The 68,368-nt window shown below is 35.1% G+C and overlaps 12 protein-coding genes and 1 non-coding gene across 16 annotated transcripts in view; 8 read left to right on the top strand and 5 right to left on the bottom strand.

The window, feature by feature from the left end:
* Positions 1-1,743, top strand: part of LOC106347244 — a 2,650-nt gene extending 907 nt beyond the window's left edge. The window contains exon 2 of the mRNA XM_013786764.3: positions 1-1,743. This exon is cut by the window's left edge and continues 225 nt beyond it. Within this exon, the coding sequence (XP_013642218.1) occupies positions 1-1,464 (1,464 nt within the window). The 3' untranslated portion in view covers positions 1,465-1,743.
* Positions 1,744-11,383: 9,640 nt separating this feature from the next.
* Positions 11,384-13,105, top strand: LOC106430101 (transcription factor MYB61). 2 transcript variants are annotated; one of them, XM_013870878.3, is made up of 4 exons: positions 11,384-11,789; positions 11,895-12,024; positions 12,114-12,512; positions 12,616-12,673. In XM_013870878.3, exons 1-4 carry the CDS (start codon positions 11,657-11,659, stop codon positions 12,671-12,673), a joined length of 720 nt encoding a protein of 239 aa, XP_013726332.1. In that variant the 5' UTR covers positions 11,384-11,656. The 2 variants fall into 2 exon arrangements, with proteins under 2 accessions (XP_013726332.1, XP_013726331.1); XM_013870877.3 differs by having other exon boundaries at positions 11,458-11,789; positions 12,114-13,105.
* A 234-nt stretch (positions 13,106-13,339) lies between these two features.
* Positions 13,340-21,532, top strand: LOC106430095. Its single transcript, XM_013870872.3, has 2 exons — positions 13,340-20,968; positions 21,238-21,532. The coding sequence occupies exons 1-2, from the start codon at positions 20,335-20,337 to the stop codon at positions 21,336-21,338; spliced, it is 735 nt and encodes a 244-aa protein (XP_013726326.1). The 5' UTR covers positions 13,340-20,334; the 3' UTR covers positions 21,339-21,532.
* Positions 21,533-21,534: 2 nt separating this feature from the next.
* On the bottom strand, positions 21,535-25,018 carry LOC106430126 (protein ABC transporter 1, mitochondrial). Its single transcript, XM_013870904.3, has 7 exons — positions 24,352-25,018; positions 23,507-23,732; positions 23,280-23,432; positions 23,046-23,204; positions 22,806-22,965; positions 22,499-22,725; positions 21,535-22,117 (listed from the first exon to the last, which is right to left on the bottom strand). The coding sequence occupies exons 1-7, from the start codon at positions 24,837-24,839 to the stop codon at positions 21,722-21,724; spliced, it is 1,809 nt and encodes a 602-aa protein (XP_013726358.2). The 5' UTR covers positions 24,840-25,018; the 3' UTR covers positions 21,535-21,721.
* A 1,191-nt stretch (positions 25,019-26,209) lies between these two features.
* Positions 26,210-29,166, top strand: LOC106430125. 3 transcript variants are annotated; one of them, XM_048739198.1, is made up of 5 exons: positions 26,210-26,318; positions 27,683-27,891; positions 28,630-28,797; positions 28,874-29,051; positions 29,092-29,166. In XM_048739198.1, exons 1-5 carry the CDS (start codon positions 26,282-26,284, stop codon positions 29,109-29,111), a joined length of 612 nt encoding a protein of 203 aa, XP_048595155.1. In that variant the 5' UTR covers positions 26,210-26,281; the 3' UTR covers positions 29,112-29,166. The 3 variants fall into 3 exon arrangements, 2 of the variants coding, with proteins under 2 accessions (XP_048595155.1, XP_048595154.1); XR_007316053.1 differs by lacking the exon at positions 26,210-26,318 and having other exon boundaries at positions 26,344-27,891; positions 28,878-29,051; XM_048739197.1 differs by lacking the exon at positions 26,210-26,318 and having other exon boundaries at positions 26,350-27,891.
* Positions 29,167-29,477: 311 nt separating this feature from the next.
* LOC106430123 (cathepsin B-like protease 3) lies at positions 29,478-31,772 on the bottom strand. The gene is made up of 11 exons (XM_013870902.3): positions 31,517-31,772; positions 31,369-31,422; positions 31,170-31,250; positions 30,936-31,092; positions 30,809-30,813; positions 30,662-30,736; positions 30,450-30,575; positions 30,155-30,373; positions 29,973-30,086; positions 29,854-29,889; positions 29,478-29,773 (listed from the first exon to the last, which is right to left on the bottom strand). The coding sequence occupies exons 1-11, from the start codon at positions 31,589-31,591 to the stop codon at positions 29,639-29,641; spliced, it is 1,077 nt and encodes a 358-aa protein (XP_013726356.2). The 5' UTR covers positions 31,592-31,772; the 3' UTR covers positions 29,478-29,638.
* A 493-nt stretch (positions 31,773-32,265) lies between these two features.
* On the bottom strand, positions 32,266-33,947 carry LOC106430099 (GEM-like protein 2). The gene is made up of 4 exons (XM_048739199.1): positions 33,707-33,947; positions 33,471-33,572; positions 32,777-33,042; positions 32,266-32,680 (listed from the first exon to the last, which is right to left on the bottom strand). Exons 1-4 carry the CDS (start codon positions 33,834-33,836, stop codon positions 32,498-32,500), a joined length of 681 nt encoding a protein of 226 aa, XP_048595156.1. The 5' UTR covers positions 33,837-33,947; the 3' UTR covers positions 32,266-32,497.
* Positions 33,948-35,114: 1,167 nt separating this feature from the next.
* On the bottom strand, positions 35,115-35,254 carry LOC125578873. The gene has a single exon (XR_007316954.1). It is a non-coding gene; the product is annotated as a small nucleolar RNA snoR138 (small nucleolar RNA).
* Positions 35,255-37,017: 1,763 nt separating this feature from the next.
* On the bottom strand, positions 37,018-40,128 carry LOC106430084 (pentatricopeptide repeat-containing protein At4g01570-like). The gene has a single exon (XM_013870863.3). The coding sequence runs from the start codon at positions 39,968-39,970 to the stop codon at positions 37,625-37,627; it is 2,346 nt and encodes a 781-aa protein (XP_013726317.2). The 5' UTR covers positions 39,971-40,128; the 3' UTR covers positions 37,018-37,624.
* Positions 37,171-37,666, top strand: BNAA09G52200D. Its single transcript, XM_013870865.3, has one exon. It carries the CDS (start codon positions 37,171-37,173, stop codon positions 37,549-37,551), a length of 381 nt encoding a protein of 126 aa, XP_013726319.1. The 3' UTR covers positions 37,552-37,666.
* Positions 40,129-40,693: 565 nt separating the features above from the next.
* LOC125577654 (ribosome production factor 1-like) lies at positions 40,694-43,556 on the top strand. Its single transcript, XM_048739195.1, has 11 exons — positions 40,694-41,008; positions 41,089-41,169; positions 41,241-41,336; positions 42,147-42,230; positions 42,328-42,397; positions 42,486-42,568; positions 42,654-42,733; positions 42,824-42,922; positions 43,002-43,089; positions 43,177-43,266; positions 43,380-43,556. Exons 1-11 carry the CDS (start codon positions 40,769-40,771, stop codon positions 43,416-43,418), a joined length of 1,050 nt encoding a protein of 349 aa, XP_048595152.1. The 5' UTR covers positions 40,694-40,768; the 3' UTR covers positions 43,419-43,556.
* Positions 43,557-46,391: 2,835 nt separating this feature from the next.
* Positions 46,392-49,915, top strand: LOC106430097 (NAC domain-containing protein 69-like). Its single transcript, XM_048739196.1, has 4 exons — positions 46,392-46,970; positions 47,049-47,314; positions 48,361-48,498; positions 48,573-49,915. Exons 1-4 carry the CDS (start codon positions 46,817-46,819, stop codon positions 49,026-49,028), a joined length of 1,014 nt encoding a protein of 337 aa, XP_048595153.1. The 5' UTR covers positions 46,392-46,816; the 3' UTR covers positions 49,029-49,915.
* Positions 49,916-54,437: 4,522 nt separating this feature from the next.
* On the top strand, positions 54,438-56,893 carry LOC106430127 (NAC domain-containing protein 69-like). The gene is made up of 6 exons (NM_001316108.1): positions 54,438-54,591; positions 54,681-54,955; positions 55,668-55,802; positions 55,883-56,176; positions 56,336-56,524; positions 56,608-56,893. The coding sequence occupies exons 1-6, from the start codon at positions 54,438-54,440 to the stop codon at positions 56,836-56,838; spliced, it is 1,278 nt and encodes a 425-aa protein (NP_001303037.1). The 3' UTR covers positions 56,839-56,893.
* The last annotated feature ends 11,475 nt before the right edge of the window (positions 56,894-68,368 follow it).

Below are 68,368 nucleotides of genomic sequence, written 5' to 3'. Positions count from 1 at the left end.
ATGGGGAAATTTCAGTTTCACTTTGAGAAGGAGGAAGACATTGAGACGGTGTTGGAGATGCAGCCATATCACTTTGATTTTTGGATGCTCTCCTTAGCAAGATGGCAGCCACGGATGCCAAAGAATTTCCCATCGGAGATTCCGTTTTGGATCAAGGTGGAGGGTGTTCCGCTTGAGTTCTGGTCTACGGCAACGTTTCAGAGTATCGGAGATGCCATCGGGGAGACAACAGACGTGGATTTGGATTATGGCAAGATGAGAGTTGTGATTGATGGCGCTAAGGAGTTGTGTTTTGATACTACGGTAGATTTCAAGGGTGGAGAATTCTATGAAGAGGAGGAGGCTCCGGTTCTGCTAAAGTATGAGAAGTTGTTTGGGTTCTGTAAGCGTTGCTTCAAATTGTGTCATGATGAGGATATTTGTCCCTTGAATCCAAACCCAGTCAAGAAGAAGGAAGCAAAGGCTGACTTGGAAAGCAGGAAGGAGGATCGGGCAAGGAGCTACAAAGGAGTGGTGATTAATGGGGATGGGAGCAATCAAGAGAATCTCAAGGACCAGAGAGGTTACCATGGGAAAGGAAAAGGTAAAATGTATGAAGAACCAGAGAATCAATGGGTCAAGGTTCCGGAGAGAGGAAGCAAGAGGCCTTCTACCTATCGAAACGGTAGCAGAGGTGAGGAGGAAAAATCAAGGTACAGGAACTCTCGCTGGGAGCAGCCGCGGCATCATATGCAAGAGGATAGAAATCGGTATCAACGTGATGCAAGGAGGGCCAGAAACCATATTGATGGTGAGCGTGGAGAGCCAAGAGAGGAAGGAGAGGTTGGAGGAGTAGCGAGAGTTCAGAGGGGTTTAAGGAATGTGGAGAAGCCAACTTTGAGCCTTGTGACTCAGGTGGCTACGCGAGAATCAAATGGGAAAACCAATTCTATTGATGCAAGTGCAATAGCTATGGAGAAGGAAGGTGAACTAGTGGAGAAGATGGAGACTAGCAAGATGGTAACTAGTCTGGACAAGACTGAGGAAGTGATGGGTCATGGAGTTGGCGATGATGTCACAGAAACAATGAAGTTTAATGGATCTGAGATAGATGTGAAGGGCAAGGAAGAGGCTACGGCTGATGAGGATGAATTTCAGGCGCTCACAGATGGGGAGGTGGAAACGGTCCAAGAGGATACGAGGGATCCTATGGACGTGGAGAATGAGCAGGGGGGGATTGGTGATCAGCGTGTTCAAGCAGAGGATGATGAAAAGAAGAAAGGAACACGTAAGGCGTTGTTCAAGAAAACAACAGCGATCGCAGTGGGGACTTCTAAGATGAGGTTCGTCCAGGCAGTGCTTTCACCACGAAAGAATGCTCATGCTAAGCCAGGCAAGAGACAGGGAGGAGGAGATGGAGCAAGACAGACAGAGGATAAGGGTCCTTTAAACCCTAAACCTTCCTCTTCCAAACCGTTTAATTGATTATGTGGATCAAATCTCAAGAAGTATTGTGGTCGGATAAGTGGTGGGGTTGGGGAGTTTTTCTTTCATTTTTATCAATAAGCTCTATGAGCATTTTTTTGTTGTTGGGAGTTGGGGTTTTATGGCATTGTTTTGGCCGATGGGGTTATGTTTTCCTAGTGCTTTTGGTTCTGGTGTTATGTTGGAATAAACTTGGTGCTTTTATTTTTTCTATTATCTCTTCTCGGCCATGGCTGATTGGAACTGTGAGTCTTTTGGTAATGCATTGGTTTATCTGGACGTTGCGTTTTTGGGTTTTGGATGTTACTCAGGTATTGGGAATACCAAAAATAGGTTATGGAAGAAGCGGACAGATGGGGTCTTTGGTCTCATCAAACCGAAGACTACCATATCAAGCATTAGTTGAATTTGGCATGGGAGTTCAGCAGCGGGTATTTGGACATAAAGATTTCTCTGGATTTGGATATGGAGCTCAAAAGTGGGTACTTGGAAACATGATTTTGTTATGGCTGAGAAATTGGGATAACGAAATTATCACGTCTTATGCTTGTGTGTACAAAGGATCATGTTTAATGATTTTTATGTGTTGGTGCAATATTTTATTTATCATGATGTGGACCAGGAGCTTTATAATTTGCTTAAATTATAACTGTCTACTGATACTATTATTACATGATAGAAGTATTACGGAGGTAAATTGGTGCTGGGGATTTCGAGATGGATTACTGCAATGGGTGGAGATTAGGAACTTGGCGTTGCCTAGAGACCATGCTAATATTTTATGTCAACACGAGATGCGCAAGTGTTTTGAAGAATTAATAAATTTGATGGTTTTAACATGGCAACAGGCCTATTTAATATGGGATTTGGAGAATTCAGGGTATCATTACACCCAATTTAGGCAGCTCAAAGGAGCTTTTCTATATATTTTTAAATGAGAGCACTAAGTTGGAATTGCCGAGGAATGGGAAGTAAGTGGACGATAAGTTATTTAACGGAGATATGGCACAAACATAAGCCGGATTTTTTATTTTTATCGGAGACAAAGCAAGAATTTGAGTTTGTCCAGAAATTTCAAGGTCATTTTGGATTTGATAATTTGGTCACTGTGGATCCAGTGGGGCGAAGTGGTGGATTAGCGCTTTATTATAATAATGAGTATCAGGTTAATGTGTTATATTCAAGTAATCGAATGATAGATGTGGAAGCAGTGGCTCTTGGAAAAACGGTATATATGACGTTTGTGTATGGAGACCCAGTGCAAGATTTACGAGAACAAGTGTGGGAACGTTTAACTAGATATGGAATTTCGCGATCAGACCCTTGGTTTATTATTGGTGATTTAAATGAGATCACAGGAAATCATGAAAAAGAAGGTGGAACGTTGAGAAATGCGAACTCATTTGTCCCTTTTAACAATATGATAAGGAATTGTGGTCTCTTGGAGTTCCCTGCTAAAGGAAATAAGTTGTCATGGCAAGGAAGGAGGGGCAAGGGCAAAGGGGCAGTAATGGTTAGATGTCGTTTAGATCGTGCATTAGCGAATGAGGAGTGGCACACACTATTTCCCCGTTCTTATACAGAATATTTAGGGATGGTGGCATCGGATCATCGCCCAGTGGTGGCTTATTTAGAAGATAAAGTTTCTAGGAGAAAAGGACAGTTTAGATTTGATAAGAGATGGATTGGACAAGAAGGTCTTATGGAATCAATTACAATGGGATGGTCCGATAATAATGAAGGAACAAGGACTGGTATAGTGGAACAAATTAGTAATTGCCGCCGTGAGATAGCTAAATGGAGGAAAAATAATCCACCTTATGGGAAGGAAAAAATATCAGACTTGCAGAAAGCACTTGAAGAGGTACAATCAGATGATACTAGATCTCAGGAGGATATTATGGAGGTATCTAGGAAGTTGCAAGAGGCATACAAGGACGAGGAGGAGTATTGGCATCAGAAAAGCAGAAATATGTGGTATTCATCTGGAGATCTCAATACAAAATTCTATCACGCTTTAACTAAGCAACGAAGGGTCCGTAATAGGATAGTAGGGCTACATGATGTTGAAGGAAAATGGATTACAGAGGACAATGGAATAGAGAGAGTGGCGGTTGCATATTTTGAGGAATTATTTACTACAACTTCTCCATCGGAGTTTGACGAGTTCCTCTCAGAGGTAACACCGGGCATAACTCCACTGATGAATCAACAATTACTGCGGATAGCGACAGAGGATGAAGTCAGAGATGCTTTATTCATGATGCATCCAGAGAAGGCACCAGGGCCGGATGGCATGACAGCTCTCTTTTTTCAACATTCATGGCATATTATTAAGGGAGATTTGGTGGAGATGGTGAATGATTTTTTGGTGTCTGGAGAAATGGATGCAAGGTTAAATATTACTAATATTTGTATGATTCCAAAGACAGAGAGACCTACAAGGATGACGGAGCTGCGACCTATCAGCTTATGTAATGTAGGGTATAAAATTATTTCGAAGGTTTTGTGTCAACGTTTGAAGTTATTGCTACCTTCCCTGGTCTCAGAAACGCAATCGGCATTTGTGGCAGGACGCTTGATTTCTGATAATATTCTTATAGCACAGGAAATGTTTCATGGATTAAGGACTAATGCGGCGTGTAAAGGAAAATATATGGCTGTCAAAACGGATATGAGTAAGGCATACGACCGGGTAGAATGGGAATTTATTAAGGCGTTATTACAGAAAATGGGGTTCCATGGTCATTGGATTAAACTAATGGTGGAATGTATATCATCGGTTCAATATAGGGTTCTTTTAAATGGCCAACCTCGAGGACTCATTATACCACAGAGGGGCTTACGTCAAGGAGATCCTTTATCTCCCTACTTATTTATTCTGTGTACCGAGGCTTTGATAGCGAATATTAAGAAGGCGGAGAGGGAGAAACAATTAACAGGAATAAAGGTGGCCAGAGCATGCCCTTCAATATCGCATTTGCTTTTTGCGGACGACAGTCTCTTCTTTTGTAAAGCTCAAAAGGAAGAGTGTCACACTATTCTAAGGATCTTAAAGGAATATGAGAAAGCTTCAGGTCAACTAATAAACTTTGATAAGTCTTCAATTCAATTTGGACACAAAATCGAAGAATCTGTCCGACAAGAGCTAAGAGATATTTTGGGCATACAGAATCTGGGAGGAATGGGAACTTATCTAGGATTGCCGGAAAGTCTTGGAGGTTCTAAGATACAAGTTTTTGTCTTCGTACAGGATAGGCTAAATAATAGGGTCAATGGCTGGACTTTTAAGTTCTTTACGAAAGGAGGAAAAGAGGTGATCATCAAATCAGTGATTACGGCTTTGCCAAATCATGTGATGTCTTGCTATCGTTTACCCAAGGCTACTGCAAAAAAGCTGACGAGTGCAGTAGCTCAATTTTGGTGGAGCCCTGGCGGTAATACAAGAGGAATGCATTGGAAATCATGGGACAAAGTATGTGTCAGTAAGGAGGATGGTGGTTTAGGATTTAAAGATATCACTGATTTCAACACAGCGATGCTTGGTAAACAATTATGGAGGCTGATAGAGAAGCCAAATACCTTATTTTCTCGCGTTTTTAAAGGTCGGTATTACAGGAATGCATCACCCCTGGAGCCGATTCGTTCATATTCTCCGTCATATGGTTGGCGGAGTATTATTTCAGCTAGATCTCTGGTAAGCAAAGGACTAATCAAAAGGGTGGGAACAGGATCTTCTATATCCGTATGGAGCGATCCTTGGATCCCAACCACTCGCCCGAGACCAGCAAATAAAAATCAACACAATCTTTACCCAGACCTTACAGTGGATTCTCTTATTGATCCTCATTTGCGAAGATGGAATTCGCCGGCGCTTCGGGCTTTGGTGGACCCACAGGATGTGAAATTAATAGAAAGTATACCATTGAGTAGAACTCGAATGGCAGACAAAGATGGATGGTATTTCACAAATAATGGAAAATACACGGTTAAATCTGGATATCAAATTGAAAGGATATACCCAGATAAGGAAAGATCACCATTAGTGTTTGGACCCACAGTGGATATTTTGAAGGCATATTGTTGGAAAATACGGTGCCAACCAAAGATTAAGCATTTTCTATGGCAATTGGTGACAGGGTGTATAGCAGTCAAGAAGAATCTGCATAAGCGAGGGATACCCGGAGATATCGTTTGTGCAAGATGTGGAGCTGAGGAGGAATCGATCAACCATGTATTCTTCGAATGTCCTCCTGCACTTCAGACATGGGCTCTTTCAAAGATTCCAACAAGTCCAGCTATGTTTCCAACAAGTTCTCTCTTTGTGAACATGGATCATCTCTTTTGGAGAATTGTTCCACAGATGGAAGATCATCAGTTTGCATGGATACTATGGTATATATGGAAAGGAAGAAATAATAAAGTCTTTAGTAATCTGGATGTGGATCCGTTGGATACCCTTAAACTGGCAGAAACAGAATCAAAACTCTGGGCTGAGGCACAAATACTGACTGACCACAAGAGGATTCCACAGGTAGAGGCTATGATTCTTCCGGCAATTCCAGGAAGATGGTGTTTTACGGATGGTTCCTGGAAAGAGAATGAGATTTTTTCAGGTCAAGGATGGTACAGTACTCTAGAAGGATTTGCGGGTTTGATGGGTGCAAGGAATGTTCGGGCTTCTCTTACTCCTCTTCATGCGGAGATGGAAGCTTTATTATGGGCAATGGAATGTATGAAAAACTTACGACAATTTCATGTTACGTTTGCAACGGATTGTTCTCAATTGGTGAAGATGGTTTCAGAACCAGAAGAATGGCCAGCATTTGCAAGTTATTTGGAAGATATAAACAGCCTGAAAGAGAGTTTTTTCCGAGTAGAGATTATCTATGTACCAAGAACGCAGAACAAGAAGGCGGATAGCTTAGCCCGCAGTGCTAGGAAGGAAACGTCTTTTGTAGTTCACATGGATCAAGATCTCCCAGTTTGGTTCACAGAGTCAATATGAGTCTGTAAAATTGATGACAAAAAAAAAAAAAAAAAGGATGAAGTCGAGATACGTTATCCACCACAGTCTAGCACATGCGATTGCCTTAGTTTACACTGGGCTCTACAATTTTGATATTCAGTGCTTCACGTCTATTTGAACTACTGTACTCAAATGCTGTTTTCACCGTTCGATCTCTTGTGTAAATTATGAACCGTTAGATGTAACTATTTCATATCAAAGTGGGTTCGAAACGGACCCATCAAATCATAGATGTCCTGATTCCTAAATAGTTGTAGATAAATCACATCCAAGTAAATACCACAAAACATATATAACGGTTTTAAGAAATATAAATACCACATGTTTATTTTCATTTGTTTCCAGAATACCACAAAATATAAATGTTGGAGGTTTCAACTCTCAATGAAAGCAAATCTAATCATATGTGGAAGCTATCTTAGTCTAATAGTTAAGGTTTATAGTTTTTTTACACCCAAATATGAAATTCAAATCTCAGACTATTTAATTTTTTACCGATTATAGGATGCAAGCTTTCGGGAGTTCCGGAGTATTATAAAAAAGTCATTTGTTGTAGTTATCTGTTGTGGAAACAGTTTGTCGATCAAAAATGTCGTACATGAAATGTTTAGAGGAAATCTTCATCGTGGAATCATGCATTATTAGTGGAGCTGTTCATTAATATATCATATGTTGACCATCATATATTATATGATGATATAATATGTGTTATTTAGTGTTAAAGAAATAGTGAAGGTCGGGCCTCAACCCTCACGTGATTTGGGCAGAAAATGGGAAAGCCCATAAAATTTATTTAGGTTTGGATTGTTCTTTTCTGATATCGTTTTTTTTTAAACTATATTATGCTTGAATATTATAAATTTATGTGTGAGTTTTGAGTTGGGTCTTTCTGAGTCTTGAAAAGTTCGGTTATGATGTATATGAACCAAAAATATCTAAATAATAAATGTATCTGAAACGGGTTTGGATATTTGTACCAAAAATAACCATATTACCTGATTCGGTCCAGATATTTTGAATACAATTAGTTATATTACGACTCATCTAAAATATATAACACTAATTATGAAAGACAAATATCAATGTATAAAAATGTAAAAACCAATATTGGCGAGGGTGCACAGATCAGTCTCTAGTCTTTTTTTTTGTAACACTCAATCTCTAATCTATATATTATTAAAATTAATAATTTTTGGTATTGTTTGGAAACATATATAACGGTATAAAAGATAATTATTTAGAAATATGAATAACAGTATAAAAAAAGAACTATACTATTCTTTTAGTAATTTCATTAATATAATTACATCAGTTATCTTTTTATATTTCACTCAGTTTAACAATTTTATTAATTATATTATCTTAACAATACACAATAATGTACATACATTATGTTATTTTAACATTCAATTTCTAAACTAGTTGAGGTGAGTTCGTAAAAATTAGATTTAAAAGGGTTCTGAAAAAGAGAGTTTTTTTATATTTTGAGAACATAATTTTTAACTTGATACTTTGAGATATTATTAAAATGTACGTCAATTATTGATGCTACATTATATTTATCGACCGCCGACGAAATGTTGCCTTGTTTTCCTTCAAGATTCCTTTTATTAGTTATTTATTAATTTGTGGAAAGCCATGGATGAGGTAACAAATATAATTTTATTTTATTTCTTATAATGATGGACATAATACTTTAATAAGATTTGTAAATTATTAATAAGTTGACATAAATTCTCCAGATTAGTTTAATTTCTAACAATGTATGTCTTTTGGTTTTCCGAAAACTGATGAGTCTTTTTATTCTGAATAATCGATAATATTTTCAAACCATTCCAGTTAAAACATATTTTCATATTTTAATTGGTACATGAAATGATTTAAGAAAAAAAATGAATCTTTTTAAACAATAATTTCGGTTTCTAAATAACTTATGCATTCCATCCAACTATTTAAATTAATAGTTTGAATTAAAATCTATTAACTTTTGTTAATTAATTTTAGAACGACAGTTATTCGTTTGATAAACCAATTATATTTACTCATTTAGATATTCTAGTCTTCTAGACATATATAGTTACTATTGTAAGTCAAGTAATATTATAAGGTAAAGGGAGAAAAGGTACAACTTGTAGTATTTTAGTGCACATGAGTAAATTAAATATGCTTATAACCAATAATGACGGAGAATCATTGAGTGTTTTATGTCTGGCACAAATATTAAACTGGTTCAAACTTAGTTAAACACACTTCAGAAGTGATTAAATATTCTGTTGAATGAATATAAAATTGAGTTGTTATGTTTTCTTACCTTTAGTCATTGAGACGATTTTTAAAAAACTTTGTCTCCTGATTAAAAAACAATTATATGTTTACATATGTAAATATGTTTGTAAAGTACTTTAGTCGGAATAATCGTGAAGAAACTTTTAATATAAAGTGAAGGTAATTGTGATATTTCTTTTAACAAGATTGGAAATTTTTCTATTTTTGCTAAGTGAATAATAGTACATTTCCTGAACAACGAAAATAGTAATCGCATTAAATTATTCATGAAACTTTCTTATTTTTCCATATAAAAACCAGCGAATGTTTTACGTGGAAGAGATTCTTACATGTAGAAGAATTTAGTGATTTGCAAAAAATATTAGTATGTAGAAGAATTAGACGCGCCACACATTTATTACAAAATCATAAATGCGAAATATAATACTAGCTGTAAACAACGTTCTAAATAAATTTCGAACCCAATGTTCCCTTAATACACAAATATATCATTTACAGATAAATATATAGACGCCGAGTTTAAACGTTTTTTCCCAAACAGAAGGTAGCGTGTGGTTCGTAAATAAACCCTTAAGAAGAAACTAAAACCTTTATATTCAGTTTTAATGTGCGCACAGTCACATCCTTTTCATAGTCTTAATAGTATTATCTTTACTTATATTCGTTTTCATAAGTTACTGAAAAATGTAACTTTTATATCATGCCAACAACCACGTAAAACCTTTATATTCAGTTTTTTTTTAGAAAGATATTCAGTTTTTTAATTATCTAAATATCTCTATTAAATACTCTTTTCGTTTCAAAAAGATAGATATTTTAGAAAAAAATTTTGTTTCACAAAATAGATATTTTGTGTGTATTTTATGCAAAAATTGTAAATTTTTTTTTTTAAAAAAATTAATTTTATTGAATTACTATTAGTCAAAATATATAAAAATTAAAAATTACAGAAAACTATACATTTATTATAGTGATTTAATGTGTTTTCTTAATATCTATGGAAAAAAACTAGAAAATATATTTTTATGAAACGGAAGAAGATAAGAACAGTAAATTATATTTTTGAAAAATTAAGAGACTTTGGGTTAGACTGATACATTTTCTTAGACAAAACACAAACAATATCATTTATAAGATTTTAATCACTAGACTAATTCTTCACTATTTATGACTTATAACTTAAAAAGTTTTAATGTTACAAAAAAGTGATAAAAAAAGATTTACCATTTTTTTTTGATTAAAAATATTATGTGTTTAAAACTCAAAATATTTTTGTCTTAAATCAGAATATATAAAAAAAATTAAAATAATTATGCGATGTCTGCCAAGCACTTTTACATAATCGTATCGTTTATTCCATTGGGAAAATTCAATCATATTATTTTTTCTTATAATTTCATGTTGTATATTTGTTAATTTCGACTTTCATTGATTAGCTATTGTATGTACATTGGACAATTTATCTTGATTTTTTTTTACCATCGACTTAATTACAACTAGATCTCGATCAGCGCAACCGCACAAGTTTTTGTTTTCATTTATTTTTATATAAACATTTTGTTTTCAATTCTAAATTGGTAGATGTTATAATATGTATGTGTCTATCAATTTTTAAAACGTAATAAATTTACAGTATATTTTTTTCATTGAATAGATTGTTTCAAGCTTTCACATGTTTTTGTATCTTCTTATATATATATATATATATATATTTTTTTTTTTTTGGATTATTATTTCATTATTAAAATCATAAATATATATATAAAGATTAGTAAAATATTGTTTTATTATCATATTTAAAGATATTGCAAAATTTCACAAATTTAGAAAAAAATTTAAAAATTAAACTTTTCGCTTCATTGATTTATATTATCGAGTAAATAATTAAACATTTAGTTTTTGTTTAATTTTTAAAATAAACTATTTAGTTTTAATTTTGTTTTCATTGGTTTAAGGTAGTAAAGATTAATCATTGTTAGATAATATGATTTTTGTTATTTAAAAAAAATCTTTATAATATTTTAAAAGTTAACATCGACAAATATTTAAATAATTAGCATATGGAAGTATAATATTACAATATTAAATTATATCTATTTAATTTATAATATTTATAAATTCAATGAATCATCTATTGTTTAAATTCAATTATTGATAGCCTAATAAAAAATTTTGGTAGGCCTAAAATTTAAATGATAAGATTAGATAGAGATTAAATTTAACATGACTTTCTATGAATAGGTTCATTAAGTCTATTTTAAAAAAAAAAAAATCACACATGAATCAAGGTTGTGACTTCTGTTTTAATATATAAGATAACCATTTTTGATCATTTATTCATTGTTCGCAACAACAAAAAAAAACTACAGTTTACCATAGAAATAAATAAAACCTAACAATAACATTTCCTTGGACACAAAACTTAAATGAACATATATATGATACAAGAACCAAAATAAAAATTGAAAAATGTAACTAATTACCCGAAATCGTTAATTCTACTGGCAAACTTATCCCTGAGTATATAAGTGCCGAAAAAATATTTAGCAACCGGTTCTTATTTGATTATTTCTAATCCAAAAAATATTATAGACTTCGGAACTTCTTTTTTCTTAGCAACACTTCGGAACTTCTTACAATAAGAAAAAATGTAGCTAATTTGACTCGTGTAAACTTCAACGTACCAAAACAAAAACCCTTTTGTTTATATTCCCCAAATCCTCCTCTCCTTTTCTCATCTTCTCACTTCAAACTCTCTCTATCTCTCTCTCACCTCATCTTAAGATTTCTCTGAAAGCTGACTACAAAGCCTTTTCTAAAAACAAACAAGACGATCCTTCTCTAATTGATATTTTATTTATATATAAAATTTTAAAAATGGGAAGACATTCATGCTGTTACAAACAGAAGCTGAGGAAAGGACTTTGGTCTCCTGAAGAAGACGAGAAGCTTCTTAGGTACATCACTAAGTACGGCCATGGCTGCTGGAGCTCTGTCCCTAAACAAGCTGGTAATTTAATTTCTCTTTGCTTTCATCCAATTATTACTTTGTTGTGCTTGATTAAATACTCCTTCCTAATTCTTGAATTATCATTTTTTTATTAATTTTTTTTAGGTTTGCAGAGATGTGGAAAGAGCTGTAGATTAAGATGGATAAACTATCTAAGACCAGATTTGAAGCGAGGAGCATTTTCACAGGATGAAGAAAACCTTATTATTGAACTTCATGCCGTTCTTGGCAACAGGTAAAGAACCCCGTGCTGTTTCTCTGATCCTTATGCGGCATGTAAGTGTATTTATATATGTAACCCATGTTGCTTTGGTCTTGGTTTAGGTGGTCTCAGATTGCTGCACAGCTTCCTGGTAGAACCGACAATGAAATCAAGAATCTATGGAACTCTTCCTTAAAGAAGAAACTGAGGCTGAGAGGAATTGATCCGGTTACACACAAGCTCTTAACCGAAATTGAAACCGGTACAGATGACAATACCACACCGGTTGAGAAGTGTCAAACGACCTACCTCATTGAGACAGAAGGCTCCTCTAGTACCACCACTGGCAGTACTAACCACAACAACAGCAACACCGATCATCTTTATACCGGAAATTTTGGTTTCCAACGGTTAAGTCTTGAGACTGGTTCAAGAATACAAACCGGCATCTGGATTCCCCAAACCGGGAGAAATCATCATGTTGATACCGTACCTAGTGCAGTGGTGCTACCCGGTTCAATGTTCTCATCTGGCTTAACCGATTCAACAACCGGTTACAGATCATCCAATCTCGGTTTAATTGAATTGGATAACTCATTCTCGACCGGGCCAATGGTTACAGAGCAGCAACTTCAAGAGAGTAACTACAACAATTCGACATTCTTTGGAACTGGGAATCTGAATTGGGGATTAACCATGGAAGAAAATCAATTTACAATATCGAATAATTCGTTACAGAATCACTCAAACTCGTCGTTGTATAGTGAAATCAAGTCCGAGACCAATTTTTTCGGTACGGAGGCTGCAAATGTTGGTATGTGGCCATGTAACCAGCTCCAGCCTCAGCAACATGCATATGGCCATATTTAAAATCTTCTTGTATATTATAAGGTGTGTGGATCTTCTTTTTCTTCTTCAAGTTATTTTTCTTTATTCCAAATATCGAGTTTTATTTATAATGGTTTGTATATATAAAGTTTGTGTTATATTCATTTAATCTAAGGGTGTTGTTCTTACATTTTCTTTTATTTGATGTACTTTGTGAAGCATAGTTTTCTGGACTTTGAGATTTTGTTTGTCTATTCTTGCTGGATCAATGACATTTATTTCTTAATTTCTTGTTCATTTTATATACCCATTACATCAAATTTATTACACACACATATATATGGTCAATAATCAACAGAACGTTACTTCAAATTATTTGGTAATCCTTTTTCAGTAACTGAAGTTTTGGAGTTACCAGATTATCTATTACTCTCTCCGTTTAGGTATGCATTGACAATTTCACACAAGTACTAGTTAGATGGTCAATTACACTACACTAGTAAACTGACACCTGAAATTAAGAACAGAATATTACTTGATGAAACAAATGGAATAAGAAACAAGAACGACGATAATGATCTCTTATAGCATCTCTAATCCACATTGATATTTATTTCTATTATAACATTTACAGTTAAAATCACTCTATCTCATTTCTATTTCTTCTTTTAAAATAAAGATTTTTTCTATTTATAGAGAAAGAAATTGAATTTCTCTATATTTTACTCTATATTTGGAGATTGATATTTTACAGAAATACATTGAAGAAAATCTCATTTTAAGTTCCTCTATTTTATAGGAAAAGATAACAAAAATATATTGGAGATATTCTTAGAATATTGATGAAACTGTGGGATTAATATTGGCAATTGGGATTGAATGATATTATGGTATTATGTACTTTTCTAAGACCTTTTTATATGTAGATAAACAAAGCATTTATTCTATTGACTATTGTAACATTTTTTTAGGTGAAGCTTCTTAAAAAAGACTAGTGTATCTTTATATAGGGACAGCTTTATTACTTTCATCTTTTTCTTACTTTAAATTTAGTTTCATTTTCAATGAACTTAAGGAATAGCTCCTACTTTTAGTTGTCTTTTTCAATTCTAAAAATATTAACTGATATATATTATCGGTCTCTTAAATAGACAACTTTTAGTTTCTACTTACTTCAACTAGTTTTTCTTGCTTTTGGTCTAAGTTTTTTTTTTGTTTTGAGAAAAGCTTTTGGTCTAAGTTGTTTGTTTTTAGTTCACTTTAAGAGAACATTAAACTAAAGTTGCATTCGTAAAAACGGATGTGTAATAAACTTATGCCTAGATACTTGTTTATCTGGTTTATTAGTTGTTGAAACTATATATTTTAATGTGAATTCGGATAGTCGGTAAGGAGAAACGATCTAAAAAACTATAAGGACCAAAGACGTATACGTATTCATATACCAAGTTGAAGATTCCGTCTAAAACTACATCAATATTTCTATTGTTCATCTTTACTCTTTGGGATTATGATCATCTCCGTCTTGCTGCTGTCTACATGAGCGATTCAAACCACAGCCAGGCGGTATGGTGGTGACCGAAACAAATACGAAGGAAGAGTTGGAGGCAATAATCTTGTGAGCAGGAAAAAATATCAATAATTGTATGAAAAATGAAGAAATATATCACGTAGGTTCTGACTCGTTTAGTTTTAGAGGGATCGTGGGACTATTTGAAAGGAGAAACTATAAAAGCATAAAGTAAAACAGTACTATAAAAGATTTTTCCACTGATAATCTTAAGTGGGAAGTTCTTCTACGTTTAGACGATATCAAATCTGTTTATATTTTTCCTACTAAAATAGAAACGGTTTAGAGAACTAAGAGTCTATAAGAACATTTCATCAATAGATTTCCACTTTTCTCATTATTACTAGTTTAGCTTTTATTTTGTAAAGTTTATTATTTATTTAATTTGTAACAAAGTATCATTATTATAATTACAAGATATAACCTAATAATGATGTTCTAAGAGTAATTGTTTTTATTCTATTTTATTTTTGATTAGATTTTTTTTTGTCACGATTTTGTTTTTGATTAGATAGTTTTCATTAAATCGGTGAAAACTTTAAAATACTTGTTTCTTACAACAACTATCTTGGTTGGGTGAAAACATACATCTTCAAACCCAGAAAAAAACACAAACAATCAAAGTTTAAATTATTATTTTCAGATTAATTTTAAAATTTTCGGGTGCTTTGTAATAGATTTAGGTGGATTTTAATTCAGTTGGGTTTGAATTGATTTATACATAATTTAATTAATATTAGCTTCACTAAATTGGGCTTGGCCCACTAAATTCAATCTCAGTGGCTTGTTTATTTGGCGTTCAACTCTAGCAAGGGATATGCCACATCAATATGGTTGACAATCATTTAACGGCAATGAAGTTTTACGCAAGATTTACAGTTTCTTCGTGGTCGCAAGTTAAGTTTTCGATATCTTGATGTGGTTTTCAGACATAAGCTTTAACCTAGTGTACAAGTACCTTCTTCTTTTTTTGGTCAAAAGTGTACAAGTACATATATTTATTTTCCAACACAACAATGAATCTTTACAAACCAATAAATTAAATAGCGTGTTATGGCTATTTATTCGAGCTTATAATCCTTTCCGATTTCTGAATTAAGATTTTAAGATGTAGTAGTATGACTTATGATCTTCTTTCTATTGACTTGTTTTGGGTTATGAAATTAGCTATAGCTATCGTTTTCTCCCACGAGATTAGTTTAACAGATTTTGCGGCAACTTAAATGTCCTTTTCAACTGTAAAATGCTACTCTATATTATACTCTCTATACATATGTGTATAACAGTATATGTAAATTTATAATAATATTATCAATAGCCGTCAAATTGTCTTTGTCATCTAAAAGTAATTCTTAGGGCATCTCCAACCCTACTCCATTTTTGACTCCAAACTCAATTATGGAGTAAAATCTTCTCCAACCCCACTCCATATTCAACTCCAAAATGGAGTAATAGCTAGGGTTACTCCATTTATGGAGTAATCTTACTCATTACTCCATTTTGGAGTTGAACTTTTTATATTTATGAAATGGTCCTTTTGATTTTTAATGTTTTTATTTCATACTTAAAATAACATAATAACATAAAAAAATAATACTCCACAAAAGATTACTACTTTATAGTTTACAGAAAATATGCATAAACTCATAAAAGTCAAAACTAAAAATAAAAAAATATAAAATAAATATAATGTAATATAAATAAGTAATTTAATAATTAATTCGGTAAATTGTTTTTGAAACTACCAAAAGCAGTGAAGTATTATTCAAACAGAATAGATGAGTTTTTTAATTTTGTGGGTCAAAATTTTGATTGATAACATTTGTACTTATTGAACTTGATATATGCACAAACAAATAATAGGACCCAATACATAATTCAAATTACAAAACAAAACTTTATTTTTTCTTTATGTTCTTTTAATGCATAAAAATATTTTTGAATTAGAAAAATTGCATATGATAAAATCTGCACGAATTGAAATTGGAAGATAATCTCTAGTTGTATTTTTAATGATAAATATTTAATTTAAATAAAATATATTATTATAGAAATTTTGTAAACATAAAATAGTTGGGTTAATTGTTAATTTTTTATAAGTTGAAGGTGCTAATAACAATTATCAACTAAATGAAAAAAAAATCCTTTTGTTTGGAGTAAAAAATAGAGTAATACATTGGAGTAAAATCCAACTCTATTTTAGAGTTACACCATTTTGGAGTAAAATTTGGAGTAATACATTGGAGATGCTCTTAATACCGTCGTGGGAAGCGTTGATTGGTTTGCCTTCAATATAAATTTCATATTTCATTTGGGTCTGTCTCACCTACCATTAATTACTTTACTTTTAATATTTTAGTGATAACGTTCTTTGCATATTTGCAACATATATTAATATTGCTTCTCACTAATTTATGCTTCCGTTCTATGTATCGAGCCAGGAGATGAAAATAGTTTGTTGACACTTTGGCTTTTTCCTATGCTTTTAAAACCCATATATTTGGCATGACCATTACCACAGACTTTTAAATTATGATTAAGGCAGTTCCTTTAAATGTAGCCTGAAATTGTAATAGTGGTTATAATGGATAAAGAAGTGAAAAGACTTGATATTACAAACAGAATAACAACAGAAAGAAAATGCAATCATTAAGTAAACAATTCAAAAAAAAATTGACAAAATTTGCAATTCTAAATGTTACATTTAGGAATTGCAAAAGTTCATATTTATTTGTTATTTAGCTAACGGTATTTCACATTATGTTGATTTAAATTCTGATTATATATGATTGTGTAATCATTTAAAACATGCAACACTGAAGAGCCGATTTAAAAAGAGACTACTGCTATAAGTATCAGAACCTGTAAATCTAGTTTTTAAGTACTTGCAAAATCTTTCAGTGTACAATTGTCCGAACAGCATCCCGTGGATTTTCCAGTAGAATCAATCATTGGTTGATTAATGACACGTGTGAGGTAATCAAAACCGTCCACTCGCCCTCGCAAAGAAAGCCGGCTTTAGAATAAATTGAGGTAAGAACTCTCTCTCCTTTTCTAGTGAGAGAATTTTCTCTCTAATCCTCTAACCTTCTTATCAAATTTCATCTTTCAGAAGGTTATGAGTTGATTTAAGGGAGAGAGAGTCCGTTGTTTTTGTGTACCGGTTTCGGTGTTTCCGACCGGTCTTGGACTCCGGCGTTGCATCAGCTCTTCCGATGAACGTCCGGCTTTGCTTCTGGGAAGCGGTGGCTTCCATAGCACCGTCTTCGCCGGCTTTTGTCTCCGGGAGGTGATGGTTTTCTCAACATCGCTTTCACCGGCTCTCTTCTGGGGTTTTCCCGATATCTCGATCTGCGATTTCGGGCTTATCTGTTTCCTGCCTCTCGTTCTGATACTCTGATGGTTTCTTCATCCCCAATCGTTTGGGTTGTTGCATCTTCAAGCTTAGATAGATCAATAAAGATGTCTGTTGTTCCTTGCAAGTAAGTCGGAGGTTTGAAGATCGATTGTAGGCGGTTGAACTCTTCGTCGATTCGTAGATCTGCCACATCTGACTTCGCGGCTCGAGCTTTGGCCTTGACTGTTCTGGTTGAACGGTTCGTCTCGAGTTCGTCTTCGCCGTCGATGGTGATCCGTCATGTCTCCTTGCTGGCTCCGGGAGAAGATTGAAGGCTCTCGTCAGGACGCGTGTTCATTGGTCGCCGGGCGACCGGACACGTGGTGGGGTGAGTCGGATTTCTTCTTCAACGGGTTTTCCCTTTGGGCTTGCGGTCCAAAGTTGTATTGTACAGTGGCCCAGTTTGTTCTTTTGGGCTTTTGTTTCAATGTTGTATCGGGCTTAATTTGTCCCTTTTGTTCTTTGACCCAATAATAAAATTCAAGATGACAAAAAAAAAAAAATTGAGGTCTTCAAAGCATTTATTTTCAGAAGTTTTATTTCATTTTTTGTTTTTTTTTTGGATTTGTACAAGAGAAATTTAGAACTATAACCATAAAATATTAATTATTACATGACCAATTCTAAAGACTCCAATATTTTCTATATAATATGAAATACTTTTTTTAAAAAAACAGACAGTATTCATATATAAAAAAATATTTATCTCTTCAGTTTTAATTACTTTTGATTTCTTAAAATAATAATCATAATTTATAACTAAATTTGAAAATATTTCAAAATTTTTATATTGAAAAATGTATTGTACTTCTTTTTTTACAACAAATGTATTGTACTTTATATATTGATGTGGTTAGTAGAATAACACATAATTTTGGTATATTTTGATGTATATATAATTATAAATCATTATATCTAAATGAAAAATTCTCCCTGCAAACGACGCTTAGCTTCTTACTTTATCAATACTCATAATATATCAAGTATATGAACCCGTCAAATATAATGGTATATACGTCACACAATTAAAAAGTAACATAACGTAACGTGTATATAGCTTCATATTTGTATACAATTTCTTTATGAGAAAAAAAAAACATCCGGAAAAGAATTTAATTTTTGTTGTTGAATATCAACAAACCCTTTTTTTTTAACAAGTACATACCAATTAACTAAATTCTCTCTTATTTTACAAAAAAAAAAACTAAATTCTCTCTTGTATTGCGTGCAAACTAGAAAAATTCAAACTAGAAATACAACAGTAAAAATGGCAACTTGAAAGTAAAACCATCACCAATGTATTTTGATATATTTTCTTCTAGAATAGAAAATCTCTATAATAAAGATGTGTTTTCTCTAATATGTTCTTATATAATAGCAATATTCATAATATAGAGCAAAAAAAACTATTTTTTCTCTTAAATAGGAAAAAAATAATAATCTCTTTTCTAAGAGAAGAGAGAGCAACGTTGGAGTGAAATTGATTCTAAATACATTCTAAAGGTAAAAATATCAATGAGTTGAAAATACTCTAAAACTGCAATAAATGACTATAGATCTAGTAAACATCTTAAAGAAAATAACAACTTAATTTTTCAAAAAAAAAGAACAACTTAAGATTTTGGTATATGATAAGATGCTTTGGACGGCCTAGTCGTGCAGACTGGTTTTAGTTCTATCTCTTGTCCAGGTGTTACGTGTAATAAGACGGTTGGTTTGCCTAGTAGCTGGTCAACCTCACTTAGATCAGCAGGGACGATTTCTAATTCTTTAAGTTACTGTTTAATACTCCTAATCTAATCTGGTTTTAATCAATGAATTTATTGCTAATCTGGAAGCTCCCACCAAACGGATATCCCTTAAATGCCTTAAGTTACATGTTTATCCTCGCAGTGATCGGTCTCTGCATGAGGGATGTGTGCCAAGTGGAAATTGGCATTAGATTGTTACCTTTTTAGGTTAGAAAATATATTTAGTTGCGCAAAAAATGAAAATGGTGAAGCATTTTTCTTTATGTTCGATCTCAGATATAGACATATACCACCAATTTCCTAGCTTTAAAAACAAATTAAACCAAATAGATATTGTATAAGAACTTATGAATATAGCTCAAAGAAAAGTAGTGCATAGAGTTTTATCATCAACAAGCATTAATTTAAAAGAAAAGAAAAAACATTTACTTATATTTTCTTACAGTCAGCAAGAACTTATAAAAAAAATGCCATCATAGTTACATATAGATAATGCCATCGTTATCCTACACACATCTCCATATTTTCAGAACAAATGGCACATTCTTGAGTCTATATATTTGTATATCATAAACTATTATTATTACGTTATTCAAAAGGCTCATTAAATATTATTGATCGTATGTATATAAGGTTTCTCCATGTTGTTATCTTGTATAATCAAAACACAACTTAACCAACAGAATAATCAAAATCTGAAGCTAAAAACAGATACACGATCATATTACTGAAAATATACGTATAAATACATTTATTATTCATATATACACAAAACACATTTAATCCGTAACGTTATTATGGCGTTTGATGAAGATATGAAAATGTCGTCTTTCCTTAGAGAAGAAGAAGAAGAAGATCACCATTCTCTATCGAGGCTCTCCGTCTGTTATAACCACGACGGCGATGAAGCCGACGTAGAGCCGTCCGACTCCGACGAAAAACATGTCGGAGGAGGAGAGAAAGCCATGGAGCAGCAGCTAGAGTTTTCAGATTCCGACAAAGGGTCAACCGGTTGTCAGTCACTTCCGGCGACGCCACCTAGACGGAGAAGGCGGCGAGGTTCGAGGCTGAGCTCGCCGGTGTCCGGAGATAAAGCTTACGCGAGCGAGAACGAAGCGCGAAAGAAGAAACAAGAGAGTAACAACGATCCTAGGAGAAGGAGGAAGTTGCGACCGGAGTATCCACCGTGGGTGGACAGTATGCGGAGAAACTACGTGGAAGAACAGAGCGGATACGGCGGAGGAGTGGTGGTGGTGACGAGGCCTATAGGAGGAGGAAGGCCATTGTGTATGGATTTGGGGGAAGTCAAAGCTTGTAAAGATTTAGGATTTGAGCTTGAACCGGGTCGGGTCTCGTATTCCGGGTCAACGATGGATATTAGTAGCGGCGGCAACTCTCCCGTCTCCTCCAGCCACCGTATCTCTAGTCCCGGTTAGTCCAACAATCCACTTTCAAATAAAAATTATCTTCAAATCTTCTACTCCCTCTTTATTTTACTATTTAACATTTTTAAATTACACATACAAAACTTAAAAATATTTTTTTTCTAAATAAAAACATAACTAATATATTTCAGTTAATAATAAAATAAAATGTACAAATGGGAATTATTAGAAAACACTTAATAATAATAAATATGGAGAGAAATGATTTTTGAAAATTTCACATTTCAGAAATTAATTCATTTGCTTTTTGTCCAGGGGATGATCCAAACAAAGTGAAAGCTAGGCTGAAGGCATGGGCGCACGCTGTGGCTTTTGTGTCTACCACTCATCATCAACGTCCTCCTAATTCTTTTTGATCGTTAATCCAATCTTATATCTATTTTTTCACATAAAAAAAGAAACACAAAGTTGCATGCATTTTCGAGTTGCGTTTTGAAACTTTTTGTTTGCGTTTTTGTTTTTTTCTGTCATTTTGCGGATTGGTTTTTCTCTTTGTGTCGACGATGGGATTTGTCGATTGATATGGCCATAAGCCAAAAGTATAGAAAAAGATACAAGTACAACTACTAAACTTTATTGATTGATTTTTCCAGCATATTGTAATATTTCAACATTAGTGAAAAATATTACGAATTTATTCTAAAATTAAACTCACTTGTGTACCAAAACAAGAATCGTTTCTACTCCCATAATGGGAGAAGAAAATAATATAAGCTAATATAGTTTGTGTATGAGAGTTTTACGAAGAAACTGAACTTGAAGCCATCACTTGTGGCTCATCATCGAACTGATACTTCTCGTAAACTTGAAGCAAGAGTTCACGGCAACGAACGGTGGCTCCAAGCTTGATACAAGCCAAGAAAGCCCCTGATAATTTACGGTGAAGACTATAAGCCTCATCCGGCGGTGGTGTGAGTCTATGTTTCAACATGGTTGCTCCTAAATTCGAGACGCTCGAAGTAATGTTGTTGGTTCTGAAAGCGTAGCCACCAGGTTCTGCAAAAGGTAGACCAACAATGAAACCAGCTTGGACATGGGCGTCTAACATCACGTCTGGTTCATCTCCGGTTAAGAACCCGAGTCTCCTCGACATCTCAATCACTCCTTTACTGTCTTTATTAGCACAAGCCATCACCTGCAAAAAACAAGGGTCAACATATAAACCAATGTTCAAGACTAGCAAGTAGCAACTAAGGCATTAACAAACTATTTATTTATTTATTTTTTATGTATTTTACATTTACATTATATATTTTAGTTTTTGTATTTGATTATAAATTATTTTGATGAATTATAAAAATTACATATACAAAAAAATTAAACTAGACAAATTTGTAACGTTATTACTTAATTTAACAGATTTAGACCAAATTTATATCAATTTAGACTGATTTAAACCAATTTTAAATTGGTTAGATAGGATTTTAAGAAAATTGTTCCACCGCATAGACAGATTTCTAAAACCTTGATATAAACTGTTCTCACAAGATTCAGTAGTAAAGATCAAGTTTGTTACCATTCGTAGATAGTCATCGACGAACTTCTTGGGGTAATCACGAGCTGCTCCAAAATCTATAAGATTGATTGTTTTCGTGGGTTCGTCGTATAAGAAGTTGCCCCAGTTAGGATCTGTCTGCATGAAGCGGAAGACAAAGAGTTCTTTCAACGTGAGTTCAAGCATCTTCCTCCCGACATAGTCTCGTGTTTCTTGATCTAACGAGGCTACTTTATCAATGGGGACTCCTGTAAGAAGAATAAACATGGATTATTAGTTTCACCAACACAGATATGTAAAATCAGAGTAAGGTGAGTTTGCAGTTTACCAGAGATAAGTTCTGTGGTTAGGATTTTTTTGCTTGAAAGCTCGTCTATTACACGAGGAACGTAGAACCCTGGAGTGTCTGAAAGCAAATCACGAAAGTGTTTTTGACTGACTGCTTCAATCTCGTAGTCACACTCTCGTGCCAACTCTTCTTTAGCAACCTGCATAAGAAAGCTTGATCATGAATCTGAAAAAAAACAACAAAAGATTGTTCTGTTCTGTCTTATATAACCGTTCTCACCTTTACAGCTCTGTCGAGAAAGAGTCCCTTTGGAATTAGATTTGTGTAGTTTAATAAGCGTCTGACGTTTTCGATATCACTTTCAATGCTGTTGGCAACTCCAGGGTACTGAATCTTCATTGCTACTTCTAATCCATCTTTAGTAACAGCTCGGTGCACCTAAACCCATTATTACATAAATAGAAGAACAAAACCATTCAACACATTCACAAGGAAAAAGCATCATACACGCACCTGGCCAATACTGGCTGCTGCTAGCGGTTCGTAATCAAAACTAGCTAACTTGGATTGCCAGTTAGGACCTAACTCAGCATCCAAAACTGGATTAAGTTGGCTCCTTGGCATCACATCTGCACCTTGACGCACAAGTTCCAGAGCATTCAAGATCTACAAAAAGAGACCTACTTCACGTCAAATAAGATCAAAACATGAGTGGGAAGAGGAAGTTTTATGCTATTTACCGGGGCAGGAACAAGTGACTCGTCCTGTATACTCAACATTTGGCCTACTTTAAGTGCAGCTCCACGCATTTCACACAACCCAAGAGCCAATCTTTCTGCGTTTTCCTCAGACAGTATAGAAGAGAGCGCAGGTTTATTCCCTTGTGTGGGTGGCGTACCATTCACAAGCCTGTAGGTTGATTCTTTAACAGCTCCCCAAGCAAGACCAGCTCCAAGATTGAAAAACCTTTCAAAATTCACATATTTGTTAATGACATCATCTGTTAAGTCCAATGTAATCTCACACGCTCAAGCTTGGTAATTGTAGGAATACTAACCACATAATGGCTTTAATACCATGTTATTAAATTCAAGGTTATTATGTATTTCCAAAGAAAAAAAAACAATTGCCAGTAATGAGATTGGTCATAAACTTTTTTATACATTACTTCACTAGTTCTCCAGTGTAATGATTTTGGTTCATTAACATCATCATAATCATGAATTTTATGCAAATCTAAGCAAGTAAATGATTTATTAATAGCTTCATCTATTAAGTTCAGAGTTATATGAACTCAGAACTTAAAACTAATTGACATTAAGTAGACTGATCCCTAACCTTTTAATATTAGTTCACTACTTTTCCAACTATTGATATGAGATGACTTTCATTCACTAACACGCTTGGGGTGAACCAACAACAACGGGCTTTGATGTCATGTGCTTCCAACTTAAAACTAATCGCGAGTAAATGAATTGGTCTAACCTTTTATATATTAGTTCATTAATCCTCTAACTACCAATACACATTCATTAACATCACCATCATCATAGGACTAGTCTAAGCAAAGTAAAAGTGTTTTTACCCATAAGCTCTAGCCATAGGAGTAGATGGAACCTTCCGTTCTCTATGCCTCCTTCTCTTCACCGTAGCTACCTCCAACGGAGTTGATGCTACCTCAGCTCTAACTCCAACCTTAGTCTCTCCATCTCTATCTACAACCCTAACTTCCTCAATAGATTCACTACTCACGATCTTCGAATCAACAATAGTAGGTTTTGCAACAACCTCGGGCGTGATAGGAACCGATACATCATCGGCTTTGCTCGATCCTCCGTCGTCCTTGTCGTCGAAGAATACGACGGACGGTTCCTTCGATCGACGGTTAGAGAGGTTGCGAAGCTTCCCGGAGGTGAGTCCGACCAAGTCCGTGGCGGCGACCAGAGCCTTCTTCCCCAAGGCTTCGAGATCCCCGTTCCTCGCTCTCTGCAGCTCAGGAGACTGGTGGTAGATCTCCTTCGCCACGAGCGATAGGCCGTCGACGAGCCTGCTCAATTGCTTCCACGAACTCATCGCGTGGGAAGTTGTGTGGTGGTTTCGTTGATTTTTGAGACTTTTCTCAGCATTTGGTTTGAATCATTTGGAGATTTTGATTTTCTCGGGAAAGTTTTTTAATAGAGGCGGTTTGTGTTCGTGCGTTGGAACACGAAGGTCGGAGAGACGGAGAAGCGAGGAGGTTTACGTGGGGATACGACAACCAAGAACGAAACTCTCGTCTATGAAGTTTCGGCCCAGTAAATTTTTTATTTATCTTTTACCATATAAGGCCCATTGGGTTATAGTTATACTAGAGTTCTACGAGACATTTTTCGGCTTTACCAATTTTGTAGTTTTTTTTAAAAAGAAATATTCTTTTTTGGTTTTAGTTCTAGTATTTTGACCCCAGAAAATAATTCCAGTATTACATCTATTTTGATATTTTTGAAAGATCAAAGAAAAATGTGTTTTTAGCATACTATAGTATGTACTATGTTTTTAACAGAGCTATTGATGTGTTTTAATTTTTGTTTTGACATAAATTAGTTTTCATTTTAACAAATAAAATACCTTTTTTTTTGTGTCAGATAACTTTTTTGAAATAAACTGTATGCTAAAAACACATTTTTGAAGTTGTGAGTAGTGAAACCTTAAATTTAAGATTTCACTATTCACAACCTCAAAACTATCCTTTTTTTTATTCTTATAGTTATTTATTTTCATAAATATTAGTAATTTTTGTTAATGTCAATAACTATAATGTAGATAAATAAATTTTAAGGAATTTTTGAGGGTTTATGGTTGAAATAACCAACTTTCAAATCTTCAATTTGAGGTTCTAATCTCCTTAAAATGAGATTTTGGATTGGAAATGCTCTAAGTCCACAATAGTAGAAACTCAACAATTACTTAATGTGCTAGCTAAAATTTTGTAATATGTAAGCATCTTTGATTATTTAAAATTTTGAACTTATTAGCCGAGTGCAATGCATCCCCCACTCATAAAGTAACATAACAAAGTAATTATATAACACTTTAAAAAATATATATATATATATATATATATATATATATATAATACAGAAGAAGAAGATCCAATGTGAAGTCATTTTTAAAAATAAATTTTGCTCTTAACCCATTATTTTTGTTTTATTCTCAAACTTAATTAGGGATTTTATTTTAACTTTCGTTTTTAAAAATCAAAGTTATATGTTATTATATCAATGGTATAGCACGAACAAAATTTAATAAATCAATATAAAATTGGGCAAGCCACTCAAACTTGGTCATGTTGGTAGGCAGTATACTTTCGGATTGAATTAGAAATACGACATAGTTGGCATCTAGTACAAGTCTTCATCATTGTCTACTATTTATACGGTATTAATATAAAACCGAGATTGGTTTCAATTAAGTATACAATTAGTCTTGAGATCTTCGAGAACATCTGAGAGCTTTAACAAACAAGACGAGAGAACATGTCCATCAAGGCTCAAGAACACCAAACCCTTGAAGGTATGTAAGTAGAATGTTTTTTTTAAATCTTTATTTACATATTTTGTTAAACGCTTGCTCTCCCATCAAGATCCTGAGATCCATATTCAATCTTCTGTTTCTCGAGGAGCTTTTGCTTTCTTAGTAAGATCCGGTTTTGCTATTATCGATCGTATCATAGAAATATGATGCATATAGACTTTGTTTATGTGCAAGATTTTTGTTGTTCTGTAATGAAAAATCTATGAGTGATGTTTAGAAGATTATCTCTTGAAATATCATTGGCACAAGTTCACTCAACTTCGTAATGAATTTGAAGATCATCAATCTAAACATAGAGCCAATAGGTTTCCCCAAAAGCTCATTTGGATCTAGACACAAAGTTTGATGTATTTTATTTAACAATGGCTAATATAGAGTCAATGACTGTAGTGGAAAATATTCACTTTTAGTGGGAAAAGAATTTAAGCACTTTACTTGTGATGTTATACTTCATGATAAGATTAATATATCACTTTTAAAATTTAAAACAACGATACATAATATTGGTATATAAATATATCATCTTGATATACTTAATATTGTTAATAATATGTTTTCTAAAACTTATAAATGAGTAATTTTGACAGATGAAAGTGTATAAACATGTACAACACAACATGATCGTCAATATTTTATTTTTTCAATATATAACATGAATTAATATAAATGATCATAGATTTATAATTAATTAAATATGATAATACTTTTTTTTATCTTATAGTTACTATTTTTAATAAAACTTTCTCTGATAAATATATAAATTACATAGAAAAATACATAGAAATATGTATAACATTATCTATGTTCGCCGACACTTTTAAATTTATTGATATATTATTTTATAGACTTATAGTTGATTAAATACTAGGTTATACTCCACCTTATGTAAAAATAAAACATTTAAATTTGCTCTACTAAAAAGGTGTGTGTTTACATATACGAACTTAATAAAGAAAAATATGGGCCCAATTTGAATAAAGAAAAATAAAGAAGCCCAGATAAAAAAGCCTATAGTTCATTAGTCAGCTCCGCTTTTAGACTTCCAGTCTCCATAGAAACAATGCAGATCGTCTCAGACTTCTCCTCCGCCTTTCCCCACCCACGCGCTGCCGCATTAGCCACCACCTCCACATCCAGTATCTCAATTTCACATTCTCCGGCGATAAAATTTCACTCTGCTAACGTATCTCCATCCTCGTCACTACTGCTAGCTTCCTCTTCTTCTTCTACTCGTAGATGTTTCACCTGTCGATTTGACAACAATTCTCCGCGGTTTGATCCGAGCGACGGCGATTATTATAATGAGACTGAATCAGATGATTGTTTGACCGAATGCTTGGCAGATGGGAAGACGGAGGATGGGGTGGTTCTCATCTCGGTGGAGAAGCTCGAGAAGAGCTCGCGGCGGATACGCTCGAAGGTTGGAATTGAAGCGAGTCTCGATGCCGTGTGGAGCGTGTTGACTGATTACGAGAAGCTGTCGGAGTTCATACCGGGCCTTGTCGTCAGCGAGTTGGTCGAGAAGGAAGGCAACCGTGTTCGTCTTTTTCAGGTTTCTTTCTCTCATTACGTAACATAATGATAGATAGAGCTTCAGTTCACAACCGTGTGTCCATTGTATAAGCAGCCAGGTTCGGTTTGATTCGGTTTTCAGTTAGTTTGGTTTGAATTGCCGAATTGAACCGAAGGAATATTCAGTTCGTTATTAGGTTAGTTCGGTTATGAAATTGTGCGGGAATTAATTAAAGTTTTCGGCGTTGGTTAGATTTCTATCAGAATTTAGTTAAGTTTTTGGTTAAATTCGGTTAATTTAGTTATTTCTATTCAAAAAAATTGGAGAATTTTGGTTAAATTTGGTTAGTTTAGTGTGCCGGAATTAATTAAAGTTTTCGGTTTCGGGTAGATTTCTATCAGAATTTAGTTAAATTTTTGGATACTTTTGGTTAAATTCGGTTAATTTAGTTATTTCTATTCAAAAAATTAGGATAATTTTGGTTAGATTCGGTTAGTTTAGTGATTTCTATTCAAAAATTTTGGTTAGTTCCGTTCACAAATTTAGTTAGGACTGGTATCATATGATTAGGATTTTCTTTTAATTGGATAACCGAACTAACCGACTGAAATGGTTTATCTGCCAAATTGAACCGAACTCATAACCCGACTTGGACCAAGCTTTTTTTGTGCTTACCATATTGGAAGCCTGATCGAGTTTTGTTTTAAGTTTCTTTTATGAGCATCAAGTGGTATGTATAAACCAGTCTCATTCTCAGGTTTGTGTTTCTTTGAACAGATGGGACAGCAAAGCATCGCTTTGGGTCTTAAGTTTAATGCCAAAGCTGTTCTAGATTGTTTCGAGAAGGAGCTTGAGATTCTACCACGTGGGAGGAGACGTGAAATCGACTTTAAGATGGTAGAAGGAGATTTTCAGTTGTTTGAAGGCAAATGGTCCATTGAACAAGTAATAATCTCATATTCAAACACATTCATCTACCTTTCCACAAAGCTGGTTTTGATGTTTTGTTTTTGTTGCACAGTTAGACAAAGGAGAGGCTTCGGATTTACAGTTTAAAGATTTTCCGACAACGCTTGCATACACTGTGGATGTAAAACCAAAGATGTGGTTACCTGTACGGCTAGTTGAAGGAAGATTATGTAATGAGATAAAAACAAATCTTTTGAGTGTTAGAGATGCGGCTCAGAAAGTCATTGAAGGTGAAAAAAAAAAAAAAAAAAAAAAAAAAAGTCATTGAAGGTGTTATTCATGATCTTTGAGTTTTTTTTTCCTATTAAGACCAAGTTGAAGTAGTGTTTCTACATACACACGGTACAATACGTGGCTTAGGTGTATTATTATACCTGAAATACGAATCAAACCGGACCAAACCGAGTTACATAGTAGAATAGAGAGCATCACTTTAGTTCCTTCGTAATTACAATCTGCACGCCTATCATATGATCAATATCTTCAACCTAACCACTCTAAGACGTGTCCAAGAACGAACTTTAACTCAACTACTTCAAGTCAAATGAATTTGAATCTTTTCTTGTAGACGTGAAGCTTGCTATATAACGATAAGAATTCAAGATAATCATCAACAGCTAAGTGTAAGTGTAAACAAAATTAAGAAAGAAGCAAAGAAGCAAAGAAACCATACTATGTTTTTGCTTGTGTTGAATTATTTAATGTCTATAACATTTTCACGGCCAACAAGATCTGGTTACCGGAAACAACAACAACAACAACAAACAACACAGTAACATAGTATATCTTACAGACACAAACTTATCCATCTTTGATCTTAAACCGACGCAACAGAAATTTCATCTGAACCGGTAATAACCTTGAACACATTCTTGCTTGAAGGCAAACCACCCACTGGTTCATCTTCAATTCCACATTCATTTGTTCCTCTCCTAATCATGAAATAACCATCCTGCAAATATAATTTCATTTATGTTAACAACCTCCACATTATAACATCTCTTTAAAAATTAATTACCAAATAACACTTACATCACCCCAGCTTCTGTTCCATTGATTAGCCAACAACTATAAACAATTCCAAAAAAAAAAGTCATAAATTTTTGATTCAACTTCAATTTTTTTTTTGGATAAAATGTTTTAACAATTACCCAATAATCTTCTCCATCATCAGTAGTTCCCCAACCAATAAGTTTCACAGCATGACCTCCAATGTTAGAACCTGTTATGTGCTTGTACACTCCAGATTTGTAATGAGCAAAGTCCTAATCACAATACAAACCCATTAATTATCCATCTTTCAATCTAAAGCCTTCTTTGAAGTTTTTATTACCTCATAAACTGTGAAAGAGACTTCAACCGGTCCATTCTTGTAAATCTCAGCCATGATGTCTTGTGGATCAGACTTGACAGTGTATGTACTAACACTGTAATGTTTAGACTCGCCCCATAACTGGTTTCCGCTAACGCATTTCCTCATGCATTTCGGTGTAGGATACCCCGGTTCACAACCAGGGTGGGAGCATCCGGTTTGATCAAAGTATGGATCACACTAATCAAGAATCATTGGAATCACAATCAAAACCAGTTCCAATGTTCAGGATTTTTTAGTGAGAAGCTAATGTTACCTCTTCAGTGACAACACCACTGTAGGAAAAGTATTGCCAAGCAGCAATAGGGTAGCCACCGTCACAACCATCACCACAACGGAATCCACAACATGCTAAAAGATCATTTACTGATAAAGTAATGTTCTGAAATTGGAGAAACAAAGAAAACATGATTAGTGATTCTTTGTAACTTAAGTTTTATTTAAATATATTTTTGATTAGTGTTTTACCATTCCGAATTGGATACAGAATCTATCAGATAGTGATTCAACAGCACCAAATGCCCAGCAAGAACCACAATGTCCCTATGAACCAAAAAATCTCATTAATAACGGTTCTCAGAACGTTACAAGAACCATGAAAGACTGAAGCTTTACCTGATCTGTTAAGAGAAGAGTTAACAAACACACACACACACACACACAGACAAAATCAATAGTTAGTAACAAAAATGAAGAGTCTGAGACACAAACTGTTGAAAAAGAAATAAAAAAAAGACCGAACCTAAGATGTTGCCAATGCTGGTGCACTGAGGCCAAGCGGTTCTAGCATCGAATGATTTAGGTAGCTTTAGAGACTGATCATGGCTTACAACAGGAACACCCAAGAGCAGCTTCTTAGGTGTTGGTTTAACCCCAAGGAGACGCTTAAACTCTGCAACCTGCAGCATTCATTACAAATGATTAATCATATCATTACAAGAAGGATACTTTTGTTGTTGATTTAAAGATCTCTTACGGTTGCGTTAGAGAAACGATCATTAATAGCAGCTTTCCATCCAGCGTTTGGATGTTCGTTGACTTTCTTCACTATCTCTTCCTGTTGAAAAGTCAAAATCAAGATTAGGGATTAATCATATCAAAAATTAGTAGTTTTTAAGTAATCAGAACAAAAATTATAAATTTTTAATTAAAAATAAAGAGAATTCGGACCAAACCTGAAGTATCTTGGAGTTCAGTTTCTGTTTGGTAAGATTGTCTGCTGAAACTCCCTGATTCAGACATAAACACACGAAGTTTGAACCTTTCTTGATTATTGCACAACACAAGGAGCAATAAATTAAACAAGATTCATCTAAAGCTAACCTGCAAGGAGGAGACAAGGCCTAAGAGCAAGACAACAGAGACCAAACAGAGTTTGGTTGTAGGATCAGCAGCCATGGTTTTGGAATCTCTTCTCCTTTCACACTTTCTCAAGTCGATGAATCTCAGAGAACTCTAAAAGATCTTGTAATGGACGCAACCTCAGTAATGGGAGAATCTTTCTTCTTTATAATTGAGATAGAGAGTGGCTTATCTACTGAAGAAATGACAGACACTTTTCTTGGGAAAGTGAATTGAGATCTTAGCCGTTGATTGGTTCTCATCTACGGAAAACTAGGCGTTCTCGAGGTATACATGATGGACACGTTGCGTCATTTAGAGTTTTACACGTCGTCGTATTGGATGTTGGACTCTTCGTCACGGAATCCCCATAAACCACTAGTGGTAGATTAATATTGGTTCCATTTTTGTTGATTTTTAATGGGGAAAATTCTGGTTATTTTGTAATTTTACGGAGCAAGTAAATATAATACAACTAGTATTGAAAATAATAATTTGTATTCATCATTTTTGACAAAAAAAAATTCAATATTTTGAAGTGATGCAAATTTTCGGCAACAAAAATAAAAATTTCTATGCATATTTTTCGTAATTTGTGTTCATCATTTTAATAACAATATAAAATATTATCAAAATTTAAATTTTACATATATAAAAACATATTATATTGCAAACTACTTTTATAAATTTGAGTGAATAGTTAAAGCTTTAACGGATGGATATATAGATGATGATCTAGAAGAAATGTATATTACACACATTCAAAGTATCTAAGACCGCACTCATTAACAACGACCATGAACAAGTTACTACTTTGTGTAAATCAATCTTTGATGACTAGACACACACCATACGGACCCAAATTCCTACAAGTTATATATGCCGTGTAGACAACTTAGATTTGTGAGTCATTGACTTATTAGTGATAACAAAAGGTCTCAGAACTTGGTTTACACAACAGAATTACGCTGCATGGTAGTTAAACCGAGCTTTATTGAGACAATTGAAAGCATCCATGTAGGAGACGAAGCCCATGAACCAAAACTCAAACCCATCTTGTGTCACCACATGCACATACCTCTCGCTTGGCTTCAACACGTTCGATGATGAATTAATGCTCCTTATCTTTTCCAATTCCATCACCACCTAACAATATATTAGAAACATCACATTTTTATTAGTACTACTGATTGGTTTACTATGGACTAAAAAATGAAACAATAAAGAGTCGTATAGTCTGACCTTATAATAAGCTGGAACACCGCTGGAAGGACTGCGGATAGCATAGTCGCTACAAAAAGTGATCCTTCTATTTGAAATGTATAACACTCCGGTCACTGGTCCTGAAGTGGTCGATATGTAGCAAACGAACGAGTCCAAGAGTTTCTCTGCGGCTAAGAGACCAAACTCTCTTTGATACACTCTGTATGGTCCTCCTTCAACCAATATTTTAGTGCCTTGAGCAAGCCTAGCCCTTGCTGCATCACTTAGGCTAGGACTAAACTTCACTGTTCATGTCCAGTCTCGTAAAAAACATACAGGGATGATTTAGTTTTTGTGCAACTTCAAAGATAAAACTAACACAACCCAAACCAAATCCGGTAGACGAAACCAAAGTTAAACTTAGTTCAATAAATCAAATCAAATCATCCGAAATTCTATAAAATTCACATTTTCCCACTAACAAACTAGATGTAGAATTGATTAATATAATATCTAATTAGGGGGATTTTTTATAAAAAAACAAATGATCAATATTTTTGTAATATATACACCTACTTTTAAAATAAACTGACAACTTAATTTAAGAAACCTTTTTATGGCATTGACTAATAAAGAAGGAAATATATGAAAAGGTCACGATACCCCGCATCTCCATTTGTATTTATAAAAAAGAGTTCCAAAAAAAAAAAAAAAAAATGAAAAGGTCACGTACGGTGGTCTTTCAAACCGTCGGCGAATGATTCTGCCTTACGAGTCACCTGCTCCACTTTCTTCCCGCACCGATTCAACACCTCAAGAATCTTATCTTTCGACCCTATATCGATCCATCATATATATCATAATATCAGTATCAACCTTTATATAATCGAACATCACTGATTAATGGGTGATTAACTATGACACATACTCATATAAGCAAAGTAATTACATTTTACAATTTTTGCTTACTCTTATCAGAAGCCGAGGTAGGTGTAGTAGTTTGGACGTAAGGATTGTAGTTATTACGACCGCCCTGACCGATGTTCTTATGCTTAACCGTCGAGTCTTTCTCGTTCACGGTCTTGTATTGTGGATTCATGATGTTACCTTATGATGGTACGTAAAAGGGTACGATATAAGTGAGGTTAATATAGATCGGAGGCTCGTGGGTTGTACGCTATTGAACTTTTATTAGCTGTTTTCAAAAAAAAAGATTCTGATAAGTGATAACATTGATTAATTCTCAATGGACGGTGCCGTGGTAATGTAATTATTCTTTTGGTAATCAGGTTCTTATTCTATATTTGCTGGGAATAAATGAATATTGCGGTTTCACAAACCTGTTTTGAATTTCACGTTCTTATTTGAGAAACATTATCACAATCACAACAAAGATTTCATGTAGTCAAGAGGAGTGACTGATAGCTACATACGATTGACACCCGTTCTATGTAGATTATTAGAGAGCTAAACATAACATAGTTTTGTAAAGTCTACCAAGTTTGTTTGAGAAAGTACACGTGGACTATTCCTTTTTGTCCCATCATATTAATACATCTCCATGTATCCGTAGATGAACCTAAGGGCATGAGTAACTCTGCTATTTTAGCCGGAGTTCTTAACTCATGATTTGACTTTTTTTTTTATTATTATTATTTTTTTTTACATTTTTTTGACTAAGAAACAGTTTTCAGTTCTTAGCTTTTCTTAATTAAAATCTAAGAAAAGCTAAAAACTGTTTATTAGCCGAAGCTAAAAATCCTAGTTAAAAGATTGTGGTTAATCATGGTCTAAGATACAAAAGATGAATGTACAACTATGTTCGAGAGTATAACATCAGCACCAATATGCATATCTTTTTTTTCCACCAATATGCATATCAATCGAAATAGTTTCATAAACTTTTGATATAAATGTCTAAGATCGATATCAAAAAATTAACTATGGAATCAAATGACATCGCATTCGAAGAATGTCCCAAGCTCTGATTCAAGAATGTGTTTTTTTTTGTCGCTAATTACATTGAATTCATTCAGAGTTTAGGCTTCTGTATTCTTTTTATACTTGATTTTTTGCTAGTAAGAGTCTCTGTTTCGCCCAGGGGCGGATCTAGAAATGTTTTTAACCGGGGGAACAATATTAAAAACAGCAAAACAAATGTTCTGATGGGGGCACATTTTCAATTTCCTTCAGTAAACTAACCATATTTAATCAAATCAACTTGTGCTATTTAAGAAAAAACAAAAATCTGTAGGGGGCACATGACCCCATACCGTCTTGAGTACGTCCGTCCCTGGTTTCGCCTCAAGTATTTAATGTACGGGACTCATCAATGCCATTTACATAGCAATCTGGAATTGCAAAATTCAGTTTCAACAGATATTCGAATCTATCCAAGAAAAGGAAGAAGATTTCGATGGGTAAAAAGCATTTTCACCCTCTCCAATCTGATTCGAGTTTTGATATAAGCCTCTGTCTGAACCAGAAGGTGTTCCTATATTCCACCTTCGAGGCTATACACATTACATACTCATCATGTCAATATAAACACAAAACAGTGAGAATTAATGTCTGAAGATTTTTGGGAAGAAACTTGATTTGCAGGAAAAAAAAATCAGAAGCTCCTCAAAAGAAATACAGAAAAGTATTTGATGGATCAGAATTGATGTTTGACTCCTAACTAAGCCATGTATGAAATTTGACTAAAGTACTTAGGTTTTATATGGCTAGTAGCACAACAGACCAGTTTCCGGCCAGCATCTTTGATACTGCAGCTATGTCCACGATCCAGTTCCTCAAGCCAAAACAAAGTCGTTGGATCAACAAGGTCCACAATGTTTCATCTATTTTTTTCTCTACAATTTTCATCCAAGAGTGTTGACTTTATTTTTTAAAGACAAATTTGGTTCCATAATGGCATCTCAAGTTTCTCTTTTGGAACTTTTTCTTTGTGTTTCTCTAATGGAGAAAAGTTGCAGAACCACTCACAACTTTTTGGATGTTGACCACTTGTTCTCTTAATTCGTTGTTGTCATCTCTGACATGGAATTCGTAGCCATGATCGACGACGAGACAATCAATATATTTATGTTGAATTCAGATTCAAGTGGTAATGACCCTATTCCAACGGCTTTGCTCTAGAAACAATTTCTATGAAAACCGCTGGAATTTCATCGAATGTATAATTACTAAAGGTAATCTTATCTGTGATTTATGAATGCAACCGGGGCTTCTAGCTCTAGTGGTAAATGGTTTACAGCGGTGAGTACCACTACCTGGGTTTGAATCCTGGCCATTGGAAAATTAATATTTTGGCATCGCCAGGGACACAGGACCGACACGTGGCAACACGTGACTAGTCTAGATCACTTTTGTGGGGCTAGAATATCTCTGTATAATTCAAAAAAAAAATCTCATCGTTATATTATCGAAAGAGATGGTTTAGAATAAAACTTTTTCAAAATTTATTTTATGTGTTACATTGTATTTTATTTCTTTTAAACTTGCAATTGGTTGCATCTTTAATATCTTATTTGTAAGACCATCATTATCGGCGTCCTCAATAACGTATCTTAACAATAATAACCCAAAATTTAAATCAAAAATAGGAGAAAAGGAAAGAAACGTATGTTAATTAAGAACTTTTTGAGCATGTCCTTAGGGACACGTGGCAATAAAAAGACCGAAATCGAGTACCAATCGTCCATCACCGAATTCGATAATGGCGAAATTTTTGGCGAAATTTTTAATCCCCTACTCTCTGACGATGCCGATTCCTCCTCCTCTGCATCATCATCGACGATCTGTCTCGGCCATGGAAACCAGGAGCACGACATCATCAAAGCATGTTTCCTCTTCGGATTAGGCGCCGAGATCGCCAGCGATACGACGGTGGCGAGCATGCGTAAGAACTCTATGGAAGGGATCGCGACGAGAGCCAGGTATGTAGCATTCCGGATCTTCACGGACGCCGTGGCGAGGAAGAACGACGGAGATCCGAACGTATCATCTTAAATATCTCCACTTTGTTGAATGGTCCTACCAATAATCTTAATTTTAGCTATTGTCCTTAACTATGTATCTTAAGTTAACAATATTAATAAACTAAGGTAAGGACACAAAAATTGGTCCTTCCAATGTGGATGCTCTAATGTTACAACTTATATAGATAAAATAGTTGTTAAAATTATCTTTTTTTGGGAAATTCTTCTCTGTCAAATATTTTCTTTCCTTTTTGTTTTGAAATATTCCTATGTTGTTTCCTTTAATAAAAAGAGAGATAGAGGAAACAACGTTCCTTCTTCCAGATTTCTCAGATTCTTTCCCTTATTTAGAAAAAATCCCAAAATCAAAAAAGTAAAAAGAAAAACACACATTCTGATTATAGGGGTTTAAAGAAGTTTCTGACAGATTCTCCGGCGAAATTCTCGGCAATGTCGACGTTTTCGCCGTCTCTGGTCCTCTCTCTCATCCTTCTCAACCTACTTTTGGTTTCATCGACCACAGAGATGATCAAGGAAGGAGAGATTCGACTACCTTCTGAGAAGATCAACGGCCAATTCTGCAACGCAACGGCTAAACCGGTTTCTTGCCCGGTTAAATGTTTCAGGGCTGATCCGGTTTGCGGCGAAGACAGCGTTACTTATTGGTGCGGTTGTGCAGACGCTTTATGCCACGGAGTTCGTGTTTCAAAACCAGGTGCATGCGATGTTGGTAATGGCGTTGGTTTGTCTGTTCCAGGACAAGCTCTGCTTTTGATCCACATTGTCTGGCTCGTGGCTCTTGCCTTCTCTATTCTCTTAGGCCTCTTCTGACAAAATCTTTTGTTGATATATTTTTTATTTATTTATTGTCCTGTATTGAAAACTACAAAAAAAAAAAAAAAAACTAAGATGAAGAAGGATCGTTATTTGATTTGGTCCGTACAAATGAAGCTTTCTTGAATCTAGCTTTCTCCATCTCTTTCCCTAGATAATCCAAGATCGTGTCCGTTACGTGATTAGGCAAACAGTTTGCATCTAGCATCACTTTCAAGTACTTGTAGGCTTCTTTCAACCTCCCCGCTTTACTATTCACTTCGATCATGGTATTGTAACTCACGACGTCGGGGTTTACCCCATTGCTCTTCATGTGATCAAACAGTCTCGTCGCTTCGTCTAGCCTGTTCGCTTTCCCTAGCGCGTTGATCAATGTGTTGTACATCACGATGTCTAGATACCCTCCTTGCTCTGTCAGTTTTTCGAGCACCGCGCTTGCTAAGTCCGCTCTTCCCAATTTACCAAGCCCTTGGATTATCACATTGTATGTTGCGATGTCCGCCGCGCAGAAGTTCTCGCCCATTTGGTCGAGGACTCCGCGGGCGGTTTGGTAGTAGCCCTTTTTGACGAAGGAGCTCATCATCGAGTTGTAGGTGTAGCTGGTGAGATTGGTTACACCCATATCGTTGAATATCTCGAACAGCTTGCAGGCTAAGCTGAGATCACCTTTGGAGAGGTAGATAGATAAGAAAGTGTTCATCATGTCCACGTCGAAAGAGTCCGCCTTCGCTTCAACTCTCTGCCCTCTGGCTAAACCAAACAAGGGCTTAGGTTGGTTAGCCTGGTGGGCTAATCGGTCCATGTACGGAGATGATGACCAAGGATCATCATCTTCTTCTTCCAAAGGTGTTACTTCTTTTGAACTCACCGTGCTAATGATATCTAGGAAGCTTCCTTTACTTGGGAACATTGGAGTGTAATCTTTTTCTTTACTCTGTGTCCGTTTCATCGAAGCTTCAACTCCAGCGTTCCATCTCAAGACATTAGGCACCAAGCTCCCTTCCCTCACGTGCTTCATCAGCTTCTCTTTCCAATCCCACCTCCCTTGTCTATGAAACTCGACCAAAAGCGAACTTATCGTAACCAAATCAACAGAGTACCCTCTCGTTTCCATCTCCTCAACCAACTTCACCGCTCCGTCCACCTTCCCTTCTCTACAAAGCTGCAACACAACGATACTAAAACTAACACCGTCCACGAACTGACCCTTCTTGTTCTTCAAATCACAAAACAGAGTAAACCCAGCCTCCGCCCGCCCGTTCCTAAACAACCCATCGATAAGAATATTGTAAGTCCAGCAAGACGCTCTCACCCCTTCTTGAACCATCTTCTCAAACAGCTCACACGCTTCACTAACTCTCCTCGCCTTAAACGTCCCGTCTAGAAGAGAATTATACAAAACAGTGTCGGGAACAAACCCGTTGTACTCCATCTCACCAAACACCCTCATCGCATCGTCCATACGATAAGACTTACAACACCCTTGGATCAAAACACGGTACGTGGAGTTATCAGGCTCATGACCAGAGACTTTCAGCTCATCCCACACAGCTAAAGCATCTCTCACTCTCCCAGCTAAACACAAGACATGAATCAAACTGTTGTAAGTGCATGTATCAGCATCATCGTTCATCTCTTTAAACAAACTCAAGGACGATTCCAAATCGCCCCATGTGCCAAACGCGTGGATGCATATGTTATAACCGCACGTATCAAAACGGAATCGTTTTGTTCCCTTTAGCTTATCAAAAACCGTTTTGAACTCTTCTCTCATATCAGCTCTCTTTAAACCAACCAAGAGGTTGTTAGCAGCGACGTTACCAGGGAGATAACTTAAAGAACCTTCTAGAAGCTTAAAGAAGATCGAAAGAGCAAGAGAGAGTTCCTTCTTCTTCAACAGAGCGATGAGAACAGAGTCGTATACGTTTAAGCAGCCTCCTGACTCCTCCTCCATGTAATCCAAAACTCCCAACGCTGAGTCATACTTACCAGAACGGATCAACGAATCTAAAACTACTTTAGACGTTGTTTGATCTAAGCTGATGTTGTCTTCCTTCATCGAGTTCAGGAGATCGGGGACTTCTCCGAGGAGTCCTGTGCGGCAGACGGTGCGGAGGATCTGGGAGTAAGCTGAGGAGGAGTGTTTGTACTCTGGACGGAGGGAGAGGCGGCACCATCGGAAGAAGATGAGCTTCTTTGAGGGGTCTAGGGAGTTTCGGCGGAGGATTTGGAGGACGATTGGTTCTGAGATTGGTGTTGTGTTGGCGTCGAGGTTTCGTGTGCCGGATTGGGATAAGGTTTTGGTGAGAGAAGCGATGATGAGGATGTTGCAGAGCTGTGGGAATGGTGGGGTTTTGGATTGAGGGAGGCTGGAGAGGGCGGATGATGCGGCGGCGCTTGCTCTCCCGTGACGCATCGCGTTGTACAGCGACAACAGATGGGAAAGAACTGAACTGATGTCGGAACAGATGAAAGCAAAGAGAAAAACGGCACTGTTGTGTTGAAACTGAACCGAAATAAACCGAATAAAAAACTGAATCAAACCAATCAATATATAAATGGTTCTTACATTTCTATATTATAAAGAATTTTTATTTGCTTCAGATATACATGACCATCCAAGTACCAAATCAATTTTTTTTCGGATATCAAGGTTTTTAAGTTTTATTAAACTTTATTCGGATATTATATATTTCTGGACGGGATTCGAGTCAGATTCTTCCAAATCCGGGTAGAAACCTAAAAATATCTAAATAATCTATATATTTAAAATGTCATTAAATCATTTATACAAAAATTGTAAAAAAACAAAATTCACGTGGGCGCGCGGATCAAATTCCAGTTTCTATATTATAAAACCCTAAAATAGTCTGTAAACCAAAATGAATTAAAAAATTATTGTGGATATGAGTTAGTTTACCACCCGAACTAAACCAAACTGAATATTACTCTAACCAAATTTGCATTGGTTATGAAAAGAATTACTCTATACCCGAAACAACCAATTTGAACCGAATATAAACCCAAATGACAAATAATCTTTTTTTAAAAAACAGGCCCGTTTAACTAGAGTAATGGGCTCACTTTGAGGCCCATTGATTCTCGCTTTTCAATCGATAAACCCTAAGGTCTTATCTCCGTCGTCTTCATTCTTCCTTTCGCTCGCCGTTTCCACCGAAACAACGAGAGAGAAGACTCAATCGTCTGTAAAACAATGGGTTTCAAGAGGAAGAAGGGCGACGGAGACGGCGAAGAAATGGAATCCGAAGTTCGCGGAAGACCGAGCTTCAACACGGCGGAGAGGAGGAACGTGATACTACCGTCGATGATAAAGAACAAAGACAAGAGAGCCAAAGTCTACGCGAAGCAGAAACACGAGAAGAAAGTCGAGAAGCAGAAGAAGATCAAGGCTCGTGACGCCGCTGAGAAGCAAGCTCTCGATCTTGGCGAAGAGGTAAACGAGCTCGAGATCTTGATAATGTTATTTGATTTTTGGGAATCTAAAACGTCGTCGTTTCGTGTTTTCGTTTGCAGCCTCCGCAGAAGATGGTGCCGAAGACGATTGAGAATACGAGAGAAGCTGATGAGACTGTTTGCAGACCTGATGATGAAGAAGTAAAGTTTTCTACTTTTGTGTTTTGAGTCTTCTTCATGTTTCAATGTTCAAAGTTTTGATCTTTTTGCAGTTGTTTGCGGATATCGATGCTGATGAGTTTAATCCTGTCCTGAGACGTGAGGTTACTCCTAAGGTTTTGATCACTACATGTCGTTTCAACTCCACTGTACGTCTTTTTCTCTAGACGTCACTGTTTCATTAGCTGTTGTAAGGTATTGTTGTGTTGATTCGTTTAAGTGTTATACGTGCATTGTAGAGGCGGAACTTATACTATTACCTACCACATTGTCTCTCGTAAGCTGTTATATAGTCTATGTAGTTAGTTTTGATTTGTTTATGTGTTATATGTGCATTGCAGAGACATAACTTATACTATAACCTACTATTGTCTCATAACACATTGTTTAGTTTTTTTTTTGTGATTTTTTGCTTCATGGAATGTTGTGTTAGAGCTGTTTTGATTCGTCTATGTGTTATATGTGGATCGCAGAGACAAAACTATACTAGTCGCATCACGCATTTAGTTTTGTTGTGATTTTTTGCTTCCTGTAATGTTGTGTTAGAGCTGTTTTGTTTCGTCTATGTGTTATATGTGGACCGCAGAGACAAAACTATACTAGTCTCATCACGCATTTAGTTTTTTTTTTGTGATTTTTTTGCTTCATGTAATGTTGTGTTAGAGCTCTTTTGATTCGTCTATGTGTTATATGTGGATGGCAGAGGCAGAACTATACTATAACCTACCATTGTCTCATAAGTCATAAGTCATATTGTATGTTTTGTTGTGATATTTGCTTCGTGTAATGTTGTGCTTGGGCTGTTTTGATTTATTTATGTGTTATATGTTTATTGCTAACACAAAACTTATACTGTAACCATCCACTGTCTCATATAATACATTGTATAGTTTTGTTGTGATTTTTGCTTCATGTAATTTTTGTGTTTGAGCGGTTTTGATTCGTTTGTGTTATTGCAGAGAGGACCTGCGTTTATATCGGAGTTACAGTCAGTGATCCCGAACTCTGATTATCGCAAGAGAGGAACTTATGATTTGAAGAAGGTAAATGACTATTAGCCTCAGAGACGTCTTGTAGAAAGTTCAACTCTTTGCAACTATGTGTATCAGTGTATAACCTTTTAGATATATGGTTATGCAGATTGTAGAGTACGCAAAGAAGAAAGATTACACATCTCTTATTGTAGTCCATACTAATCGCAGAGAGCCTGGTTAGCTTTTCGCTCTTCTAAGTTTTATGTTCTGTTATCACTCTTTACATGGTTTGTTTCAAGCTTTTTTTTAATAAAAATGATGTAGATGCGCTCCTTATCATTGGTTTGCCAAACGGTCCTACTGCTCATTTCAAGTTGTCAAATCTTGTTCTAAGGAAGGATATCAAGGTATGTTACCAAACACATTTTGTCTTCTCTTCTCTACATGTAAGAGTGTGGATTAGTGAATAGTGAGTACTTGATTTTAATGCAGAACCATGGAAACCCTACAAGCCATGAACCGGAGCTGGTTTTAAATAACTTCACAACTCGTTTAGGAAACCGTGTTGGGAGGTAAACTATAGTGTCTGAAAGTGTTGTTGAGTTCATTATTGTCTTTGATCTCTTGTGGCTAATGTTCTGTTTCTGTTTTTTTTCTCTCAGGTTTTTTCAGTCGCTGTTTCCTCAAGAACCTAACTTCCGTGGTAGGAGAGTTGTAACGTTCCACAACCAGCGTGACTTTATATTTTTCAGACACCATCGGTAAACATAGTTTCTCCCTACTCTTTTAGATTCTCCTAAAACATGTATTGAACAAAATTGCAATTCTGTTTTTGCTTAGTTACATATTCGACGTAAAGGAAGACAAACAAAGTGGTTCCAAAGGGAAAGACGGTGTTGCTAAAGAGAGAGTAAAGCCTCGTCTTCAGGTTAGCATAACTAAAGATTCACATCTCTTTTGTGTTTAGGATCTATCAGTTTATATATATCCCATGAATGTTGGAATCTATGTGCAGGAATGTGGTCCTAGTTTCACGCTTAAGCTAGTTACGTTACAGCATGGAACCTTTGACACAAAAGGTGGAGAGTTTGAATGGGTTCATAAGGTAAAAAAATTACCACAAGATTATATTATTATTATTTGTTTTGATGATGTTAATTAAAGAGTTTCGGTAAGTATTTAATTATTTATCTTTCATGTTTTGTGTTTTCACTACAGCCTGAAATGGACACAAGCAGGAGGAGGTTCTTCTTATGATGAAAGCTGCTGTCTTAACCCAAGTTTTGTGTTTATTTATGTTTGAAGTTTTTATCCCAAACCAAATCTGTAGGTTACTTGCATTGCTTGCAGAACTTCACACTTTCTTCTCAATATAAGTCATCAAGATTTCAACAATTTTGGTCGTGTTTGATTCGAGCAACGGTGGTTAATATAGAGAAAGTAATGATAATTGTTACGACCACTGTACCCAAAAATATAGAGAGTAATGATAATAGCCGACAAAAGAAAAGTAAAAAAAAAAAGTAATGACGTTTTTTGGCCTACGTCTTTATCGTTACGACGACTGTACCGAAAAATATTAATTTTCGGAAGATGCTTGCAAATTAAAAATGAGCGTTCAATAACTTTTTTTTGGGCTAAACCGTTCAATAACTTCTCCTTTTTAGCAAAAGCGCTCAATAATTTAACACTCTCCATTAACAGCAAAAACAATACTAATCTATTATCGAGATAAAATTAAAATTTATTTAGAGTGTGACTGGAAACTTTTGGAACAAATGAAAGTAGGTAATAAAGTGAAAATTACAGAAAATAAAAAAGCGAAAATAGGAACCATAAAGGGAAAATTTGGAAAAATATATTTAGATGAGATTGTATTATGAAAACTACACCATTTATTATTATTTTTGAAAATTACACTTAACTTTATATGAAATGACTAATTTAACCTAATTGGCAATTTACAGTAATTTAATATGCATACTGAAACTAATATTTAAACTGGAATTATTGTTTGTTAAAATTAAAAATAAATACAGGTTCAGAATTAAACTACTTTTATCTATCTATCTCTTTCCCAACCGAGAGAAGTTTAGGAATTCTTTTATTTTATTTACATCTATTTTTCCTGAACATCCACCAATATCTACCAAAAAAGCAAGAAAAATGGAACCCACTTCCCAGAGAAAGGTGATGAAAAAAAAAAAAAATACCCACCACAAACAATAACCAAAACATTGAATAAAAGAAACAAGTCTTTGCTATCGGGAATGAAAGAGCCACTATATCTTTAAAAAGGTGGAGCCACTAGCTGCTGCCTTGACTTTGGTTCAAAATCATGAAAAATCTTCGAATGAGAAAACAGAAAACAAAAAATCAATGAAGCAAAAGGTTCAGTAGAAAGTAATGAGCCTCCCTTATCCCAAAGTGACGACATTAAATTGTACGCAGAAGATACCAACATAATCTTTTATCTTATAGTATATATGTATATATCAACTGATATTACGTGAAGATAATCTTATATATTTCAAATTATGCAATATAAATTTAAGTATGTTTAATTATTATTATTTTAAATAAATTAATAAGAATATTAGTAATTTTAGATTTTATTTTATTCTTCAAAATACGGGTCAAAATTGTCTTATCACATATGAACAAGTTTAGTTTTCAAAATTATTTAAAGACAGTGTATTCTCCAAATTTCAAAACTTAAATAGGCTAATTTGCAAAATATCCCATAAATGAAACACGAGAGTTACTATAATTATTTTTTTCCTTTTATTCTTAAGAATATATAAACACAACGGAATATACAGGAAAGTCTAAAAATCTTTGGATAAAACAAAATCTGCAACTACAACTACTTGGATTCGAAGTTCCCAAAAGTTTCCATAATGAACCATCAGAAAATCTATTTTGTCGGCTGTCGTTGGAGAAAACTTTTGTTTTCTTTATTCTTTTCTGTTTTCAGTTTCATCTGTTAGCTAGTGTCTGGGGATATAATAAAAATATTTTCGGAGTAACTAAAGTTCGTTTAACCTTATTACTGGGGAGCATAATGGATTAGTAAAACAGATCAACATTAAACTTCTGACACTATTTCCCTAATACACATCTGATAAAAAAATTTAAAAGAAATTGGAGTTTATCAGCTTGAGGTGTGCATCAGTGCATAACTTAAGTAAACGAAATATTTACTAAGATTAGACCAAAAAATATATATTTACTAAGACAAAAATCACAAAAATAAGAATAAAATGGAAAGAGATCGACACACAGGGTTCAGCCACGATTGAGAAGTTACATGTTGGCTTCTTAATTTCTGTATAAGGTGGATAAAAATGATGGCTCCCTCACGTGCTTCTGAGTCTAGCTAGATCCAATGCTAACTTAGAACTCGTCATTTCACTCATATACCATTTCAGATTTTTAGGAGCAGGGCATACACCATTTGTTTTTTTTTTTAACCATTTGTTTTCTTTTTAAAAAACTTTCAATGGTGGTTGAGGAGGTAAGCGTTGTCAAGGCACGTCTGTGATATTTTCTTTAAAAGGTAAAAACTCTAAATCAATTAATTACTACAAGCCTGGTTATTGCAGAAAGCAATCAAGCTATGTTGACGTTGCCGTCAATGGTGGCGGCTATTACTGGAAAAAGGATTTTTTCTGCCAGTTCGAAGGAAATAAAAGGAATGGTTCGAAGCCTGATTTGATTGGTAACATACATTACCGCAAAACAATTAAAATGTGATTTTAATAATAATAAAACATATAAATACATATGTATTAGAGATTTTTACTACAATTAATAACGGTACAATCGGTCACCATTCGAAACCTAGGTTCGGAGTTCCCAAAAATCTTCATAGTGAAACATCAGTAATCTGCCACATTCAGTGCACAATAAAAAATATATAATTTGTCATTGTCGTTAGAGAGATATTTTGTTTTTGGTTTTCAGTTTCTCTTGTCAGCGTTTGAGGAAAACATTAAGAGTGTGACTAATAACTTTTAGAGTAAATCAGAGAAATTAATAATAAAATGGTAATGAGAGAAAATGAAGAAAGATAATCAGTCGCAGTGATAAGAGTAAGAGTATGATTGCTAATCTTTAGAGTAAATAGATGAAAATAACATAGTGTAAACAAGAGAAAAAATTAGAGTGTTGATTGCTCTAATAACCTTTTGACATTTGCCAAAAAAATAAAAACATTGTTTCTCTAATAAATCTGATGACTTTTAAATAAATGTGAGAATTAAAAGAATTTATTAAGACAGAAACAAAACAAAAAATAATTAAAATAAAAAAAAGACACACAAATACGGTTGTAGCTGCGCTTAATAAGAAGCTACATGTCGGCGGCAAGGTGATTGAAGTCGCCCACGTTCTTCTGAGAAATTACCGAAACTAATTTGGTTATTTTTGTTTTATTAATTTCAAAGACGGGAGAAGGAGGTTGTGTATAAATATGAGGTCCCCCAAGAAACAACAACAAAAAAACAGATAGAAAGAAACCCTTTTGTGTTTCGAAAAAAAAAAGTGTTCCAAAGAAAAGAGAAAGAAACCCTTCCGTGTTTCAAAAAAAAAAAGAAAAAAAAGAAGAAGAAGAAAGAAACCCTTCTTCTCTCAAACCCTTCTTTTGTGTAAAAATGAAGAAGAAACCGGTGGGGTATAGATTTAGTCCTACTGGACTGGAACTGATCAACCATTACCTCAAGAACAAGATTCTTGATAAACTATGGCTCGTCAACGACGCCATTAACGAGATCAACATCTGTGCTCACGATCCAAAGTTCTTGCCTGGTAACTTCATCCTCTCTTTCTCAACTTCAGAGATCAATCACGAATCATTTCTAGTTTTGACTTTTTTTTTTGTTGCAGCGTTATCGAAGCTGGACTCAAAGGATCTTGTATGGTACTTCTTCTGTCGAAGGGAGTACCACGTACCTGAGAAAAAGAAGGGAACGAAGAGGACAACACCTTCTGGGTATTGGAAAGCTACTGGTGTTGATCGGAAGATCAGGGAGAAGGGTGTTGAGATCGGGATCAAGAAGACGCTTGTCTACCATGAAGGTAAATCAACTAATGGTGTTTGGACTCCTTGGGTCATGCACGAGTATCACATCACTTCCTTGCCTCCTACTCAGGTATAACTATCTGAACGATTCAGTTTGAGATTCTATGTTAGCTGAATTGGTCTTTATGTTTCATTTTTTTTGTCCTTGATGTGAATATGGTGGGGTTTGAGATTTTGATTCAATTTGTTAGCTTAAGTTGAGATTATGTGTTAGTTGAATTGGTCTTATGTTTCATGTTTTATTGCTTCTGATGTAGTCTTGATCTTCTTGATCTGAATATGGGTGATGTATATTCAACAAGTAATCTTCTTTAAATGAATTTGGGTGTTGGATACTATCTTTAGCTCATGTTGAGGTTTTATTCTTATATGAGTTTTTTTTAATATGAATTGTGGTCTACTTTATCCATTTGCTAGATGAGATCGATTTGGCTGGTTTTGATTCAGTCTTTCTCTGATCTCTTTGATAAGCTTTCATTTCCCCTGTGTGATGCTGCTACCTATTGATTAATTTGAGATTTTGTGTTTCATTTTGTTTTTCTTGATCTTCTTGATGTGAATATGGGGTTTGATTCATCTGTCTCCGATCTAGTTGACATTACCCATTTGAGATTCTGTGCTTAGTTGAATTGGTCTTATGTTTCATATTTTCTTGATCTTCTTGATGTGGATATGGGGTTTGATTCATCTATCTCAGATCTAGTTGACTTTCCCTACCTTTATCTCAATTTGAGGGTCTAAGTGTTATACAAGTTGTGGCATAGTTTTATATTGCTTCTGTCAAAGGTTGTGAATGGTAGAGTTGTCTTAGTGTTGTATAATCAACAAGTAATATTCTTAAAATGTATTTGGCCTTTTAATTTATTTATGCTCTAGTTGTTGGATGCTTGCTATATTTAGCTCAATTTAAGGGTTTTAGTGTTATATGTGAGCTGTGGTCTAGTTAATTCAATTATTTTGTTTCTATCAAAGCTCATTAAACACTTGTTTTTTTTTTGAGGCCTAGTTTTATGTTGCTGCTGTCAAAGCTTGTGGTAGAATTGTTTGAAGTAATTCAATTTTGTTTTGCTAGAACAAACTCATGTGTGTGTGTACCTTTCTGGAATTTTGTTACAGAGGAACTATGTTATCTGCCAAGTAATGTACAAGGGTGCGGACGGCGATAGTTTGTACGGTAATAACTCCAATGAGTTAAGCCACTCCACCATGGTCTCTGACTTGAATACTGTCAGAGAGATTAACACTGCCCCTGAGGTGAGTCCAGTTTATGACAATGTGTTTCAGCTTTTCATTAGTATTTATCAAACCCATTTATTTTACATATTCAGGTTGAGCAACCAAGGGAAGAAGATTTCTACATGTCTTGGGATGATTTGGCCAACCCACTGAACGAGCAGGATGATCCCTCTCTATTCAATCCAGACACGTTTTTCAACGACGACTACTGCCCTTACCAGCAGCAGCCGCAAGCTCCCTGCGATGATGATTATATTAGTAAACTGCTGAGTTTTAACGGAGGGAATCATGCTGATGTACTTGGAGATCTAGACATCACAATGCAAGAGCACCGCAACGATCACAGGCCAACGAAAGCTTTTACAGGGATCATTGTTGATTGTAGCAGTGATAACGATGCTAAATCCATATCTGCAACGGTAAGCATGTTAGAACCAATTATTATAAATTTGACATGCTTGTCCATGCAAATTTTGATTTTACTTTTTATAAATAAATATTTATTTTATATACATAATATATATATTTTAAAAATTTATCACTGCTAAATAATTGTTTAATATGATAATTTTATTCAAAATAATATTATAGTTTATATCTGCAACGGTAAGCATGTTGGAACCAACTATTATAAATTTGTCATGCTTGTCCGTGCAAATTTTAATTTTAATTTTTATAAATAGATATTATTTTATATACATAATATATATTTTAAAAATTTATCACTGCTAAATAATTATTTAATATGATATTTTAAACACAATAATATTATGGTTTATATTTGCAACGGTAAACATGTTGAAACCAATTATCATAAATTTGACATGTTTATCCGCGCAGATTTGATTTTACTTTTTATAAATAAATATTTATTTTATATACATTATATATATTTTTAAAATTATCACTGCTAAATAATTATTTAATATGATATTTTTAAACACAATAGTATTATAGTTTATATCTGCAACGGTAAGCATGTTGGAACCAATTACTATAAATTTGACATGTTTATCCGCACAAATTTTGATTTTACTTTTTATAAATAAATATTTATTTTATATACATAATATATATTTTAAAAACTTATCACTGCTAAATAATTTTTTAATATGATAATTTAAACACAATAATATTATAGTTAATATTGAGTTATTTTATTTTATTTTTTGAATCATTAAGTGCATTATTCACATTTATAGAGTACGATCTGCGTATTTGTACATGTATATTTTTATTCTTTAATAGATCGAAAAATTAATGTATGATTAAATTGTTATATGTATTATTTAAATTTGTTGCTATGTATTTTACCCGGACCTGAAAACCCAAATCGAAAATGATCCACAAAAAAAGATTTGGGTCAGGTACGAATAATTGTTTAATATGATATTTCTAAACACAATAATTTTATAGTTTACATTGACTAATTTTATTTTGTTTTTCATTCATTAAATGCATCATCCACATTTCTACAATATAATATGGTCATCTGAACATATGTATTTTTATTCTTTAGTGGATCAAAAATTTAATGTATGATTTGATTGTTATATATTATTTAAAATTCGGTGCTATTTATTTTATACCCTTTGACATTTTATTGGATTCGTCCGATTAACAATATTATAAGGCGCAAACGGTTATGCTGAATAACATTAGAAAATAGAGAGTTACCATTAACAATTATGTTGAATTAAATTTAAATATCAAGAGTTACATTAAAAAATATCAAAACAGAAATCGGATAATTAGAACCTATGTTGTTATTTAATGTGTGTTACCTAAGAGTGGATGATAAAGAAATGATGATGGTAACTATTTAAAGAAGCTCATGATGTTAATTTAGACTATGTTTTGAAACTCCATACTGAACGTCGTTGTCAATCTTTTAGATCCAAGAGCTTATCATCTTTAAGCCCTCTCCGAAAACTTTCAGTTGCGCATACATATTTATTAACTGTGAAGATTGTTTTCAGTCTCTTTGAGGATAATGAATAACTGAAATTGGGACTATAATTTTACAAATCCATTTAGTATGTGATCAAGTAAAACATAAATGCAGAAACGCCACAATTTTAGTTAGTATAGATGATAATTGAGAAAAACGCGTTGCTATACAAATGGAGAAAAACCTTTATTCATAAAGTGGCAAAGTTTTGGTATAAGTAGCACGACAAATAATCCATTTCGATTCACCATTTCATATTTAGGAAAGGGGATTAAGAAACGCATTGGGATATCCTTTAGTCAACTTAAAGACCTTTTGGTAGGAAAAAAGAAACTTGGAAGAACTTTCTACCTACATTTGAATAAAAAAATATACATGAACTCTGAGATAAGAGACTATGCGTTCTTGAAAGTGAAAAAAAAAACTAGAAAGCCAATCAAAAAATTTCATTGTTTAAACATCATTCCAAAATAAAACATTTCATCGTTTACACATCATTCCAAATTCTACACGATAATTTCTTATATATTCTCATAACTCTCTCAGATCATTTCGTTTCATCATCTTTAAAAAACCGTTCCATCTATATTCATGTAACACCGCCAGGTGTCTCAAGACAAGTGGTAATGATAAGCGATCGATTGAAAGTGGGGAGGAAAACACTCAGAGTGCAAGCAAGAGCATATGGTGATCTCATTTGCTCGGATCTAGACGTTGGTGGCTTGGTACGGCTCGGATGGTAACTGTTTGGATCTCATTTGCTCGGATGGTAATGGTGGATTGTTAAGATTCCAGCGATTAGTGATGGTGAAGAGCGGAGCTCTAACGTCGCTCGGCTCTCTTCCATGTCTCGGTTCTGCTACAAAATACCAACAAGAGAAAAGATATTCTATGGACAGAAGATACGATGAATCTGGTGGTGATTGGTTCGCGGGAGGCAGTTGTGGTGATGATTGGAGACGAACACAACGTCTTGTCTAATATGTCACATTTTAGTTAAATTATGGTTAGATGAGTCAGATTTTAATTGATCAAACATGAAGATACACTATTATTATTATTATTATTATTATTATTATTATTATTATAATAATAATAATAATAATAATAATAATAATAATAATAATAATAATAATAATAATAATACAGCCTAGAACCTTTGACACAAAAAGCGGAGAGTTTGAATGAGTTCATAAAAAGAAAAATTCACCACAAGATATTATTAGCTTTGATGCTGTTGTTCCTTAAAGAGTTTTCCTAAGTGTTTAACTTGTACCATTCTTGTTTTGTGTTTTCTTTACAGCCTGAAATGGACACGAGCAGGCGGAGGTTCTTCTTATGATGAATGCTGCTGTCTTCACCCAAGCTTTGTGTTTATTTTTGTCTGAAGTTTTTACCCCCAAACCAAATCTGTAGGTTACTTGCATAGTTGCATTGTTTGCAGAACTTCACATTTCTTCTCAATATAAGTATTTCAACAATATAGGTCGTGTTTGATTCGAGTCTAGCATTTTTAAGTATGTGACTGCCTAGCCTAAGCCCACTGGACTTATAAATTGTCTTCCTGAAGATTTACTCTTGTCGTCGGCGTCACTGGTGACGACTGTATCGAGAAAGTAATGACGTTTTTTTGGCCTACGTCATCGAAAAGGATTACTTCGCAAAAAGATGCTTCAAATTAAAAATGAGCACTCAGTAATTTAACATCTCTCCACTAACAGCAAAAGATGTTATATTTTGTACATTTAGGCAAGACATTCATACAACTAATCTATTATTGAGATAAAATTACATTCACTTAACCTTATTAATTTTTTATTGGAGATCATAATATATAGATTCAAAGCAATAGTTTAACTACTATTTCCTTTTTTTGTAAGTTATAAGTGCCACAGATATACATATGTTTTTTTGCTTCTATTCACCGTCAATATCTCTTAAGAAAATATATACACACAACGGAAAATACAATAAAAGCACGAATAAAAAACTCTTTAATCATACTCTAGATTAGAGTTTGATTTTTTTTTTTTTTTTTTTTTTTGGAACTCAGATTAGAGTTTGATTAAAATCTAAAAAATCGTTGGAATAAAACAAAATCTACAACTTAGGTTAGGTTTGAAGCCTTCAAAACAACTACTTAGATTCGAAGTTCCCAAAAGTTTTCATAATGAACCATCAGTAAAATCGACCATGTTTAATGTACAATCAACAAATTTATTTTTGTCGCTGTCTGTTGGAGAAATTTTTTGTTTTCTTTATTCGTTTCTGTTTACAGTTTCATTTATTGTTCAGTGTTTGGGGATAACATAAAACAAAGTTTTCGGAGTAACTAAATTAAGTTCGTTTAACCTTATCATTAGAGAGCATAAAACAGATCAATATTAAATTTTTCACACTATTTCCGTGTTAGATCTGATACCATATTAGAAAATTGGAGTTCTATCAGCTTTTGTCCATAACTCGTAAGTATAAACTTACTATACAAAAGATTCACAAAGACAAAACAAAAGAAAATGAAATAAACAAAATTAATTATAATAAACTGGGAAGACACACGCACACGGTTTAGCCGCGATTTAGAAGTTTCATGTGGGCTTCTTCTATATCTAAGTTAAAAGTGGTAGCTCACATGCTTCAGAGTGTATAGCTAGGTTTATTGCTAACATTTGTAATTTCACTCATTAACCAAATCAGTGACTCTGTTGTCTCTCCATTTCTGACTACACCATTTGTTTTCTTTTAAAAATCTTTCTATGTTTGTTCACTTGTTGAGAAGGTATGCGTTGTAAAGGCACGTCTGTGTTTTTTTCTTTCTAAAAATAAAAATCGCAAATCGCAAATTATTATAAGGCTATATAATATAAGATTAGGTCACATAACCAAGATTATTATATCGCAGAAAGTAATCAATTATTCATGTTGATATTGCCGTCAATGGTGGCGGCTATAACCCAGAAAAGAGAATCTTTCTGAAAATCCTTGGAAATAAAACAAAATTTACAATTTAGGTAATGGTCGAAGCCTTTAAAATACATAACTTATGTTCGAAGCTCCCAAAAATCTTCATAATGAACCATCAGTAATCTGCCACGTTCATTGCACAATAAAATATATATTTTGTCTTTGTCGTTAGAGAAAACTTTTGTTTTCTTATTCTTTCTTTTCTTTTTCTTTTTCAATTTCTTTTTCTCGTTTAGGGAAAACATCAAAAAACGTTTGGAGTAATCAACAAATTTAACCTTATTACTGGAGAGCACATTCTATAAGTAACGTAAGCAATACATAATACTCCCACTTTTAGGAATGTACTTTTATGTGTTTCAAATTTATTAAAATTTAACTAAAAATACACAAAACTATTTTATATAATTTGTTATTTTCTATAATTTTAAACCAACAAAAAACTCAACAAATACAATTATTTTTTCAAATTTAAAAGTTTTATTGCTAATTAATCGAAAGCACAGAAAAGCTCGAAAATAGATATATTTTTGAAGGAACAATTTTTCTTAAAACATTCACTTTGAAAACGGAAGGAGTGTACCAAATTAAAAAAAAATATTAACACTATTCCTAATAAATCTAATGATACATCTTCTAATCTGGTATAAAGTTTTTGAAATATTAGAAAGTTAGGTTTGGTCACACAAAATAAGATTACTAAACACAATAATTCTCACTTAAGACAAAATTAAAAAGAAAAACAAATTGTAATAAGAAACACACGGTTTATCGGCGATTAAGAAAAAAGAAGCATGTCGGCTTCTTACATCTAAATGGAACACATGCTACAGTGTTCAGACCCACTGATAACTAACCACGTGTCACTTTCACTATTTTCTGAGAAATTACCAAAATTAATATTTTTGTTTGTTTGTTTCATCAATACGAAAGGGGTATAAATTAGAGAGCCCGTTTCTTGCTTCTCTTCACCCTCTCACGGTCTAGTAGCGTTTGTTTTCTAAAAAAAAAACAGAGAGCAAACCCTAGATCGTGTGTAAAAATGGAGAGGAATCTCGTGGGATATAGGTTTAGTCCTACGGGAGAGGAAGTGATCAACTATTACCTCAAGAACAAGATTCTTGATAAACCATGGCTCGTCAACGAAGCCATTAACGAGATCAACATCTGTGCTCACGATCCAAAGTTCTTGCCTGGTAACTTCATCCTCTCTTTCTCAACTTCAAAGATCATTAATCATCATCCGATCATTTCTAAAATTTTGTTTGTTTTGTTCTGGTTGCAGCGTTATCGAAGCTGGAATCGAAGGATCTTGTATGGTACTTCTTCACTCCCAGGGAGTACCACGCATCTGAGAAGAAGAAGGGAACGAAGAGGACAACACCTTCTGGGTTCTGGAAAGCTACCGGCAAGGATCGGATAATCAGGGACAAGAGAGGACACGGTGTTGAGATCGGAATCAAGAAGACGCTTGTGTACCATCATGGTAAAGCTGCTAATGGAGTTGGGACTCCTTGGGTCATGCACGAGTACCACACAACTTCCTTGCCTCTTAACCAGGTAACAATCTGAAATTAAAGATTCAGTTTTAGATTCTCTGTTGTTGAATTGGTCTTTATGTTTCGCTATTTTCTTGATGTGAATATGTGTTTTGATTCATCTGTTTCTGATCTAGTTGAGTTCCCCTGTGTTAGTTGAACTTGTCTTATGTTTCCTTTTTTCTTCCTTGTGATGCAGTCTTGATCTTCTTGATACGAACATGGGTTTGATAAAGTTGTGGCCTAGTTTTATTTTGAAATTTCCTGTGTGTTGGTTTCTACCTTTAGCTCAGTTTGAGGGTTTAACTGTTAATACAAGTTGTGGCCTAGTTTTATGTTGCTTCTGTCAAAGCTCTTGATAAAGTTGTTTGAGTGATGTGTATTTCAACATAGTGGGATTTTTAAATTGAATTTGGAGTCTTGATGTATTTGTCTCTGATCTTGTTGTTGGATGCTATATTTAGCTTAGTTTGAGGTTTTAGTTGTGGTCTAGTTTATTCTTTTGCTTCTATCAAAGATCATCATAGACTTGTTTGAGTGATCTGTATTTTTCAATTTTGTTTTGCTGGCTAAGAACTCATTTTTGGAAAATTGCTATAGAAGTTGTGGCCTAGTTTTATGTTGCTTCTGTCTGAGCTTGTGGTAAGAGTTGTTTGAGTGATTAGTTATTCATCTTTGTTTGTGTGGAAAACAACTCATGTGTATGTGTGTACTTTTCTGGATTTTTGTTACAGAGGAACTATGTTATCTGCCAAGTAATGTACAAGGGTGCTGACGGAGACAGTTTGTACGGTAATAACTCCAATGCGTTAAGCCACTCCATGGTCTCTGACTTGAATACTGTCAGAGAGATTAACACAGCTCCTCAGGTAAGTACAGTTTCTGACAATGTGTTTCAGTTTTTCATTAGTATCATCAAACCCATTTAATTTCTTTTTTACATATTAAGGTTGAGCAACCAAGGCAGGATCTCTACTTGTCTGTGGATGATTTGGCAAACCCACTGAACGAGCAGGATGATCCCTCTCTATTCAATCCAGACACGCTTTTCAACGACAGCTACTGGGAAGATGAATATATTAATGACCTGCTGGGTTTTAACGGAGGGAATTATGATGATGTGCTACGTGCTCCAGACATCACAATGCAAGAGGATCGCAATGATCATAGGCCAAAGAAAGCTTTGACAGGGATCATTGTTGATTGCAGCAGTGACAGCGATGCTGAATCCATATCTGCAACGGTAAGCCTGTTGGAACCAATTATTATAATGCTCAATGGGCTAAGAAACCATTTTAATTGCTAAAATAAATCTTCACATCTCTTGTTTTTTTCTTAATTATTATTTTCATGGAGTTAATTTGTATACTAACCACTCACATTTTCACTCTAATATGACCAGAGTTACCAAGAAACATCAAGTCCAGATAGCTTTCATAGTTTGAGTGCACAATTCCACACTAGTGGAGACGAGATTCCATCTTTGAGGAAAGACTCCTGCACAGATATAAATCCTCATGCAGAAACTTCTATTAATAGAAAGACCCGGAAAGCTCATCTCACACGGCGCACGGTACCATCAAAACAAGAGGTCTTTGAGCTGCTCCTTTGTTGATTTTTTTTGGTCTTTTTTTCTTGTAACTCTTTACTTACTTTATATAGTATCCTTTTCAGGTGAATGAAGGAAAGTCTAAAGCCGTTAATGCATCCGTGGACAAGAAGAAGTCATCATCATCTATGGTGAAGACAGAGAAGAAGGGATGGTTTATTACCGAGGAAGCAATGGACAGAAGAAACCGCAAGAAGCCACGTTATATCTATCTCATGAACATGATCATAGGCTTGATCCTCTTGGTGGCTGTCATTGGCAACATCACATCTGTTTCACTAAGCGTCAAAACTTGAACCCGCTGATGAAGAAGCCAAAGCAGATGGATCGAAGCACTCGTTTTTAACTGTTGTTTTTTTCTTTCTGATTCTGTTTTTCTTTTGAATGTGTAATATTGTATCTGTGTGTATGTAAAATAGATGGACTCAATTGTTCTGGTGGGCCTGTATATCTTACAGGTATATCTTGAGCCTTAAAAAGTGAAATTTAATATTCTCAACCTAGTGTAAGGTATTTCTTGTCTCACAAGTCTCTTTACATATTATATGTTTGTGAAGATATTATTTGATTATAGGTGGATTTGGTCAAGATTTTACAGTTTTTTTGTGTAACATCTGCTTTTAACTTTCATCATTGTCTTCTCAAGGATTAGAATAATTAGATAATAATCTCTTCTTTTCAACTTTCTCCTCCAAAACGTTTCCCACAAGTTACCTAAGCTGCTCCAGAATGGGATCTTAATTCAGCGGTGGAGACTGACCATCAACGGCGAGATCTATGGAGCTTAAGAGGACTCCTGGTTGTAAACCCAAAGCCCACAACACAAGCTTTGGAGACAAAGGCCCAGTCATCTGCATCACCCTTCAACGGTAACAAAAGCACAGATCATGTGACGCCTAAAGGTAGTCTTCGTACGGGACATACAGCTAAGGAAATACAGCTATCAAACCGTTTTGAAACCTTAGGATTGTGTGCTGTCACATGCTGAGCTGTGCTCTCCTTTGTCTCTACATGAGTACATGTTTTCCCTATATAATGTACACTACTGATGACTGTTTCAGACAAGGATCCGACCAACTTAGGTTCATCGATTACAAGAGAGTACATTATATAGGGAAAACATGTACTCATGTAGAGACAAAGGAGAGCACAGCTCAGCATGTGACAGCACACAATCCTAAGGTTTCAAAACGGTTTGATAGCTGTATTTCCTTAGCTGTATGTCCCGTACGAAGACTACCTTTAGGCGTCACATGATCTGTGCTTTTGTTACCGTTGAAGGGTGATGCAGATGACTGGGCCTTTGTCTCCAAAGCTTGTGTTGTGGGCTTTGGGTTTACACTGGTGTGAGGTTTGGGGGATAAAATCATCTTTTGCTTTATCCCGAGATCAAGCTTTGCTTCTTTGTCACAATATAAAAATATAAATCCATAGATTTTACTAATAACTAATGCTGCCATAGACACCAATCTGCGGATGAGATGATAATCACTGTGAAATGGAAGAAGAAGAGACAGAGATGTATTTATAGAGAGAAACTGAGGTGATGGATTGGCCAATAATGAGCTGGTGGATGGTTTTGTTGGGAGAAGATAAGAGCCTTTGAATTTTCTTTTCTTTAATGATTAAAAAAATATTCTAAAAAGTATAAAATTCAATAAATATGAATTTGGTGGATACCACCACATAAAATCAAGCTTTTGATTCGTCTCCTAGTGCACATTCCACTTTTTCTCAAAGCAGTCACTTCACATGGATTTTAGGCGTATCCTGGATCTTCAAAGTTTGCTATCTTTTGGCTTTTTTTTCTGAGGATTTAGAAAATAAATATCGTCTGTATGAATGCATGAACTATTACAGAGGTTTGGTGAAGTACCTTAATGAATTCTCTGTTATTAGAGTAGAATATAAAGGGTAACTAGAGATCAAATTAGAGTTTAATAGCATTATTTCTGCGACATTGCTTATCCGCTATTTTGGCTGGTCTCTAACTACTAAGTCAATGACTTGTCATGACTAGGAGCCTTTTATTGACAAAAAATAGTCTTGGCTACTCTCTTGGCTTAGCAAAAGTCTTTCACTTGCATGTCGTTTTCAACTTATCAAATTGGTTATTGGCAATATCTGTAACTTATTTTGTTCAATGTTCAAGTTACCTTAGCATTGTGAAATAAATTTGTAATCGAAATCGAAATATTGTGTTGTTCTGGTAGGATTCTTGGCTTCCTATAGGCAGTATTCACAGTGTTGCAGGCGTCGCAAGGCCACATAATCTTGGAATAAGGAGTTTTGCACATTTTTAGAGGTTGTATATTAGACTGAATGGAACATCCGTAGGTGAAGGCATCCACAACTCAGAGAAGTGAATGAGCTCATAATTCACACAAGTCAGTTTTTTTTGGTCAAACACACAAGTCAGTTTCTAATTCAAATATTGGTGATATTCCTTTTTAGCATCACTCTTCAGATGATTTCAAGCCTACTTTCTCAGACCGCCATACTTAGGAACTAATTCAAACTCGAAATTATAACACGGTAACTTGGTTGAATCCCCTATATATTAAAAGAGAAACATTACAACATTTGAGGTAGCCATGTGTCATCACCACAGTGAATTTTAAAATCCTTACAAAAATATATTAGTCCATCTAAATATATAATAAATTTTTTATTAAACTAACCATAAATTTATTAATGACTTTCATTCTTTCATTAAAGAAAAACTACGGAATTGTCTAATGTAGCTAAAGTATATATATGAAAATTAATGATTTTGAATTAATAAAATAAATTAAACAACTACATTGACCATATGATAAAATTTAGATTTTTCTGTATATGTTATATTTTTATTTTTTAAACGACCATAAATTACTAAAACTGTTAAAAATCTCACATTCAAATTTTTGTGATTCGTGGTTTAATTTTTTTGTTATGATAAGATACAAATGATTACAAATCATATAAGTAAGAAGTCTCATTTAATAAATATTAAGCATAAAAGATATATATATATATATATATATATAAAGTATATATATATATATCGTTTAAACTAAAATATATACCATATAAAATACAAAAATATTTTAATTTCAAAATTTGCTTTAAATAAAAATGTTTTGGTAAAAGCTTTGAAAAAATATTGACAACTTAGAATTTAAATTTTAAACTTAGCCTTAATTTTTTTTAAAAAATTTAAATTACTAAAACTATTAATTCCACAATGAAAAATTTGTTATTAATGATTAAAATTTTATGTTATAAGAATATACGAAAGATAAAAAAATTATATGAGTAGAAAGCATCATTTAATATATATCAATATTAAGAATACACTATATATATGTTAGTGTCATTTAAATGTAAATATATACCATATAAATAGAAAAAGTGATTGTTTGGATTAAAGAAATTTAATTATGTGTTTACACCAATTTAATTGTATATGTAATAGTTACTGACTTTTTCATCATTCAATATATATTTATTATTTCAATAAATATATTAAAAACTTATAATAAATAAAAATAATATATATATAATGTTCATTTTGCGCAAGAACTTTAACCTAGTGTGATATGGTTTGCACAAGCAGTACCATGTAGTATAAATAAGGCAACACTATGCATGTTTTCTTTGTGGAACAGCAACCACATACATTAAGAAATTAAATGGTCTCTACTATCTGAGACTCAACAACTTGGTTAAGGCATCAGGCACGCAATTCTTAAATCCTAGTTAGTCAATGTTTTTGGGGTTAATATTTAATTAGTCATGAATTAGCTGTAATCAAATCAGTTTATATATATAATGAAAATGAATGTGGACACATTGCTTGACTTTTTCTTTCGTGTTTGGTTTGTTACAGCGAATATAACTTTCATTATAATTTATGTATTCATCATATTCAAGAATTGTAAACTGTTTTACAGCAAGCAAGTCCAAGTAAATTGCCGTATGAGTGGAACAAAAACAAAATAATTTGACTAATACAGCGTCATTTTTTGTCTTGTATATATTTTAAGGGAAATTAGGGCACATGCACATAACAAAAAAAGAAATAAAATGTATGTTCATAACAACAATTAGGCTAGAGTATTTTATGTATTTTATGTAATATTACTTGTTTTACCTTTTAAACAATCTCAACCATTGATTTTTATTTTTCTTTTGTTTTTTTCATTTTCATTTTCTTTTTTTCTTTTTCTTTTTTATTCTTTCTCTCCTCCAAATTTTATTAATGTATATCTTTTGAATCAAATATAATTCAACCAAATTATTATGTTACTAAAGATATACATATTTTTTTACATATGGCATAACTTAAAATTTTTTAAACAGATTTTTAAACAATATCGGACAAAAATTATACTATACTATTTATTAAAATAAAATAATACATTTAATTAAACATATTTAAAACAATGTGTTACTAATACTTATAGTAGTATATTATTCTATTTACGTAAATAGTATAATTTTTTTAGAGCTCTCTCATCTTCTTCTACCTCCTTCCTTCTCCGGTTCTCCCTTCACCTCCTCCCTCCTCTTCTTCTTCCTCCCTCCTCCTCTTCTTTTTCCTCTCTCCTACCCTTACTCTTACTTCTCATCCTTCCTCCCTCCACCTCCTCCTCCTCTTCCTCTCCTCTTTTTCTCTTGTTGCTTCTCTTCTTCAAATGCATGCTACTTTTTTATATTTTTCTGTATCTTTCTATACTATTTATTTAATATACATAGTATAGTATAATATGTTTATTATGTTAGATATACGTGACACATACTCGTAAGAAGAATAAAATAAAAATATGCCAAATTATCTTATCAAATAGTGATTACTATAGTATAGTTATATTCTTTATTTTATGTTCTCTTATGTATATACACCAAATTCTCTCATATTTAAATTATATTTGTGTTTAAAACAGTGTATTAAATAAACTAATATATTTTGATTTACGTGTGCCATAAGTTCAACTACGTTGGTAGTGGAAAGCAACAATATATTAATTGTTAGAAACTAGAAAAGTAGAAATTGCTTTTTAGATTTTTTTTTTCTTTTCGAATTGAGAAATGTATACTTTTTCTTTTTGGAAATTTGTTCAAATACCGAGAGTTTTTTTGTCTCTTGCATGAAAAAAAATACTTTTATGGTTTTTTTCTTGACAGAAATAATTTTGTTGAATGAAATTGTATTAGCTGATCAAGTTAATTAACTATTTTTCCAAATAACAAGTTAATTAACTTCTAAGACACAGTAATCCGAAAGATGAAAAAAGGAGACAAAATTGTTATATAGTATATTTTTTTATCAAAGGAGACAACATTGTTATATAAAAGCTATCGTTCCACGAAAAAGAGAAGCAAATTTTTCAATGCGCGTAGCCTTTCCCAAAATTAAAAGTTTGTTCTGTAAAATCTGTTACATAGTCTTCTTCACGGTCTTTTCTTTAAATCATCTAATTAATAATCTTTCTTCACAATGTTTTTATTTGTTATGCCCAGCTTATTCAACTTCATTTTTTTTTCCTTACATGTTTCAGCTTAGCCATTCACAGAAGGAATTTTCTATCATTGTTGGCATTATATAGATGATAGAAAATATAGGAGATAATTAGGTAGATGGGTAAGACACTGTACATTTTTAGGTAATACCAAGACAGTCCTTATTTCTACAGGAAAAGCAAAGTACAGTATCTGTTACACGTGAGACGTGATTACTTAAAACAGACGGTTGCACACAAAAAGTGTCAATAATGCAAAGAATTAAGACTTTCTTTTTCTTTTATGCAAAAAAACAAAGGGATCTGTAATAATATTATTCCCCGAATCGGTCTCAATTCTCAGTTCCTCCAAATAACCTACGGGAGTAGATGAGTACGAGTACGGCAAGTAGCATCGGTCTCATCCTCAAATCATGTGGATTCCGAGTCACCGCCATTAAAATTGGTCTCTTTTCTCTCCTTATTACAACAACCTTTGTCGTTTCTTTCATGTGTGTAATAACGAACATGTGTTCTGTTTCTTATGTTTTCTTCAAGCAAAGTTTGTTTCTTTTCTTTCATTTTTGCTTTTGATTTTTTTTCTCCCAATGAAAAAAAAAGTTTCAGATTCAATTCCTGGTTCCTCCAAACAACCTAGAGAGTAGGTGACTACGAGAATCGTAAGATAAGAGAAAAAATGTTGGCAAATCTCAGCCATTACTCATCTCCACCGGGTTCACCTAACGAAGTCCCTGTAAGTCGACAAAAATAATATTCAGACAATTATACTCGAATCCGGTTTCTATACTTTGTACATGGTTTTTATGTATATACTCAAATCCGGTTTCTATTAGTTGTACCCGGTTTTTATGTATAGGCAACGACGGTTTCTCCTCTTCGAAAATATCTTATCCTCACCGAAAATATCTTCTCCTCTTCTCTTCACTTCTCTTCTCTAAAAATATCTTACAACTCTTCTCTCACCAATTTGGAAAAATATAACCGATTTTGTACACTTATTTACTTTTTCAATAGGTTCAAAAATAAAACTAATAAATAGTCATAACTGCCGGTTGCAGGTTACTTGTAAAATATATCAAAACTCTTCTCTCTTTAATTTTTATAGATACATCCTGTTGCAATAACTAATATCATAGTTTTAAAAGAATGTAGCCGGTTTCGCTAAGTGTATTGCGTTTTGAATACAAATTTAATTATTTGCGAGCAACCCGGGTAGCAGGTAACGAAGAAGGTGTGGATTTTTTTTTTTTTTTTTTTTTTTTTTGTCACAAAACAAATTCATTCATTCATTTAGTTTGGTGGGGGAATTAACTCCACAACCACCTCTTGTTCGAACAGAGCCAGAGCATTCTTTGCTATTACATCTGCATTTACGTTTTTTAAACGGGAAATCCATCTAAACACAGCACTCTCAAAGCCCAGCGACATATGTAGAATGTCTTCCACAATTCCATATAGCTCTAGCGGCACTTCTCTCCTGTTGATGGCCTTGATCAATTGGGCAGAATCAGATTCAAATCTTATTGATCTCCTTCCTTGGGCTTGGCAAGCTGCAACCGCATCTCTAAGTGCTAAGCCCTCCGCAACTAGTGGCGACGGGATGAAACTGATACCTCTTTTCCCGGAACTGCTCTGCTCCGGGTTTGTGACGATCCAGCTCAACCCTGCATTATGCGTGGCTGAAGACCAGGCAGCATCGGACTGGGCGACGGAAACAGTCCGAGCAGTAGGCTCCAATGGTCTTACCAGCAGACGCTTCTCCACTTGAACCTGCGCCCCTTCCCACTCTTTAGCTGCGGTAATGGCTTGAGATAGTACATCAGCTGGATTCCCAGCAAATTTTTCAAATACCCATTTATTGCGTGCTTTCCACAGGGACCAAAAGATCCATGGGACTAAAGGTGTAGATATGAGACCTGTTGGAGGTAAGCAGCCGAGGGAGTGCAACTCCGCCCAATCCGCTCTCAAATCTGTCAATCCGCTAATGTCAAAGCTTCCTGCAAGTGGGGAGTGATTCCACACTTCTCTCGCAAAGGGGCAATGAAACAGGAGATGATTGATAGATTCCGAGCCTCCGCATCTTTTGCATCGCGGGTCCACGTTGATGTGTCGAGCTACCAGTGTTTCGCCCACCGGAAGGATTCCCTTCAAGCTCTTCCAGGTAAACATTTTAACTTTAGGCGCTAATTTCAAATTCCAAACTGTCTTTTTCCAGTCAAATTCAGGGGTCGCTTCATCCTCAAGAATCTCGTCCGCTACCTCAGCCATGGCCGCGTGGTAGCCATATTTCACCGAATATACCCCATCTTTAGTTCCTAACCATCTAAGCGCATCCGCAGCCCCTTTAATGCTTGGCTGTAGCTCCAGGATACGTTCTTCATCAAATGGTAGAATGGCTTGGATGACTGTTCTGTTCCAACCTCCGGTACCAGGCTGAATGAGGTCTTTCACAACAAGGCTAGCAGTTGCCCATGTAGCAGGGCCCATGGGTCTGAGCGGCGATTCTAGGCTTAGCCAAGGGTCTTCCCATATCATAACATCCGTCCCAGTACCAATCACCCAGCCCATCTTTTTGTTTAGGAGATCTCTCCCTGCCAGTATACTATTCCATCCATGGGAGGCCGAGCTTGAAGCGGTGCAGGTCAGGAGGTTTCCGTCCGGACAGTACTTAGGTAGAAGGGTTCGACCCAACAGTCCATCAGGTTTCTCCATGAGCCGCACACTGATCTTTGCTAAGAAGGCCTCGTTAAAAGCTTGGATATCTCGTACTCCCAATCCCCCCATGCCTTTTGGTAAAGTTAGCTTCTCCCATGCGATCCAAGCCATCTTCCGTTTCCCATCGCCTCCGTCCCACCAGAAACGTGTTAAGGCGGATTGGATCCGCTTACACAAGGAGATTGGTAGTTTGAAGCAAGACATTGCATGTGATGGGATGGGGGTAAGTACACTCTGCATCATCACAAGTTTCCCGGCAGTCGATAGATATCTATTTGACCAACCACTCGCCTTTTGCTTAATCCGATCTACCAAGGAAGAGAATATATCTCTCTTACGTCGCCCAAAATGTTCCGGCAGTCCTAGATACTTTCCAACCCCCCCCTCCTTGTGGATTTGCAGTGCGTGGTGGACTCTTTGTTTGAGCTCAGCCGGTGCCTTACGGGAGAAGGTGATGGAGGATTTATCTCTGTTAACAACCTGACCAGATGCCTCCTCGTATGTCGTCAGGATCGTCTTGAGGGCAGCTGTAGAGTCCTTATTTGCATTAAGGAAAAACATAGTATCATCCGCAAACAGAAGATGGGTGATTCGGGGACTCCCCCTACACACTTGAATCCCTTGGATAAGGCCATCTTCTTGTGCTTTGTTACAAAGACCCGAGAGCACTTCACTACAAAGAATGAATATGTAGGGTGAGAGGGGATCGCCTTGGCGGATTCCTCGGCTCGGTATAACCTTTCCTCTAGGCGAACCGTTGATGAGGAAGGAATATGTAACTGACGAGATACACTGCATGATCAAACCAATCCAGAGATGGTGAAATCCGAGTCTCTCAAGCACTGCAGAGATGAAGTTCCATTCGAGGCGGTCGTATGCTTTGCTCATGTCCGTCTTAACGGCCATTGCCACTCTCTTCTCAGCTTTCGACGTCTTCAACGTGTGCAACACTTCATGGGTAATAAGAATATTATCTCCAATTGCTCTACTCGGGACGAACGCTGATTGATTCTCCGATATTAGCTTTTCCATCAGCGGCTGCAGTCTTCGTTGGAGAATCTTAGAATACACCTTATAATAGACATTGCACAAGGCAATTGGTCTATAGTCCGAGACTCGCTGTGGGCTCTTAATTTTTGGGATAAGACAGACATGTGTATTGTTGATGTCTCGTGGGAGGGTTCCTGATCGGAATGTGTTTTGGATCTCCTCCACCAGGTCTGGGCCGACTTCCTCCCAGTGTGTATGGTAAAAGCTCGCTGAGAAACCGTCCGGGCCAGGCGCCTTCTCTCCGTTAATTGCAAATATTGCCTCTTTTATTTCAAGTGCCGTGGGTATCGCGATCAGGCTCTCGTTGTCCTGTTGGGTGATGACTGGTTTGAGAGCTCCTCGTACTGTCTCCGAGCTGTCTCCCGGGTTCGAGGTGAATAAGGTTTTGAAGTACGAGACAATCATCACTGCTATCTCAGCCTCCTTATGGACCACCTTGCCATCGTTATCTTCAAGCACGGTGAAGGCATTCGCTCGGCGTCTGTTTTTTGTAGTCGCGTGGAAGAAGCCTGAGTTACGGTCTCCCAACTGAAGCCATAACAACCTACTACGTTGCTTCCAAAATGCCTCCTCCGCCAAATAAGCCTCATTCAGACTAACATTGATCTCCTTGATTAAGCTCGTATCGTTCTGTGGGCTTGTTAGGGCTTCTTCTAGTTCCCTCTTCTTCTGTTCAATGAGCGTTCTACTATTGCTGTATTGGAGCCTGTTCCACTCCACAATGGCGCTTCTTGTAGATGATAGTTTATCCATAACTCTTCCTTGCGGAGCCTGTGCCCATGATTCTCTAATGATCTGTTTGGCTTCCTCATTTGAGTTTAGGCGGCGATCATATCGGAACAGTTTTCGTCGCTTTAAAGTTGAGGGATCAAGGAAGGTCAGCAACGGCTTATGATCCGATCCTTCGTATTCCAGATATTGGCACCGCGCTGTTGGATAAACCTCTGCTCATGCACTATTTGCAGCCGCCCTGTCCAGCCTACATCTCACAAAGTGTGTGCCTCTTTGTCCTCTCCAAGACAGTGGGTCTCCTGAGTGGTGCAGGTCGTATAGGTCTCCCTCCGAGAAGAAGGTTCTAAGATCCGAAAATGACCCCTCTGGTCGATCCGGTCCCCCGACTTTTTCATCACTTGTAAGGAGATCATTCAGGTCCCCTGTTAGGAACCAAGGGGCGTCCCTATCTTCTGCAGAGACAAGAAGTTGGTTCCAGAGACCTTTGCGCTGTTCTCTGTCGGTACAGCCATACACAAAACTCGAGTAGAAAATTCTTCCTTGGAATTCAATTTTTGCTTCCATTACATTTGCATTAGAGTACAACACCGTAAGGTTAACCTTTTGATTCCAGAATAGAGCAAGCCCACCGGCTCCATGCCCCGTCGGAGGGACAAGATAGTGCGCTTCGTAGTTCAGTTGTTTACACTTCTGAAGAACGAAGTCATCGGGATTTTTGGTCTCAATTAGAAAGAGTATATCTGGACGGAATTTCTTGGATATCTCTTTGAGACGTCGAACTGTCCGGGGATTCCCCAACCCCTGACAGTTCCAGCTTGCAATCGCTAAGGAACTGGAGCAGACGGGATTCGAAAATCCGCCTTCCTCCTAGTCGACTTTGGGATCATGTTGCGAAGAGGTACGTTGTCAGACGAATGGGTATGATCCCCTGAGTTTGCCGGCTTTGAGGTTTCGCCCACCGGCTTTCCTTTTTTCGCTTTAGTCCCGCCTTTCAGAGGTTCACTGTTTAATTTTCGGCGACACTTTGTGGGTTTGTTTGACAACACTCTTCTTTTAGCAGGCGATCCTCGTTCAATAGTCGGGCTAACTGGTACTCTCACCCGCCCAGGTGGTCTTCCCGGCTTCCTCTTTAGGGGAATCTTATCCTCTGGTAGTTTGCTTGGGCTTCCAGAGTGCCCGGTGCCTAAGCGAAGTACTGCTGGGACCCTTGGGCTTTTGATGGGGGATGTAGCTACATCACCAAGCCGTTGGGAGACTGGGGTTCTACGGCGGGAATTGTCAGACCCTTCTGAAACTACAAGACCGACATGAGGCTCCTTAGCTTGTTCATTATGCCCCAGTCGTTGTGAAGCAGGGACTCGTTCTGAAGAACTCTTAGCGGGGCTCATCCTTTTCTCTTCTGCACTATGAAGGGAAGCTCGTGCTATCTTCCGTGCAGTTGCCTCAATTTGGCCTCCTTCTTCAGCTTGTCTTACTCTTTCTTCTCTAACTTCCCTTTCGGTCGGGTCAGCGCACTTCGTGTATTGTAACAAAACGTCTCTTGCTTCTCCCCTGGCTTCGTTTAAAACGCTTTGTGGAATCATGCCCTGACTGGCATGTTGGGGATTCCCCCGTTCCACATTAGCATGGATGCTCTTCGAGGCACTAGATCCAGTGTCTCTTGGATCATGAGCGATCTTTTGTACTTCTCTGTAGTAACTTTTGCTTGGGGGGCCAGGGAGGGATCTTTGACTATGTTGCTCTCTGGAAGGTCGAGAGTATCTGTCACTATCAACTTTTGATCTTTCTCTTGCTTGGTACGATCGTCTCTGTGAGCCTCGTTCCT

This window comes from Brassica napus, chromosome A9, assembly GCF_020379485.1.
Source record: "Brassica napus cultivar Da-Ae chromosome A9, Da-Ae, whole genome shotgun sequence".
Taxonomy (NCBI): Eukaryota; Viridiplantae; Streptophyta; class Magnoliopsida; order Brassicales; family Brassicaceae; genus Brassica; species Brassica napus.
Note: the sequence above shows the minus strand (reverse complement) of the source record. Positions and strands in the feature narration are given on the sequence as shown.

Bases quoted from the DNA above. Each gene is read 5' to 3' on its own strand.
- LOC106430095 (XM_013870872.3), top strand. From the start codon at position 20,335: ATGGCGTTTGATGAAGATATGAAAATGTCGTCTTTCCTTAGAGAAGAA. The intron at 20,969-21,237 runs GTTAGTCCAACA...CTTTTTGTCCAG, and splicing joins CCACCGTATCTCTAGTCCCG to GGGATGATCCAAACAAAGTG.
- LOC106430101 (XM_013870877.3), top strand. From the start codon at position 11,657: ATGGGAAGACATTCATGCTGTTACAAACAGAAGCTGAGGAAAGGACTT. The intron at 11,790-11,894 runs GTAATTTAATTT...AATTTTTTTTAG, and splicing joins CTCTGTCCCTAAACAAGCTG to GTTTGCAGAGATGTGGAAAG. The intron at 12,025-12,113 runs GTAAAGAACCCC...GTCTTGGTTTAG, and splicing joins CATGCCGTTCTTGGCAACAG to GTGGTCTCAGATTGCTGCAC.
- LOC106430097 (XM_048739196.1), top strand. From the start codon at position 46,817: ATGAAGAAGAAACCGGTGGGGTATAGATTTAGTCCTACTGGACTGGAA. The intron at 47,315-48,360 runs GTATAACTATCT...ATTTTGTTACAG, and splicing joins CTTCCTTGCCTCCTACTCAG to AGGAACTATGTTATCTGCCA. The intron at 48,499-48,572 runs GTGAGTCCAGTT...TTACATATTCAG, and splicing joins AGATTAACACTGCCCCTGAG to GTTGAGCAACCAAGGGAAGA.
- LOC106430123 (XM_013870902.3), bottom strand. From the start codon at position 31,591: ATGGCTGCTGATCCTACAACCAAACTCTGTTTGGTCTCTGTTGTCTTG. The intron at 31,093-31,169 runs GTAAGAGATCTT...TGAATGCTGCAG, and splicing joins ATCGTTTCTCTAACGCAACC to GTTGCAGAGTTTAAGCGTCT. The intron at 29,890-29,972 runs GTAATTGTTAAA...AATTGTTTATAG, and splicing joins ATGATGGAGAAGATTATTGG to TTGTTGGCTAATCAATGGAA.
- LOC106430099 (XM_048739199.1), bottom strand. From the start codon at position 33,836: ATGAATCCACAATACAAGACCGTGAACGAGAAAGACTCGACGGTTAAG. The intron at 33,573-33,706 runs GTAAGCAAAAAT...GGATCGATATAG, and splicing joins TACCTCGGCTTCTGATAAGA to GGTCGAAAGATAAGATTCTT. The intron at 33,043-33,470 runs GTACGTGACCTT...GGACATGAACAG, and splicing joins CGACGGTTTGAAAGACCACC to TGAAGTTTAGTCCTAGCCTA.
- BNAA09G52200D (XM_013870865.3), top strand. From the start codon at position 37,171: ATGTCGACGTTTTCGCCGTCTCTGGTCCTCTCTCTCATCCTTCTCAAC.
- LOC125577654 (XM_048739195.1), top strand. From the start codon at position 40,769: ATGGGTTTCAAGAGGAAGAAGGGCGACGGAGACGGCGAAGAAATGGAA. The intron at 43,090-43,176 runs GTTAGCATAACT...ATCTATGTGCAG, and splicing joins GAGTAAAGCCTCGTCTTCAG to GAATGTGGTCCTAGTTTCAC. The intron at 43,267-43,379 runs GTAAAAAAATTA...TTTTCACTACAG, and splicing joins AGTTTGAATGGGTTCATAAG to CCTGAAATGGACACAAGCAG.
- LOC106430126 (XM_013870904.3), bottom strand. From the start codon at position 24,839: ATGAGTTCGTGGAAGCAATTGAGCAGGCTCGTCGACGGCCTATCGCTC. The intron at 22,726-22,805 runs GTAAACTGCAAA...TTCTTCTTACAG, and splicing joins AACCACAGAACTTATCTCTG to GAGTCCCCATTGATAAAGTA. The intron at 22,118-22,498 runs GTAACAAACTTG...TGTTTTTTGCAG, and splicing joins TCGATGACTATCTACGAATG to GTGATGGCTTGTGCTAATAA.
- LOC106430127 (NM_001316108.1), top strand. From the start codon at position 54,438: ATGGAGAGGAATCTCGTGGGATATAGGTTTAGTCCTACGGGAGAGGAA. The intron at 56,177-56,335 runs GTAAGCCTGTTG...TAATATGACCAG, and splicing joins CTGAATCCATATCTGCAACG to AGTTACCAAGAAACATCAAG. The intron at 56,525-56,607 runs GTCTTTGAGCTG...TATCCTTTTCAG, and splicing joins CGGTACCATCAAAACAAGAG to GTGAATGAAGGAAAGTCTAA.
- LOC106430084 (XM_013870863.3), bottom strand. From the start codon at position 39,970: ATGCGTCACGGGAGAGCAAGCGCCGCCGCATCATCCGCCCTCTCCAGC.
- LOC106430125 (XM_048739197.1), top strand. From the start codon at position 27,400: ATGCAGATCGTCTCAGACTTCTCCTCCGCCTTTCCCCACCCACGCGCT. The intron at 27,892-28,629 runs GTTTCTTTCTCT...TTCTTTGAACAG, and splicing joins ACCGTGTTCGTCTTTTTCAG to ATGGGACAGCAAAGCATCGC. The intron at 29,052-29,091 runs GTGAAAAAAAAA...AAGTCATTGAAG, and splicing joins GGCTCAGAAAGTCATTGAAG to GTGTTATTCATGATCTTTGA.